Here is a 60,948-nt window from a genome sequence, read left to right on the forward strand (position 1 = left end):
TTCAGTGGACAGATGATGCACTGAAGAAGTGGCTCAACCGTTGCAGAACAAAACTTGTTTCAATCAATGTGAAATACTCACTTCCCTGCAGCTCCAAGGAAACATCCTCAGGAGACACTCCCAATATGAGCTGAACAAAGAGTCAGTTTGACTATACATACGAATATAAGAACCATACTTGTTGAGGCAGCATTTTTTAATCACAACTACTGAGTTTCCTTCTGAGCCTAATCTGTGATTGTTTTTTTATGACATGTTACACTTTCCGAGAGCCTTGTTTTGTGCGTTAATGCGTAGGTGTACTAATGGGGAATAGCAAAAGCTCATGAACTACAAGAAAATTCAAAAACTGGAATGAAATCGAAGACTGGATCTATATACCCTTTCTTCTGCTCATCTTCCTCCTATAATAGCGAGGGTGTTTCATTGCAGGTGATTTTCTCAGCATGAACCAGAGGTGAAATACATGTTTTAACACAACACTGAAGAATCCAAAAAACTCTACGTTGAGAGACTTTCTGTGTTTTCTCGCAGAAGAATAACAGACACAAATCCAGACTAGTAATCACTGCCCCCTTTATGGACAAATGTGCTGATCAAGCGGGAAGTGGAGACAGTAAGTAAGACTGACCATTAACAGTTTACTGCAAATGCCCTGTAAAAGATGTTAAAGACAATGTGGCATTCATCAAACCTCAAGGCTTCTATTTACACCCTATAGTACCCTGTTAAATATGAACGCACCAGAAGTGGTGAGGTTGCTTGGCTTGAGGTGTTGAGCTGATCAGCCCTTCTTGCTTCTTTGGCACTAACGCTGGATGATTTTGCCATTGTCTGAGATGCATTGAGTTGAGAAGCTTAAGTTTCCAGCTCATTGGTTTTTTTTTTTTTTAAACTTAGATAAAGTAGCTCCCCCTGCTGACTTGCTGCAGCATTGATGAAACCCTCACCTCCTCATGTTGGCACATGGGATGGGCCAAATAAAAATTTGTCATACAGTTTATGTTTGAAGCCACATTAGTTCCTGTGCATTTTGTATTCATGTCTGTCTCATAGCAGTTTGGCTTTGATTAGCTTTAAGATGCTGTGGAGAGGTGAAACACCTTAAACTGACAGCTCAACTGAAAAAAATTAGAATTAATGTCTCTACTGCTGGAAGAGTTTATATAATCTATATAAACATAATCTATATTTTCTCTCTAAAAGCAGTGATGACTTTTGTTAAAGCAAATATTTTTCTAACTGCATGATCAGGTCAAATTTTGATTACACAACCAAATGTGTACAAAGCAAATCATATCATTAAAAGCCCCAGTTTTACTCTTTTAAAGATGGATAAATCCTGACAAATAAAGGACGTTTTTTTTAAAAAAAAATAACGCAGTCTGTTGATAGAATAAGGCAATGGTCATAAACTGACTGCAGCACAAAGGAAACTTCTGATTTATTTATTTTTTTTAATCAATTACGAGCTGGAAAGACCATGTAGCTTATTAAACAGCATCTCCTGTTGGCAAATATGAAGCAGACCAGCAGGGACTCAGTCACTCACCGATCCCCAAGTGTTTTTCCCAGAAGGCAACGGCTGAGCTCATCTGCGACACAACAAACAGCGAGAGGAGGAGGAATAAAGGGGGAGAGAAGGGGGCGCATACACATGGATTATGCTCGCCCTTGTTCTAGATACAAGATTATAAAAGTGGAGTGAGTTTATTGCGAGATGAGAGTCTCAGTCAGGCAGCCAATTTATGCCAGCAATACAAGTTTAGTGGTAGCCAAGGTGTCACTTTGAGAGGGAGATGAGAGCGCGTGGATAATTGCACCTTTGGGTGCGCGTGCAAGAAAGAGAGCAAGAGAGGGAACCAGTGGCTTAGAGCAGTAGGGAACAATGGATTGGATTTGATCCTGTAAGCCAACTACAACCCTGAGCACACGAATAAACAACACACATGCGCGCGCTTCCCTCAAATAGGAAGCTACTGGGGAATGGGGAGAGGGAGGGGAGCGATGAGGAGGCTCCAACACCGACAAGGTGGAGAGCAGGGTTGAATATTTTATAACCGCATGAACTAGAGGTTTGGAAAAGCTGATTCAAGAGACAACAGCACAAGGCGTTAGTGAAGCATCTGTTCAAATAAACCAGGGTTTAGGGGGTTTAGACACGCTACATAAATAAAGAGAAATAAATAAATAAATCCATTCTATAGCGTCATCCGCAGTGAGGAGCCTCTTTCCTCTCTCCTTGCACCAGCGTCAGGCTGAGGTACCAGAGGCAAGACAGTCAGAGTCAGAGGAGCACACATCCGGCATCAGCTTTCAAAGTAAAACGTTAATAAAGCACCTGCTTTGAAAAGTTAAAAAGGTGGCACCAGTTAGCTAGTTTCATTTTCATTTATCTATATAAAAAAAATGGAGGGGGGTTATGTGTTTGAACTGGGGTCAGATTCTCAATCCTGATAAAATAGACTAACAAAGGCAAAAACAAACAAACAAACAAACAAAAAAACATACAATTTAGGGCTAAGAAGCAGCATCTGTCTGATATAGGCTATATGAGCAAATAAAAGGCACCAGGTAGGTCGTGGGTTGAATACTGCTGGTGTCCTTGTCCTGGACTCATTGACTTAAAGGATGGAACAGTAACATTAGTGAACCCCAAAGAAAGACAGTCTCCCCCAACCAAGTAATCCACCTTTAAAGAAACCAACACCCATGTCACTCATGGACATGATGCTTTCAGTGATCCATTGATGGGGCATCTCTAGCTTTCATTTACAGTCTGAACAATGTTGCACAAATAAGAGTCTCTAACACCCATCTCAAAAAAGTATATATATTCACGCAGATTTGTAGATTTTACTCCTATATGAGAATGAATCTATCTTAAGTCAATGTCTTAATGAATTAGGTCCTAAAGAAGAATCATTGACACTCTGTCCATTTATTTTCAGATCATAACAGGAGCTACTTCTTGTTTCAATATGGAACATTCACTTTTGTTGTTACTTGACAAGATGACTTTAGACAATCATCCACCTTTCGTTAAGCATTAACTTCTGTTCATTTGAATGTTGCCACTCTGTTTAGTCAGCCTACCCTTTAATGTTAAATATATTACAATTTTCCAAAACTTTTGAGATTCTTCTTCTTTTTTTTTTTTTTTGTAGAACTTAGATGTGAGCAGCGAGCTCCTGTTTACCTCTCCTTGCTATCCTTGCAACAGTCAGTGCCCCAGTTTGGCCAAGCCAGTCAGCATTCCTACAGCTGAAAGGGCAGCAACACGGATCATTTCTGAGCATACAAATCTGGTCTCCCTGTTATTTTATGTTTCACTTTTAATTGACCTGTGTCTTGTTTTATTTTGAAAGCCGAGTCTCCAACATCCCGTGCATCCCTGCCTCACTGAGTGCGTCTTTACGCACCTCGGTGAGACGCTGTACGACCGGATAACGGGATCCGAGAAGGGGGACAGGAGCAAATCGCTTCAGTCTGATAGACATAGACGGGGTGCTATTGTATAACACAGGCCTTCGGTGTTTTTACTTCAAGTACTTGCCTCGGGGAAAAACGTCTCCTGTCTTTTTTTTTTTCTATTTTCTTCCCCTCTCGCCGCGGAGGTAGATACGGACCTGGCTCGGTGTTGCATCGGCCGCTGGCGGAGGACCTGCACATGTCGTTGAGGAACGGTTCGGTTCCCCGCCCTTCTACGGTTGGAGGATAGCAAGGCGAGAGGGTTGTGCAGAAACTGCGACCAGAACAACATCGACCACCTCTGGGGAAAAGGGAAGCAGGTGCGGCCGTTTTAACGGTCGAAGGAGGATCCGTTAAAACGAGCGAGAAGGACAACAGTGATGCGGCAGCCGAGGTGGGCCCAGATTGATGATTTTATGATATCATCATCCACCGCCAGGACCTATCAGTGATTTAATTGATAAGGAGCATCATCCAGGAGAAACTGACTCGGGACCTGTGTGTTTGTTTTTCATCTGGATAAACAGCAGCAGGTTAAACTGCTCGGCTTCAGCCATTTATTTACAAAAAGGGCTGCGTGATCGATTTTAGATATAAATATCCAAATTTAGGCCCATGACTTAGTGTGTGTGTGACGCCATACAGCAGCAGAGAGGCGTGTGTGTGTGTATGTGTGAGATAGGAGACGCGCCTGTCTGAGCATCATCTGGTAGCCTAGCTGTTCAGGCTACTCCTCCACGGGGATGGTTCACAAGCGATACTTCATCTGTGCGTGAAAAGCTGAAGATTCAGGGATGCTGCTGATGTTGCTGCTGCCTGTTCCCGTCCGGCTCTGATAGATAGAGACAGTGAGGCGCACAGCACAGGACTGGACACCAAGAATAATCTTTCCTTACCTCTCCTCCACCTCTGCACCTTCTTTCCCCTTTCTCTCCCTCCCTTCTGCTCATCTTCTTCCTCCTCCACCCAACATCCAACACCTCGCAGAGTGCATCCTTTCTGATCAATTGAAAACCCATCTGTAATTCAGAAGGCCACCCACTCCTCCATTCTCTCCTCCATTCGCCCATACGTCCCTTTGAGCACTAATTCACGGCCCTCTCACGCGCAAAGGCACGCGCGCACCACCACCCCCTTTGCATCCCCACCACCACAGCCATCATGGAGACGACCAAGCTGCCTCCGACCAGCCCGTCCTCACCGACCACTAGCTTCTCGGTGCCGTCCGCGGAGAAAGTGGACGGCTTCCCGAGGAGGTCTATGCGCAGAGCCCGGCAGAGGAGGTCCCACAGCTCGTCCCAGTTCCGTTACCAGAGCTCCCAGGTGGAGCTCACCCCACTGCCTCTTCTCAAAGGTGAGTAGCTTCATTACCTAAGCCGCCATGCGTCCGTAGACAGGTGTATATTAAATGTATAGACCCACTTAATGGATTGAAGTGGTCAAATTTAGGTGGGACATCTCTCCACATTGAGGAAGAACACACATCTTATCTTTACGTAACACTGGCTGATCAACAGTGGGGCGGAGATGTGTTGATGTTTGTTTTTTTTCTCGACTGATTCATATTGTCCTCTCTGTCCTTGTCCATTGAGACGGATGGAGATGATAACAAGAGATTTGATTTGTTGTCTGGCATGAGAAAACCTACTCAGGATTTTCTGGAGGCCCAAAAACATTCTGATGAATGACTCTGTAAAACAAATTATAACTGATAAACTATTTGAGTTTCTTTATTTAAAGAAGTAGAAACAGGGAAATATAGCCAACTGTTGTACAACTAATAGGCCAAATTTTAACGAACTTTGCTTTACAACAATTTCAAACAGAGAAAAACTTCAAATTCACCATTACTCACATTGGTTTCAGGGATTTCAAACTCATTTCGAGGACCTCATGCAGCTTAATTTCATCTCAAGTGGGCCAGACCAGGATAAATATAGCATATTTACATATAAATAACACGTCTTTTGCTTTGTTTTGCTGTGTTTATTAATTAGCCTACACATGTGCTTTAACTGATCACACAGATTGTGCAAGGGCTGAACACTTAAAGACTCCCCACACCTTACAAACTGAAGTGGGGAATATTCTAAGCAGATAACAAACAAAGTTTCATTATCTCCTGTCATGTAAATGTGTAACATATGAAAAATAGTTCCCAAATCCTCTCTGCTACAGTATTTCTCATCAGGCTAATGTTGGCAAAAAAATTTTGCCTCTCAGGATATACAACTTCTGCAGCCTTTAGCATGTTTTCATGAACTCCCCCCCATTGTACAGTTTTCATGCTAATGTTAGCGATTAGGTAGCTAGCTTTCACCGCTGCATCACTGACCTCTCAGCTGATGAAACCAGACTGCAGATTCCTCAGACACACCAGCATTTCATATATTTTCTCTTTTCTCAGTTGTCCTTTCAAGCTGTTGTGTTCTTCTCCCTGCTGGGTCTCATAGTGGTGCTGAATGTTGTATGCCTCACACCATGCACACCATGCACCTAGGTTTACCATTCACCTCCGATTTTATTTGGCTGAATAAGACAGCCTGAGGGGCCGATTTTGGCCCGCAGGCTGTATGTTTGACACCCTAGATCTACATCTTGTTTGTTGAATGACCCAAATAGTTGATTGATTATTGATTGACAGGACTTATGAAACAATCTTTTGATTGTAGGTCTATTTTCAGCCTTTCACCTCAAATACACCAGATACGTTTGCAGTCCGTCTAAGTTCTGTCGTGTGTTGACTGCGTTTGCCAACTCACACCAGCTGTGTGTTCAGTCCGGCAAGCCACATTACTAACAGACAGCTGGAGTCGTGAGACCGAGAAGTTCCCATGCTTCCCACTCCATTGATAAGTCTCTCTTCATTCATTTTGGGCTGTAAAACCTCAAACCTGTTGACTCCTGGTCTGGCTTCACTCATTATGTCCGTCAAGCTAAATACAAACTGATTTGGCATGGTTTGTTATATTTCAAAAGTCACCGAGTGTTTTAAAGTGATACTCCGGGATGGAACAAGTTGGGTCCTATCACAAGGTTTAGGGCAGAAATTACCCCTACAGCAGTGTTTTTGTGCAGCAGAAGCCCAGAGCGCTCACACCAAACACCCCCTCCCTGCTCCTCTGCAGGTTTCCTCTGCACTCAGACGGGGCCATATTTTACTTGACCAAAAACACAAATAAACGGACTCCCACAGAAAAAATCTGATATCAGTCTGCATTCACACTTTATTTAGAGAATTTTCAGCGCGTTACTGGCTCTCATAATCCACATCTTTACGTTGTTATTGCATAATTTGTCCTGGCAGACTACCTGCGTTTGTTTATATCTGGCTCGCCGCGCCGCGCGCAGACTGATACACTAAGCTGCGAGCACCTCGTAGCCAGCTGTGGCTCTGCAGCGGAGGTAGCGCCGTTTTACGACACGATGAGAACTAGAGCCTTATTTAGCGGTGTTTTTGTGTGAAAGTAACGCGCTGAAAATTCTCTAAATAAAGCGTAAATGCAGACCGATATCAGATTTTTTTGGTGGGAGTTTGTTTATTTGTGTTTTTGGTCAAGTAAAAAATGGCCCCGCCTGAGTGCAGAGGAAACCAGCAGAGGAGCAGGGAGGAGGTGTTTGGTGCGTGCGCTCTGGGCTTCTGCTGCACAAAAACACTGCTGTAGGGGTAATTTCTGCCCTAAACCTTGTGATAGGACCCAACTTGTTCCATCCCGGAGTATATCTTCCTGTCCCACTCAATCTTTCCTACGTTGAATTTATGCGCTACAAAGCAGCGCCTGGCAAGAATTGAATGGCTGTGACATGATGGATCAGCCATGCAGACGGACTGCAACAGAACAGATCCAGGGTAAATTGACCCATTGACTTGAATGGAAACCTTTCTGATCTGTTGCTGTGACAGAGCTGAGATGGACTGCAGGAGCATTTGGTGTTCATCAGATGTTATTTTGAAAGTCAATTCATATCGAAGATTAGGATCAAAAGTTATAATACGTGAACATTACAGCGATGGATGAGTATGGCTTTAGAAATGTTTGTTTTTCTGCTGCTGTATGTTCAAAGTGTAAAGACAGATAAGGCAGGATGACTCTGTAGTATAATCATGAAAGTTATTGAGCTCCTTGTCTTTCAGAATTTAAACCTTGATGTGCAGCTGAGAGTAGTTTTGTCCAAATGTTCAAATTCATTTCCTCTCTTATTTAGCCTGATGTGTAAAGTCATTGTATCGCTGTACTAAAACATCAGCGCCTTGAGTAAGTAAAGTAAAAAGGACGCCTATATTAGGAAATGTTTAACCTTGACAGCACCCCACTAAGAGTGGGAAAAGTGTTTTAATCAACCCACAAACAAAACACATAAAACACAAAACATACTTGTGCAAATTTAAGCTGTAAACGCATCCACATTCATACTGGTGAGACTTCCCACATCGAGGCAATCTGTGCTGAGATTTTTTAAGGTCTCACCATTGCTCTAACCCGAGAGCTGCTGGTACTACACAGAGACCACTTTGATCTACGAGAGCCTGTTTAATGTCTGCTTAGAATAAAAGCAAGAGGCTTCAGAGACGTGGATCCTATTCGCTTTGGAGTTACGCTGTTTTCACTCTGTTTCTAAAGATTATCCAGTTAAACCAGCAGAGAGGTGTGACTGGACAGTTAAACGGCAACACTAAAGGAGAAAATAACAATTTACAAGAATTAAAGTGACTCATTGTCAAATGGAAGAAAACCAGTTGGCAGTGATTCAGTTAAGCAGAAACTGAATTTCACAAATGTGAGGATTTGTATTACTCTATGTCCAAGGTGTTTGTAAACTAAATGTCTTCAGATTATAGTGGTTAGTTTACAAGGTTAGAATATGTGACCCTGTTTTGACCTGATTTAGACAAAGTGATTGATCAATGCAAAACAAACAAGAAGCAGTAAACCTGACATGAGTATTAGCTTGTTATGAAACAGACTTGACACCTCTATGATCCCTGCTAAAGCACTTTCTTCCTTACTATTTCGATGAGAAAGATTTGAAGCTTTTAATTTGACAAACCCAGTAACATTTATGAAACTTAAAGCAGCTCTTTAATGACAGAAGACACTAAAGATAAACCTGACTAGAAGGCTGATTGGTGGCATTTTGAAGCATTTTCATTGGCCTGTGTTCACATGGCAAATAAATAAACAGTGTTTTCACTGCGGACACTGCAGGCAGTCTCAGGTGTAGCTAAGTGCTCTCTTTTATGTCCATGTTGCTTTTCTTCATTTCTCATCGCGCACTCTACTCTGACTTCCCCATCATCAATGACAGCATATCAGATCTAGAACAGCTACTAGCTAGCTCAGGATGTCCGCAGAGTCTTAAAAAGTATTAAAAGTTGATAAATTAGTTGTGGGAAAATTAAGGCCCTTAAAAAGTACTAAAAAGTCTTAACCCTAATGTTATGAGGTATTAAATTTTATTGGTATTCAAGCTTTGACTCCAAAGACGGACAGTTCCAAATATCTGCCACAGAAAAAGTCTATCTGGTTGGAAAATGTTTTCAGGGTCTGAACCTTCAAAAATAACCACACCTGGTGATTGGATGATCATTCTACTCGTCACATTCATCACAGACCAGCGTGAGGGTCTAGAAAAAGCTTTAGCATCTCAAAATATTTCACTCTAGATCATAAGAGTTTTTCAAGCCTCCCGAGAAAATTTCTCAGACTTTTGACGACCTGGGATCTTTGATTCCTACGATTTAGAGAAAGCTTCCCCTGATCTCAGTTGTTTTGGAACAAATTTCCTTTGTTCAAATCACCTTTTTACTGGAAACAGTAACACGGTGAGATAAGGTATTTACCAATACAGTTATGTAGCGCTGTTGTTTGAGACGTGACAACAAGCAAAGTTGTAATTTTGTGAGGCACCAGCTATATGTGTCGCTAGCAGCCCAACATATCCATAGGCTAATGTGACAACAAACTCTGTTTGTAGAGTAGTTTGGTAGCCGTCCGTGTGTAGTGCTGATAGAAAGCAAATCACACCATCTTAAGCACATGTCCTAAATTTGGCAATGATGTAATAAAATTCTTGTTTGTTTGTTTTTTTTCTGCAAGTTGGCCTTGAATAACTGCTGTTACTTTTTGTGGGAATGTTAACGTCAATTAACCTGCCTTTAGTTTCATTTATTCTTCAAGCTTTATTCCTTCTCAGTTTACCTAATTTATGTTAAAATGTAAACTACAACTGTCAAAGATTGGTTGCTAACAACAGCTTATTGTCACGATAAGATCTTCAGACTTTTTGAAAGGTTTTTTAAAAAGTCTTAAAAAGGTATTGAATTTAACCTCAGGATATCAGCATATACCCTGTAGCTTTTTAATCACTGTATCTTTCCATTTCATGTGTTAGGTAAAGAGCCATCCAAGACATAGAGTTGGCTAAAATAACCATATATGTATACTAGTTGGTGGTAGGTCCACCATGAGAAACAGCTAGCTTAAACTGGTAGTTTTGGACTTAAATATGCTAAGTAAAAGTCAGAGCAGCCTCAGTAGAATTAAAAGAAAGTATCTGCATATGTTAATAAGCATATTTTATGAAGTAATTATGGAGTCCATCAATCCATTTGTATAGTACCAAATCATACCAAAAGGTTATCTCAAGATGCTTAAAAAAATAGCATGTCTACGCGACTAATGTTATCGTATAAACAAAGACCCAACATCAGGACAAGTTACAGACTCTTTGGCATTTAGAAAGTTTATTGAGGCAAGGACAAATGACCCTTTAAGGAGCACAAACTTTGAGCAGAACCACACTTATGTTGAATATCTGACTTTCTCATGTGACTCGGCTTTTCTTCATACCCTCTTCTCTCGTTTCACAAATTTCCCGAAACTGGCCAACACTTTCTGAACCGATGACCTTAATGAATCACTTTTCAGGCGCTGAGGACATTTTAAGCTTCAGATTTTGGTAGTGACATTTTAAATTTGTTACAGACTCCCACACTTGTACTGAAACAGTCAGACTGGCTATCTGAAGTAATACTTGCTCCAGGGACTTGGGATCATTTTCTCCTGATTAGTTGCATCCAGTGGTTATTTCAGAAGTTGTTAGTCAACATTGATGGTTTTATGTGACCTAGTTAAGGATCCAGTTCACTTCTATGCTAGTAGTGCTATTGCATAGCTTGTTTTTAGCATGTACAGCTCATCTCTGTGATCCATAAAATATATTTTCTTGCCAGTCAGTATACATCAAAGATCCTCTGATCAATATTTTTGTACCTTTCTTATAGTTTTTGCAGTAAGGAAGACTTCCACCCCTTCGTGTGCTTTCACCATTTCTATCTTTGCTTTCTATTGAACGGATCTATTCCTCCGTACCAATCTGTACCTCTTCTTCACCTTGTTATCCTTTCTCTTCTTCATCCCTAAGCGCAGCACAAGAGCACATCGTAAGCCCTCATATGTGTATCTGACCCCTCTCTTATGAGGTTAGTCACTTTCTCATGTAGCCTGCAATCTTATGTGTTTTACACTCTACGACTTCCTCTCTTAAGTGATGGGTGTGTGCAGCATGGAGATGGAGGGTTGTGATTGAAGCTGTACATACCTCTGGCTCAGTCTTTGCTGTGCCTACCTGCTCCAGACTCATCAGACAGAGGCCCCAGTTATCTCATGGCTGCTGCACTGCTGCGGCACTGATGCTGGATCCCCTGGAGGAACTGGTAGTAAGATTCTGCAGCACTGGCACAGGAGAAAAGCCTGGTGTGGGGAAGTCTGAAACAAGCAGTATGTAGGCCAAGTGTAGACAGACTTGTGGGTGTTTAACCCTCCAGAGAATCACGCTCCCATTGTGAATTTGAACTCCTTCTCCTCCTGTTACCAGCATATCACTTCTACCTCAAATTGAACAAATATTCTTTGTTGCGAACAGTTTGAGTTTCAAAACAAAACATTACAGACTCAGGAGGACGTGAAATATAACAAGTGGAAGACTGTGAGCATTAAAAGCAGCACCCAACCTGGAACACTTTGACACCACTCAAGAAAAAAAATCTTCCCCTGATGATTGTTGCCTTTTGTAGATTGCATCATTTTCACACCAGATGCAATAGTTTGACAGCAGGGATTGCGTAAAATTTAGTGAACAAGATGAACATTTTTAAAAATCAGTAAAATGCTTCAATGCTTTGGATCAAATTCAACTGTTAAATGGGAAGACGTCCCATCTGGAGTGGTAGAGCTACTTTCCCAGTCACAATAATCAGAATGCTTTTGATTCACATCTTGCAGATCTGCTGATCTGTCATCAGCGGTGTTAAAAACACCAGCTTTAAAAATACTTTTCCTCTGTCTGGCAATCCTGTTTAAAACATTTTACTGGGATTTATACTCCTCCTGGATTCTCTAGGAAACATTTAGCACCTCTTGTCGTGTTTCCAATGGCAAGGTTCATCATCAGCACAGGAAGCAGACGCTGAGTGCTCTCTGTAGCGTGGCGGACAGTAGGGGTCAGGAAATCAGGAGTTTACAGTGGGCGCTTAGTGCTGTGATTTTTTTTAGAGTGCTGCTATTTGGACCTTTCATCTAAGGTTGCAGGCCCATTTTAACACGCTGCAGGTAGAGTTATCCGATCATAAACAACCAATGTGCTTTATATCAGAGTACATTTTTACATTCTTATTAACCCTTGGTTTGTTTTCTCTGCTCTTTGAAAGTCACACTTCAGCTACCTCAGAGTCTTGCATTGTTTAAGTGAACACGTTGCTACCCAGAAAATTTAATAAAGTATCGACTTCCTGGGCTAATGCTCTCTATCTGACTCTGACCTCTGACCTCTTACCTCCCTGGAGTCCATCTGAAAAGACAAAAGCAATAGATCGTAAGTCTGTTAAAGCTGGGATGTTACATTTGACTCACAAAGAGCAGACAAGACAAGAGTGTCTAAAAATGATATACTGAGAAAAGACGCACACACTAAAATGACCATGAAAAAAGTGGTAAAGTTAACTGATTTTAAGATAAAAGTGGAAGCATACACAGTCTTTGGCATACTCATTTTTGACCATTAGCTTATAGGAAGGATAGATATCTCAAAACTTCTTGTTCTTTTTTTAATAATAATCTGTTCAAAACTTTGGTTCTGGAAATCTCTATCTGGTAAAATTAAAGTTGAGCAAAGGGTTTAAACCAGTCATGGAAGGAATCTTAGCAACATCACCTGCTGGTTTCTGAAGATGTGTTTGGGAGGTTGCTGAATTGTAAATGTGAACACTACTTATCTTTCATTCAAACGGGTAACAGACGAAGAGGTGGAAATACGGTAGACCCTAAGTAATGTAAATCTGGGTATATATATATATATATATATATATATATATATATATATATATATATATATATATATATATATATATATATATATATATATATATATATATATATATTGCTTTCATGAAAATGTTCTTGACTATTTCCAATGTTTGTTTGACTACAGTCATCATTGTCAGTTGTCTTGGCCACGTCTCTTGTTTTAAAAAAGAAAGAGTTTTACTTGGTGACTTCCTTTTTAACTTGTTTATATCAGTGACGTAAAGTAATAATGAAGTACTAGGTAGACTGAACAGTACATTTTAATAAATTGCCATCAGTTATTCAAACAAAGAGGGGGCAGCACACTGTGGTGCAGTGGTTTCTGCTTTGCCTAACAGCAAGAAGGCTCCTGGTTCGATCCCCTCTGTGTGGTTAGGGTTAGTTTGCATGTTAACCCTGTACATGTGTGCATTCAATCTGGGTAGTCCACACAGTCCAAAAAAAGCTCATCAGGATGATTGGTTTCTCCAAATTGCCTGTTAGTGGTATGTGTGTGTGTGTGAATAGTTGTCTGTCTGTTAGCCCTGTGGTAGACTGCGAGCTTGCTCAGGGTGTACCCCATCCTATGCCCAAAAGACAGGTGAGATAGGCTGCCCCCTGCAACCCAGATATGGAAAGGATGGATGAATTTTCTAAGGCAACAATAGACTGAACTACTGAACTAATCCAGGTGTAAGGTGGTAATTGGAGATTTTAAGCCATCAGTGAGTGTTAATTCATTCCTCTGAAGATATTTAACATTTATTATTCCTTTGTTTTCTGCACTTAAAATTTTTAGTTTAGTATACACAAGTTTTCATGTTTCAGTAAGTACTTTGAAAGCAAATGGTTTAAACATTACATTTTTATGTAGACTTAACTCATCCTGGCTCACTGTGGAGAATGGCAGTTCATTACATGACACTGGTGTTCAAACCAAGAGGCAACCTCTGGGTTAAAGATGAAATCTGAAAAAACTGTGTGTTCCTTAAGTGTCCATTCAAAACTGGCTCTTAAAAGCTTGGAAGTCCCTAATTTGGATTGAGTCCACTGATGGTTATAACTTGAATCAAAAACACATTTGAAATAGTCAGGTATAATTTATTCTTCTACGTAGCCTATTACATTGAAATTGACATATTAATTTACATTGTACTAGACTTACAGTAGATTAAGAACAGGGACTTACAGTGTACATGGTGCCAGTGTTTCTCTTTTGGTAAATACTTGTTTTGTTATGGAAACGTTCTTCCTCCATGAGCCTTGACTCTTCTTCCTGAAGGGATTGGTTGTTTCAAGTTACAAACTATGGAGTTATTGTGGCTCTCCGCCATTACCATTAAAAGCTCTTTCAAGTAGCTTCCTCTTTTACCGTTTCAATGTGACTGTAGAAAGATGGAGCTTTGATGTAAGCACTGCTGAATAATTTCAGACAGGTCCCCAAATGAGATGATGATTAAGTCACAGCGAGGCACCAGGGCTCGATAAACTCAGAGTTTCTCTGGGACCTCAGAAAATTAAAACGTTTGATATCAGCTTTCACACATTAAAGAGCTTCCAGACAGGAATTGAAAATATTTTCAAACATTTTGGAAATGTTTCCTTCCACAATACATTTCTGCTGTTTAGTTGTCAAATAAAAGAGTAGAGTAGACCTACTCTGGGACTGTATCCAGTAAAGATGGCGCTGGGAGTTAATGGTTCTGGAAAGTAGCCCAGCTTGGCTGTTGTCTCCTTTCTGTTCCCATTTGTATAGAAATGTATCTGCACTCAGCCAGAAGCTGATATCAAGGTTATCTATCTATCTATCTATCTATCTATCTATCTATCTATCTATCTATCTATCTATCTATCTATCTATCTATCTATCTATCTATCTATCTATCTATCTATCTATCTATCTATCATGTGACCAAGTAAAACTACTTCATAATCAATGATGATCCCTTTGCAGTCCCACTAGTTTTTGGGAGGGTCCATTTCCTTGGTACATTTCTCAGATCACAATTGAAATTCTCAAAACTACTTACTGCTACTACCACATACTTGTTCAATCTCCAACTCATGGTGTCACTTGTACACATCAAAAAGGCAGTTTCTCATTACTTTGAACAAATGTTCTGGGACATCCATGCAAATGATTATGTACAATTCTCTGCTGTTTTTTATATTATCAGCTGCTTATGGCACGTTGCAAAAAGGTTGGACAAGCTATCAACTTTTTTCTAAATCTGTCTGGATTAGTAAATTGCTCCCTGCTCAACCTTGACTTTCTCTAACAAATGGAAATGTGTAGAGGGTTAGATCAACCAGTTTTCTGAAATAGCTCAAAAGTACATCTTATGAACCATCAACTGGCAAGTATGTATTTGTACTTTCCTCTGTACACACAGTAGCAACAAATTTCCTGTGAAAGGACAATAAAGATCTATCACACAACTTTACAACAGCCAAGGTTGGTTGAAGGGTACAGCCAAGAGTTGGGAGAACAGCTGTGTCCTCAATCATTCAGACTTTTTGTGGACAGAGAAGATCTTTGTTGTGATGTGGATGAGAATTTGTGGCCCAACATACAGGAACATAAGGAGGTGAAGGAAGACTCAGTGCGCTATAATTACCACAACACTGCATGAACAGTTTCCCCTAAAGAGACTGATCTATGTTCACACTCATTTCATTTTTGTTTTTTCTTTACACTATGCAGCACCCTCTTTTCCTTCTTTATCGCAATGAGAGATGAACTAAGAATTTTGAGATTGAGACTGGCTTTTGCAGGTAATCCATAGTGTTTTGCTATTGCTATATTTGCTGAAAAATGCGCTTACTGTTTTGCAAATGGCGAGGATGATACAAGAAATGTACCAAAGCAACTGAGGAAAACTGTAAGATTGACCTCGAAGCTATTTTACCAATTCAGGACAAGTTTAGAAAAAAAAAGAATCAACTAATGGATTTGTTTAGAAATATGGTTGACATATTCTGACAACATGTACAACCTATTTGCATGTAAAGACTTATGCAATGAACTAAGGACCAAATATTGTCGGGGGTGAGACTATCCAACAGACACGTGATAATCCATTTTGATCAAAATGACATAAGCAGCTGATAATGCAGGAAACAGCAGAGAATTGTACACAATCATTTAGATGGATGGACCAAAGCATTTGCAACTTGTTCAAAGAAATGAGAAACTGTTTTTTTTTATGTGCACAAGTGACACAATAATGTGAAAATTGAACAGGTAGTTTTGAGAATTTCAATTCAGATCTGACAAATGAACTAAAGAGACTGAAAAAAATGAAAATGAGTGTATATGTGAAGAAAGCATCTGTTTGTCTTTCTATCTTATCTATCTAACTTAGGAAAACATGCACGAGTAGGTCTTGGTTTTTATCATCCTTGTCCTGTAGTATATATATATATATATATATATATATATATATATATATATATATATATATATATATATATATATATATATATATATATATATATATATATATATATATATATATATATATATGTACAGTCACAGATGTATGTATCAGTGTTAATTATTGAGTTGGTCCTTGACTTTCCCCCAGTCGTCCTCCTCCAGTGTCTTCAATTACACTGCAGCTCTGTATCGAAGCAGAGAGCAGGCTGTCAGCCCAGCCCTCCTCCCCAGCTGTGATGCTCTCCCTCGGGGTCACAGACACCAGCCTGGCTTCCTGGTCACGGGTGTTGTGCTGTTGCTGGCAGGCTAACCAGACAAAGGTCACATTCCCCGCTTTGTATGTAGTCAGCAGATAGAGAAACCTGTTAAGATTTATTTCTTATAAACGTTTACACACAGCTAGGATATGGTCCAGGACCATTTTCTTTTGACAAGGAATGATATTACTACATGTCCTCTGATGATAATAGAGGGTACTGCAACCAGAGCTAGGTGGTGCAGGTCTGTTTGCTCTTGACCTTGAGCTATGCTCAATTTCATGCTCTTAAATTTATGGGCTTTCCCTTCTCCTTTGACTGGTTGTTAAGATGTTACCTGGATCTTATCTTTACATGAAAGAAAGATGATCACAGGACAGTCAGAGTTGGCACTCAACATGCAGTAAAAGCAGGATGTAATTAGCATTTCAAGGATGCATCTTGTTTGATATAAAATTACCACAAGTCTTCTAAGTTAAAAAGTTAGCAGAGTCTGTAAACAGAGCGGCACCACTGGCAGCAGTCTCTTCTTCCTAACAGACTTAAGCTTTTATTAATGCCATGTAATGTAATGACCAATCAGAATCAAGCTTAGTGAAAATCAGAACAAAAACTTTATTCTCAGTGGCTACATTTACATAACCCTTTCATATTCAGAGTATTAGCAATAACCTGGTTGTGCACCCTTTTTAAAAAAAAATATGATATGCACATTTTCTAGTTTTAAAAACCCCAACATCACCCCAGGGTTACTCCTTTCTAACCCGAATATTTGGTCATGTATACACCTGTTAGGATATCCCCATCGGTATGGACATTAATTTGTGTCCTGAAATCTTGTTCTTTTGAGTACAGGAAATCCACTGTGCTGCCTCTGTTGTTGTTGTTGCTGTTGCTATGGATACAGTAACAAGAAGCGGAAATGAAGCGCATTGCGTTATGACATTCTCGGTAGGTCTAGATGTTGTCTGTGTGTTACTGTTTTGATCGGGATACCACATAAATAGGAATATCCTATTCCGAATGCTTCAGAAACCAGAATATTGATCTTAACTGCATGGAAAGATAGCTAGTGACTGAGACAGCACGGCCACATGCAGAGAAAGTGTCATCGCATGAAAAGAAACATGATAATCATAGAATTGTAGTATCATCACTGCCAAAAGCTCAGTGAAGAAATATCGTTCTTAAGCAAAGAAATGCATCTACCATTGTTAGTGTGATGCAAACAGCATGTTGCCATGGATGGTGATGTCGGCCAGGACTGGTTTTGATATTTGTAATTTATACTGGGGAGTTAGTGGTGTCATTTAGCAGAGTGAGAAGGAGTTCTTGTGGAGGCCCTGCAGTGCAAGCACTTATTAAGGCCTGAGTGTGTGTTTGTGGTTGTGTAAGCGTGCAGAGTGATCATGGGACACGTTCTGGTCTATCTTGAGATCTTGGGGAACATTGTTGAAGCCAGCAGCTATCTCAGCAGGAGCTCAGCAAGAGAAAACAAAAAAAATCAAAAACAGACTTTTGTTCAGCTCAGCCCAGTGGCACATTCCGCTGTCCTCTGCTACCAAACTGATTTCCTCAGCTCACACTCCTCCAGTGATCAAACCATAAAGGAGGAGACCACACACCATATACGGGCTAAGATAGGACCATTTTACTAAAAAAGGAGAATAAATGAAACTACATTTTTAATAATCCAAAAGGAGGGGAAACACAGATCTGTTTTGGGAAGTCACAAGATGATCATGTTACTAACTATTCATCAAATTCTGTTTTATAAGAGACTAAAAGAGAAAACTGAACCACATGAATTGGAAAACAGCTACAGATGAATAAAAATATACAAATCCAACAACAGCTGTTTCCTGCATTCAGCAGTGGAATCTTACACTCATCAAAAATTGATACCTAGCTGTTTATAATTATCTTCCTAAGCAGTGTGAAAGCAGTCAAGCTGCAGACCATGAGAAGGTCTAATTGCTGTTTTCAGCTGAATCCACCACACTCATCTGCCGTTTGCTTATCAAGGCACTGGTTTAATGCAAACATCCTACAGTGTGAAAACTGGCAGCAGCGTGTCTTATTTAAATAATAACCGCGCTAAAGAAATATCGTTTTAACTGAATAGCCGTGCATGATGGTGTCTGTCCTTGGCATTTCCATTAGTCGCAGCCAGCAATAGTATTTTCTCAAAGAGCTGCTGAGAGGCTTTGAACAACCGTCAGGCCCTAAAGGATGGCGTGTGTGCTTAGAGAGTGTTAAATCTCCCTTACCTGCATGAAACCCATCGTGCTGCTTGGCTTTAGCATTAAAGCATCTCTAATAGCCACAGAACACCCTGCAGATATGCAAGGAGCTCTACTTTGTAATTGAATCTGGCTTTTTGGGAAACAGATGGTGGGTTGAACCAGGAAGAATTAAATGTTGACATTTTAGGTAAACTGGTGATGTAATGTATCACTTTGTGTGCTGCTGCTACCTGTTCAGATAATGATACTTGTTGCACACCAGAATGCAGTCGATCTTTTGTGACCAGAGTGATGATTGTAAACACAAGTCTGATTACACTATCAGCCCACTGAATGCTGTTCAACCTGTCAAAGGTGCTTTTTACAAGCCTCCTGTTTTTTTACTGAAATGATGCATTTTAAAATGCTGCCACTGCTGTCTGTGAGGCACGAAAATACACTGATGTTTGTGTTTCATAATGTTCCCAAAAATGGGACATTATCACTCAGCTAACAATGGTGGGATTAGACGAGAAACATGCTGCTCAACATTCCTTTTATGAAATTTTAAAGACAACCTTGAAAAACAATACACTGAGAGTATCATTTTAAGGACAGGCTGTTCCAGCTTCTAAAAGTGCATGTGGGGTTTGAGCTTTTTAAATGTAAAGTGTGAGTGTGTTCATGATTTTAGGTAAATTTTCACTTAGCTGAATGAAAGCACATGGTTATGTTTTTTAATTAACCCTTCAGGTTTCCATAAAACATTTACTTTATACTGCTAGGAAAAGTCATACTTTGTATTATTTAAAGATGCTACTAGGAATATCTGGTTTTTATTTTTTATAATTTATTTTTTACGTTTTTTTTGTTTTGTTTAATTTTTTTTTTCTGTCCTGCCAGTCATCTACCAAGCAGAGCTAACGTAACCTCACTCTTTATTTTCTTGATAGACTCTCAAGCTTGAACAGACCACTGCAGAATAGCTTCATAAATTAATAAATAATAATAAAATAATGAATTAATCACAGATATTTTTTTTCAGAAGAGAAAAACGCAGATCTCTTTTCTCACTTCTTATCTTCGTCATAGAGACTTAAACATGCTGTAGATTTATTCAGTCTTGCTTGACCTGATCGGGAAACTCAGAAGTAGGTAGAATTGGTTAAGGTTTTCCCAAAATAACTGTCAAAATGACCTCTGTGGCAAAGGTAAAACAGATAAACATAAGCTAAGATCTCAACCACACACACAACCTGCACCTCCTCCGCATCCATCCCTACATCACAGATAACAGAGGGAAATGATGTGGGATTAAATGACGGCTGCAGCCCTGGCATTAGTTCATATTCTCTGCCAAGCATCGTACGAGCGTACAGCTGCTGGATGATGGAAGGGACAGTCTTGGTTTCCACACATTTCACAGCAGAATATCAGGAGCAGTGGTGTCCAATTGGTTCTGTGAAGCATGGCTTGGTTCTGAAATACCTGATTTACATGCGAGAGGATCAGAATATCTCTGCTTGTTGTTTTTTTAATGATAGCTTCAGTTGTGGGAGTTTGATTCTGTGTAATTTGATTTTTAGCAACAGAGTATAAAGAAAGAGTCTTAGTTTGACATTCAAACAACCACAAATTCTTGCAGTGCTGAACCTTACTTTGCAATATTTAAGACTTGTCATTGATCCTTGATCAGAAAGCAAAAATGTTATGGTTACATGCAGAAACCTCAAGCAGAACCAGCTAAAGACAGAAGACAGAGGGAGCCACAACAAAAAAATAAAACAAATATTTATACTCTTATAATATAGAACAGCTGACTTGTGTCAGTTTGGACAGAGGTGTGGTTGAACTTTTTGGCTCCTTTGGATGTGCTGGATAAAGAGGATAAGGGTGAGTTTGGTATAGATGGTTTATGCTGAACGCCACTACTGTCACCTTAAGCATTTTGTCTGTTTGTGTACAAAACTGTCAAAATTATGGGGGCTAGAGGGCAAGGCTACCAATAAATTGTGATGGAAAAATGGAAGAAAAAAGAAACTGCTGAGCGAGTGGTCTGTTATGATTTTGGAGTTTGTAATTTGAAACTTGAAATGGAGGTGAAATTGCAGCAGCAGTGCACGCATACATTGAGCTCCTCCATTGTTGCTTTGTGGGCTTCCATATAGTGCAGGTGTCTTTGGGTAGACGGTCATGTATGCAGTGACGCACTGATGTTTTACGGTGACACCATGATGTGGTCCCAACTAGAGATAGACCGATATGGATTTTTTTGGGCCGATACGATACTGATTATTAGTAGGCAAGGAGGCCGATATCCGATAATTGAAGCCGATATTCATTTGCAGTCAAAGTGAAAATATTGGTGGAAAAAAATTTGAAAGACACAAACTCCAACACTTAACTGCATTCAAATTCCTTCAAGCATATGTTTATTAAACAGCTCCCAGGCTCAGCAGCATGTTTTATCAATTTAGATTAAAACGTAAAAAAATAAATAGCTAAAGTTTTGTACATGAAATAAAGTTTCTCCAAATTTCTTTGTAACTACAATAAAACTGGACAGAATTGAGTTGGTGCTGCCTTTTACAGGCATGTAATGCAGTTGAATTAATTTTCTGTTTGGTTTTACATGACTGATTTTAAATGACCATCCAGGGCTTCCATAGTGAAGACAGGGAGAAACTCTGTGCAGAGAAGCATCAGAGCCAAAACATCACAGTTTTGAATGGGTTTCATATAGGCCGTCGGATAAAAAAAAGGCTGCTGCCGATATGCCCCAAAATGCCAAATATTGGCCTCGGTAATCGGCCCGGTCGATGGTCGGTCTATCCCTAGTCCCAACATGGCTCCTTGCTAATGGGAAACCAAACTGATATTTAGGAAGAACATGAGTAGAACCAACTAAGCGCTAGCACTAGCACCAAAAAGCACCTGGTTCTTTTGATGAAAAAGGGCTAACTGTTATTTCAGTCAATTCTGCCACAAGTGCAAATATTTAAGGTGTTTTCTTACTTAAATATCACTTCAGTATCTACAAAATGATATTTAGGCTGCACCACGTCTCTAAACATCACATGAATTCATTCATAACTGGCATGTGAAGAGAGACGAGTATGTGTTCCTTGTCAGGTCTGGTGTATGTACAGGTACCTTCTTACAGATAGTTCCAGAGAGATTGAATGACCTTGTGTGTGTGTGTGTGTGTGAGTGAGTGTGTGTGTGTGTGTAAAGAGAGGCCAGCTTGATGGACCATGTATAGAGTTACAGAAGGCATGGAGTAGTTTCTGCTCTTTGACTGTCTCAGATCAATTAAAAGGGAGGGTCAGGCAGAAAGTGAGGGGGTGATGAAAGAAATGGAGTGAATGAGGAAAGAGGAAATGACTGAACATTAAGCTGACAGGTGGTGGAGAAACAGTGGGGGAAGGAGAGGAAGAGAGATAAAAGATTAGAAAAAAAAAAGGTTGAGGTTATTGCAGAGAAGAGGATGTAATGAAACAGCAAGCAGAGCAACAACCACAGACACTGGCCTATCACTGGAAATAGAGTCAATTTGTAGAAGAATACTCTAATGCTTCAGTAAAAAATCACCAAAAGTGTTGTCTTGTTGCACGTTAACCAGTGTTGTGATTGTAAGATGGCGCATAGCACAGAGAGCAAACAAAATCAAATATTTGACATGCAGAGGTGATGTGTTGTGAATCCTGCTGGAGGGAAATCGTCAAGGATGATTTTATTTTGGATTGGCTGTTTCACAGAGCAGAAAATATGTGCAAATTCTTGCAAGGATTTACAGCCTGCTTTTAGAATCACACTCGCACTTTATCAGGGTCAAGAACACTTCGCTTTAATTTAATTGTAATCACATTTCATGTATGTGACACGATTCGGCAGCAGCAGTGTGAATTTACAGCAAACAAACGACTTCAATATTCCACAAGCTTGGGTTACAAAGCTTCTCATCAAATGTCACAGACGTCTCCAGCTGGGATAACCATTAAACTACTTACCTTAAGAGTTTGTTTACTTACAGTCTCTGGTTTGTGTTCACTTTTGGCACAGCAAGTATTCTGTACAATATTAAAATTAATTTATGTAAAATTCCTATCAAACAGAGGAGTCAAATCAGTGACCATGTGTCTCTGTAAAATCAATTCATCAGCAGTGATTCAGCTGATTATAGGGCGGTAATCACCTAACAACAGGCAACAAAGCGTAAAGACACGAACCACAGCCAGTGACACCCAGGCTCTCTTTTCATTGTGCTGTGTGGTGGAAAAATATATTATTAGAAACGTTGGATTATTTAAAGATTGGCTTAGTGCACCACTTAATCTTTTGCCATGACTTACCCTCCTGTAACTGCCTTTGTTAAAGAGAAAATGAGATTCTGCTGTCCATGGATCCACTGAATGGAGCTTATGAAGAATGACTGCCATGCTTTGAAATCACCTGCCAGCGCAGTACAATGCTTTCTGATTATTAAGTATTCAGACCAGTAGTGGACACTGAATATACAAGTTTCAATTTGTTCTTCATTAATTTTCAGATAGCAGCCATCGTAGATTGGAATAAACTCTCAGTTCAGAAAGCACTCGTCACAAAAAGGGTGAAACATCGAAAGAATAGAATAGGATAGAACAGAATAGAATAGAACTTCATTCTCATTGTAACAAGTACAACGAAATTGAAGTCACAGCAGCAATCAAGAAAAACAAAAGTAAGAAAGTGTAGAGAAAGTGCAAAAAGCTCCGTAAGAAAATAGATGATGACAGCTTGTCCATCATTCTCCAGTTCAGCCAGCCTCCACCTCCACAGGGTTCAGGACTGAGCTTCTTCAGTCATGCTCCATCTCTGTCTCCTGGATCCTGTCTGCTCACAGCAGGTGAAGCTCTTCCAATGTGGCGTTAGTGTCTGGTGTTAACTCCATTAGCCATGTCCGTGAATAACATGATGCTACTCTGCCCTCTGGTATTCCCTCTGTTGCTGGGTTAGCACAGCTAGCTCGTCCATCTTATTGGAGATAGATCTTACGTTCCAGATAACGATGGATGGAAGGACAGGTCCATGTCTTCACTTCTTAGCTCACACCTGAGAACCAGCACGTCGTCCTCACCTCCTTCTCCTCACCTTGTGAGAAGACATCAGGCCTTACACCAGTTAGCATCGACATGCTACAGGCTGCTAACAGCTGAGTTCACATGTAAAAAATGCAGCTATGGTTACATGTAGGCTCTCCAGACAAACATAGGAGAAAAAGTAGTAAAAGTATCACTGAAGCCACAAAAAGTTTGGTGTCCATGACCAACAAACGAGCCACACAAAGAAATGATCCACTCCAAATAGAAAGATTACTAAAAAGAGACGAAAAAATTACAAGAAACAGACAAAGAAGAGAGAGCTGCTGCATAAGGCAGCCATAGCCAACAGGGCGGCACCTAGCAACATAGCAATATGCAGATGATATCAGAACAGCTATGAATGATTCAAGCAAAACAATGAGCTTAAACATTAAAAAGTCAGGTTTTTAAACCTATTAGAGATTTACTGTACTTTATTACAAGAAAAGAAGGGTTTTTAAAAATGTAGACACAGCAGTAACACCCCACCCCCTTCCAAAAACAAGTGACTGTCACTTAGGAGATGTTTTTCAGGCTGAAAATACCTCAATGAAAACATAATATTTTTTGATGACTGTGTGATGAATAATGACAGTAGTAGAAATTAATATGCTGGGATCTCCTGACAACAAACAGACAAACAAACGTAAGAGAATTGAACACAACACCATACGCAGGGATGACGTTTTTCTTTTTCACTTTAGTGTGATTAACTTGGTTACAAACAAGGTATTGTTCATAAAACCCTTTTATATAACTCATATTTATACCGTGCCACTCTTATTACCAAGCAGTACCCTCAGCACCATCACTGAGCTGAGACTTCAGAGTATTTCCTCCCCTACAGCAGCAGCAGGATGATTTGTCCTGTTCCTTCCCTGAAGGTAAATGGCTGTTTACTTTTCAGTGTTCTTAAGAAATCTAAAGATGGAGTAATGGGAGTGAAGTGTAGTCCATCAGACAAGATAACATCCCTCCTCTTTTTTCTTTCTCCACATGTTGTTTGTAAGCACAGTAACTGATAATGCCCTGCCCCTGTTACCCAGACAGTTTGTTAGGTCTGGATGTATTTATCAGTGGGATTAGATTATTTAGAGACGGACTTAAAGCACGTCACCTAAACCCTTTAAGGTGATAATTATACTGTCCTGACTTCCACACCGCACGGTGTCTCACTTTTGATTGCTGCTGGAGCTTCCGTTCACTATTTATAACTAAATCTTTCTCCTGCTTTCCTCCTGTTCCTCCTTTATCTGTCCACATCTCCCTCCGTCCCTCCCTCCCTCCCTCCTCATTCTCTGTCCTCTCTGCGTCACTGTATCTGTGCATTGAGTATGAGTGTGTGTGCGTAATGACAGAGGTGCAGAGGCGGCTTGCATGGTAGCTAAAACAGAAGCTGTGCTTTCTGTGACACACTCACACACACACTTACACACAAAAAATAGAATACCTGTTATTTAAAGACGACCTTTACTTGATCATTTATGAAGAAAAACATGGCTACGAGAGAATGATGGGTGGTGAGGATAAGGAAAAGGATGGAAAGAGTGAGGGGAAGAGAAGAAGGGAGGCTCTGAGTGATGGGGAGATAAAGAGAGGCAGGAGGAGAACGAAAAGGATGATGTCATCTTTTAACCCTGTACCGCTCCCTTCTCCCTCCTGTTTCCTCCCCAGATTCTTCCTCGGCTCCTCTCTGTGTCTCTGTTCAGCAGAACTATATTTAGATTGTGCAGCTGTGAATGTTTGTGTGTTGGTGCTGTAGCAGGGTGCTTGGCGTTGCTCAGACTTGTTCGGCGCTGCTCTTTTTACCATTCCCTTCTCCTCTTCCTCCTTTTGCTGCCATCATCCTCTCTGTGTCACATCCTGTCTCTTCCCGCTAACTGTTTTAAGTCATTTTCCTTTTGTCAGTCTGTCCATCCTCCTCACATCCAGTATGACTGATCTTTCTGGTGTACCAAACATGGATGGAGCCATCACTGTTTTTACTGAAAGCACTCCAGACTCTTGTTTTAGAGACATAAGGTATTCTTAAAAAAGGAATAACATTCTATCAATAATTTCCTTAATCATACACTCACTTATTTGACAGTTTTGAATATCCCTCATGGTGCCAAACTGGAAAGACAAGAAACTCATCACTAAGAGGTCTGACTAGTGCTTCATTTCTGTTTGTTTCTCTCACAGTTTGGGGATAAAACTTGAAAATTTAAAAACTGCAGGGGCACAAAACATCCCTGTGTTTTTTTTTTAACTTAAATTCACTGTCACTTTCTTCATACAAGCTTCCAAGTGTCAAACCAAACTAAAAAGGGTCATGAATGAGGCATTCACATCAGCTCCAATCCATCAGTCAATCAATCATTCATTTTATCTGTCACATGTTACTTAAACAGGACATTAAGGGAGGGGTTACATGCAAAGTGCAAGGTGCAAATCATTTTTTCCAGTATACCTCAGTACCATCTACTCATATGCTGAAACTGTGTGTAGTGTTTACACTTTTATGACCTCTATTTGAAAGTCTTTTGGAATGCTTATTAATTTTAGTCACATTTTAGTCATTTCTCTGCGTGATAGTTTTCAGTAAAGAGAATTTTCACCTCCACCAAGGAGGTCATGTTTTGTCTGTGAACAACATGACTCAAAACGTAACAAACGGATCTTGATAAAATTTTCAGGAAATGTTCAAAATGGGACAAGGAAAATGTAATTACATTTTGGAGGTGATCTGGATCACCGTCTGGATCCAGGATTATTTTAAAGGATACTTTATTGTTGTGAGATAGGGCCGTTTTCATCATATGTGTATATAACTGCACCATAAGTGGTCAGATTTCTTTGCAAAACAATACAAGACAAGGTCAGATGTAAAGGTACGATCCAGATCCTGGCAATATTCTGGATACTAAGATCCACAATATGAAATATCTACTGGATCATCATAATTTTCAACACTGTCAGGAAACAAATTATTGTACAAACCTGCAACTAACACTAAATTGTAGCAGACAGTCTGCTGACAGGAAGTATAACATTAAAGTCGGACTAAAGTGTTGTATCACAATGTGCTTGGTGGAGGTTTGCGCTCTCTGAGTGCTATTTTAATTGATCTTTTAAGAAATTTGTTCTGGTCAGTAAGTGTTGAATATTGGATTCAAGGTTGACAGTCAGGTTATATTAAGTGTCACAGTTCATGAAAGAACAGTTAACCTTAACACTTTGGCATAGGAACCAGATTTCATACCAGATTGGTAGCTCTACCCAAGATTTTGCCATTTATGGAGACACATGGAAGATGTAGCTCTTGCTTGCTTCATATTTGACAGATCCAATTCTTAGATTGTCTATCTGACTTCATTAAATGGGTGACAGTTAATTTTTCCCTGTTTAAGGGCTGATAAAGTCATACAGTGGAGTAATTCAGCTTTCAATGCCACATGCAGGACATCACCTGTTTGTACATCTTCATTTTTGACAGTTTACAGTTAGCACGAGTTCAACTGTTGGCCTTCATATATCTGTTGTTGGAAATATCATCTTCATTTTGTGTTATAACTGTTGTACCACTTACTGTAAATACTGCACCGTCGGCCCTCCATGGGGAGGGAATCTCTCATTGAGTCCCCTCTCCTGGGGCTTCACAGTATTTCCTTTTTTGCTGTAGATTTTTATTTCCCTTCAGACAGTGCAGTGCTGGTTTTTGGGAAATTGTTGAAAGTCTGTAAAACTCAGCGGGACTTTTTTTGTTCAGGGTTTTTGGCCTTGTGAACACACCTGATTAGTTTACAGGTTTGCTTCATTTGGGGCAAAAGGGATTTTATTACTTTGGATCTGGCTGCTTCTATTGACTTCACAATAGCCAAAAAGTTGTATCCTCATTTTGTATGTATCACCTGTATGCTGATGACACAATTCTCTGTTGTACATCTCATTCACTGACGCAGACCTTTGACTTTCTACAGTCTGCTTTTGATAGGTTTCAGTCACATTTAACTGACTTGAAAATGGTGTTAAATGCAGGTAAATCTAAATTGATGGTCTTTTCTGGTGGCAAAGCATTACCTGCCAACCTTCCCAAAATCACCACAGCTCAAAGGGCAGAAATTGAAATTGTGGCGTCATACAAGTAGTTAATGTGCACATTGACAGTCTTGTGTCTAAGTGTAAACATAAAATGGGATTCTTCTTTAGAAATAAGTCCTGTTTTTCACGCCAGGTCAGAGACTATTTAATCTCCACAACCTTCTTACCGTTGTTGGGCTGTGGTGATTTGCTATTTATGAATGCACCTGAAAAACACTTCAAAAAAATTTAATTCTGTGTATCACTGTGCTCTACGTTTTATTACTGGCTGTGGATATGGTGTCTATCACTGTCTGCTGTATGCTGTCTTATTTGACCACATATTTGATCAGGTCTAGTAACCGTCATGGACTGCGCTCACAGGATTTTATTAAAATGTTTGTTCCTAGAGTCAGAACAGGACTGGATAAGATAGTCTTTAAATATGCTGCCCCCTCTACATGGAACAGTCTCTGGATGGATGTTAGGCTAACAGAACTGGTCACTGTTGGTGAATTTAAGACTATGTTAAGGGGCTAGACTAGCCTTGGACAATGTGACTGTTTTAATTCTTGACTGCTTCTTATTTTGTTTTGAATTGGTGTTTCCAGAACGGCTTGGTTTTGATTGCTGTGAATGCAGCAATGCATTTCTTCACTTCATTCAGCCATTTTCAGACAAACCTTCAGTCATTAATGTTCAGCATTCTGCATTAGCAGTTAAGCACAACCTTTTCAAGCCTTTTTCAACCATTTTCAGACATATCTTCAGTCATTAATCTTCAGTATTCTGCATTTGCAGTTCAGCGCAAGCTTTTCAAGACTTAATTCAGACAAACCTTCAGCCATTCATGTTCAGTATTCTGCATTAGCATTTCAGTGCACGCCTTTCATGACTTCATTCAACCATTTTCAGACATATCTTCAGTCATCCATGTTCAGCATTCTGCATTAGCAGTTCAGCGCAAGCTGCTTCAGCACTCTGCATTCACAGCGCAATTTCTTCAGAAATTGCTTTTCTAGTTTTATTTGAGATGCAGTTTTGATGTCAAAAGTCAGAAAACTACATTTTCACCTTGCTGTGTAAATGATTTCTCACACCTCTGATCCATATTAACAAAGTGTGAAGAAGACTGATCATGCTAGCGTGACAAGTTACACTGGTGTCTGTTGAAGGTATGAAAGATTGAGCCATGGGCCTTATCAGTTCATTTTTCATTTTGATTGTACAGCCTTTAGTGTCCGGATTAGTGCAATTTGATTTGCAACAGCCGTCATCCAAATAATCAGAGGTATCTGATTGATTTGGCTCTCTTTGGGAAGGTATACGTCTTTCCAGACGCCAAAAGTTGCAGCATACAGAGGGTGATGTGGGCCGGTTAAGATGACTTTTGTCTTCTAAATGGCTCTTGCTCAGCTTTGTGTAGCAGCTGCAGGCTAATGCTGGTGATTTTTGAAAATCACTGCAAGTTAGGATTGCCTCAAGAAAGGATTAATAACACATTTTAAAAGTGAGCTTTGAATACCAAAATCCCTAGCTTCCTTAAAAACAAATGTCTTTGGTTGGGTTTTATGCAGATATAGTCAGTTTTACATGGGTTAAACCTTAGACTGTATACAGAGTGGACAGTGTGGCTTCCCTATTTACCATTGTACAGTTTTGAAGCCCAGATACCCCCATCACAGGCGCAGACATTGGCAGAAGTTGTTCAGTAGAGACTGCAGTAGAGACTGTGAGGGATTCTGGGAGAATCTGAGTGGAGCCGGGTGACAAAAATTACTTTTTTTTTTCCTTTGAGAGTCTAATCACTTCTTGACTCTACCTCCCAACATGTTTTACAATCCCTTAAAAAAAAATCACAAGAACAGCAGTTGTCAATCATTGTTAAACGTGACGTAAAACCTCAATTTTAACTTCTTATAACTAATGAAAATGAAACTTTTCAGAAAAAAGAGAACCTGTGTACAAGGCAGCCAAATGATATCTTCAAATCACCACAACAATCGGACGTGAGAAACATTTCTACGCGGTGTATTAATTTTTTAAAATTTGACTACAGCCCATCTGGAATGACTGGAGAGACAGATTTTTTTTACCTATACTGCAGCCAACCACCAGGGGGAGCATTTTTTGTGGCGACCTCAAGAGGGCGTCCATTTTTTTTACAGTCTATTATATTTATATGTACACACACAACAAGCATTAAACAAGGTTAGAATCCATTTTAAATTCCTAACCATTGTGAACCACTGAAAAACTCATATGCACGCTTGTTAGCGTTTCTGATAAATACTCAGCTTCATTCACCCATTTTGTCACAAATCATCTTTTGGTGCAGGGCGACTAATGCACTGTTAGGTTTGGGAGATTGTTCCTTAAAAGAATCAGCTGCCGGTGAAGTGAAGTTGATTGCTGAGGCCTTGACAGGATATTAAATAAAGTGCTTCACAGAGATTTTGTTTTGAGTGTGTCACCATAAAATACCTCTTTCACATGGCCTTTGGAGCCATTGCCTCTGTGAAAATATTCATGAGTTGCTATAAATAAGGAAAACAATAAAGCTCTGGGTACTTTTCATAATGGGTGGGAATGAAAGACTAAACTGGTGTATGAGTCACTTGTGCATCATGCTCGTTTTACAAAGATCTTTTGATTACCAAGAAGTGTAGAGTTCAGGGTACATTGGATTAGCAGTAACTGTTTTTAAATGTTTTTCCCTCACTGAGGTAATGTAGCTTAAGTAATGTGTCATGTTGGCATTATGAAAATAATCTAGAGGTGTAAATGACGCCATGACGTTACACTACATGCACTTAATGCTGAATTGTAAATGAAACAACCACAGTTAGACGTGTTACTCATTCCAAACACTGATTTGGATTAGCAGAGACATGAATATGACCCAGCACAACTGACTCACTCACTGTGGTAATGAACTTAGTTAATATTCTAATCACTGCTCTGACGTGATATTAAAAGCTAGTTTGAATGAATGGGTCTGGAGCGACCTGACCTAATAATAGCACAGCCATGAGGGGAACTAAAACCCACATCACTCTTTATTTCACCAGTTTTTGTTCTGACTCTGTGTCTTTTCTGGCTCAGGTGTAAGCTTCCCTGTCCAAGACATGTAAAAAGACACAAGTGAACACTGTGAAACATGTACAGTCATCTCCCTGCACTCTTCCCTTTCCTCTCTGTCGTTTCTCTGCCGTCACTTTCTCCCACACATGCTCTCACGTGACCCACCAGGACTCTTCAGCCTCTTCCTCTACCCCCTCTTTTTTCTCACCTCCACCTACTCTTTCACTCACGGTTTCTGAACATACATACATGCTTTCTCTTTCCCTCCATCTTTTCACCTCACTCTGTTCTTTTTTTCCCCTCCAGTCCCAGCACGGCACATCTTCATACAATTACTTTCCATTAAAAATGGATTAGATTTCACCTTCACAGTGTGTCTCTACAGAGGGAGAACAGTAGGGGAAGGAGAGAGAAGACGGAGGAGAATGCTTGCTTTGAGGAATCGGTGAAGCAGGACTAAGAAAGAAAAAACAGGGTGATAAGGGAGCAGAACTGTATATAAATGATATTAAAATAGAAAGGATGGTACTCCAGAGCAGTCAGCAAAGTAGTTTACCTATAGAATGAGGAAAAAACTTAATTTCTTGCCCTTCTTTAAACTTTTTACACTTTTTGTCAATGTGCCTGTCACGCATTCAGCCAGTCACTGAGAAATGGTGACAGTTCATAGTGGACAAAGAAACAACAGAGAATTTTTTTATGCTGGTCAAACTCTGCATATATGGAGAGGAAGAAGTCAAAATGATTAATTAAATCTAAATAACACCAGCTGTTTTTGGTAGCTTGACTTTTTGACATTCATTTTATCGATATTATCAAATTCAGCTTGGTTTTGTTTAATGTTTGGTGATAAGTAAATGTGCACATGAAAGCAGTCAGAGGAATCAAACCTGGTCATATTTAACAGGATGAAGATCACGTTAATCTAACTAGGGTACATGTGCTTTGTCTTAGTCTTTTGTAGTGAAGCCCTGCCTCAGAGGGAGCAGATGGCTCTGTGTGTCCCAAAGAGGTGAGGAGGTCTGGGGCTGGGAGAGCTCCAGTCTAAACCCCCTTTACCTTCTTGTTTACCCACCTTGGGGTTAAGAAGGGTTAAATCTAATCCGTCTGCCATGTGTGTGTGTGCGCGTGTGAGTGTGTGTTGAAGAATGGATCATCCTCTCTCCATCTTTACAGATTGGCTAGACTGATGATTCTCAACTGAAGGGTCGCGACCCAAAAGTGGGTCATGGACCCATTTTCCATGGGTCCATGATCAAGCCATTGAAACTAATGAGGCATTTGGGTTCATTTCAGAGATACCTTGTCAACTGTGGATTTAAAACTTTTATTTCCTGTTTGTGCAAAAAAATGGTTGAGTTTTAAAAATGTCACAGAGGTTACATTAAGTTAGGTTTCCATGTTAGATACATTATTGTTTCCCCAGTTCTCATTTTATGTTTTTTTTTTTTAAATCAAACCACAAACTACAGCATTTTTTCATTAAATAAAATTTGAAATGTTAAAAACGTCCCTTGGTTTTGGTCACAGCTTGTCTGTAAGGATTTATGGTGGGTCCAGAAGCCAGACCAATTGAGAACCACTGGTCCAGACTACTTTCATCATCTCATAAGCTGTATTGTTTTGGGAGACTGTGGCCCAGTAAAAGAGTCTGTTTCGTCAACTAGCAGGTTTGTGGCTCAATTTCAGGTCCTGTTGTCCAAATGCTGGAGTTTCCATAGGCAGGGAACTTGACCCTAAAACTGCCTGCACAACATGCCTTGTGTGTGGTTTTGCCAACAGTGTATGAATGAGATATATTGGTACTGATGTTTTTTTTTTTTTTTTTTTTTTATGATCAGCTTCTGCAATTAATGTATGGATTGGTGAATGAGGGTAGGCACTTGGGTGGTCAGAAGACAAGAGAAAAGCTACATTAACATTGTTTATTTACTATTACTTTTTGTTGTTGTTGTTTTTTACGTTGTTTTTATTAAACATTTTAGTTTGTTTTAAGCAAAAATGCAAAGAAACACTTTGAATGACAATATAAACAGATTTTGAGGAAATTAAAAGATTTTTTTCCTAAGTCTGTCATAAGTAAAGGCATTGTTGCTAGCCTCTAAAAGTCCTCCATATTTTGCCGACTTTTTGTTAGTTTTTCTTAAAGTTAAATCACAACATCAAAGATATTTACCTCAGTACTATCATCAAAACTTGACAGGACTTCTAGACTCCAAATCCAGAACTATGGTCTCCATGGAAATGCTGATAGTTGGTGGAGTAACTTATCAAGTGTTTTTGTCTTGTTTTCAGTAGTATTATTAGTAGTAAAATGTGCCAATGGAACAAGAGAAAAGTTACTGGTGTGAAGACGTTATTCTAGTTTTAAGCCAATTTTTTCTTGTTCCACTGGGATTTTTCTTTTATTGTTACTTTTTAGAAGAAATTCAGACCTAATTTTTGTCTTAAATAACTTGAGACATGACATTTTTCTTGACTGATCAGTTGAATGTGGCTCATATCAAGTATGACGACTTTTTTTTACTTAAAGACAAAAAACTTAATAAGATTTCAGTTTTTGCTGTGTATGATAATCAGATGTGCTTGGAGTTGTGTGCACATGTGGGTCATGGTACACAGTTGAATTTGCATTCAGTCAGATTGCAAGTGCAGTTCAACATTTCACTCTAACTGGACAGGGCTATTGGTGCAGGTGTTGGTGAGAAACTATGAGATACACTGATCTTTTAAAAAAATGCTAACATTCATAAATTCATGGGGGTGAATCCTTCAGACGTGGATGGTCTTCTCTCTTTACATCTTTCCCCTCCATGATGTTCTTTGGTTTAGTGAAAGTCTTTAACAACCAAGATGAACCACATAAAATCTGACACACATTCAAGCTCCTCTTGATGAATTGTAATCACATTGGTGATCTCATTTCTTTTTTACATAGCCATCGTTTTAACTGACATTTTCATTAATTTAAGCTGATCTTTATCCAGTCCAGGTAATTTCTATTTTACCTTATCACAATCAAAGCTTTATCAGATTACTTCCAAAGTGTGGACATCTAGACTGTTTCCCTTTTTTTGCATTTAATTTCAAGTTAAACTTTGCTTCGTCATTGCAAACGTGTTGCAGTGCTTACATCAGTAGCCCACTGGTGAAAAGTCTGACATGTTCCCTATTTAGCTAGGCAGTTCAACATCAACCTTTTTTTTTAACCCTGTTAGCTTTTATAACTTTGTTACCGTCTGAGGATGTTTTTCCCTCAAGTTTAAAATCTAATTGCACATAGAAATTACAATTGCTTCAATGCTGAAGAAACCATACCTTAAAAAGGCATCTTTAAATAGATTTTACAACAAGGTTTGTCTGGGTATTTTTTTTAGATGATTTATTTTTAACTCTAATAGCACCAGAACAGTGGAGCTATATATCATGTTATAATACAATTTGGCACGACTTCTGCTCTGTCACAAACCCTTAAAAAGAGATTTTTTTTTTTTTTAAGTATTTAATTCATCTTTCCATTTATTTTATTGTAGTGCAGCTTACAATTGTTTCCGATTAACCTCACTCCAATCTTACAAATATACTTTTCTAAAATCAAGATTCTTTACTGCTACACCAAGCTACAGGTCATCAATCATCAGGTTACTCCGTAAAAACAAGCATTCCCATCTGGCTGCTGTCAAAACCATTTCTTCTTGATTTATATTTTCTTTTTTTTTTTTTTTTGATACCTGTTAGGTTTTACACACCTTAGGTTTGCAGAATCAGTTTATAACTTGCAGCATGTGTTCAGTAACTCATGAGTACCAGCTACTTTCTCTACATCTGTGAAAAGAGACATTTTTGGAAACATGAGGTTTTGATCTGCCGGCCAGCGGCAGGTTGTTTTATTGTGAGGTAGAGGTCGGGAGAATGATTCTGACAGGTAATAGGACTGAGATACTTAACAGCCCTGTGGAAGAAGTTATGTGTGTGTGTGTTTGTGTGAATTGGTACCTCTGTCTGTGTGGGTGTGTACAAAAGTGTTTGTGAAGTAAGTCTGCTCTTTTTCCCTCATTACCTTTGAGAGAGGATCTTGCCAGTAGAATACCTCTCTGTACTCCAGCGCTCTTACTTTGTCGAACACTAAGCACCTCTCAGGAAATCCATCTGACTTAGTGCAGAGGAGTCACCTTTTTTGTCCTTTAACCTCTGAGTCTAACATTTCTCTGTCTTTTTCTCTCTCTGCCTCTCAATCATCCAGATGCTCCGGTGGCAGAGCTACACGACCTGTTCTGTAAGAAGCTGCAGCAGTGCTGTGTGCTCTTTGATTTCCTGGACTGCGTGGCTGACCTGAAGGGGAAGGAGATCAAACGTGCAGCGCTCAATGAGCTGGTGGAGAGTGTGGCTACAAGCAGGGGAGTCCTCATTGAGCCTCTCTACCCAGAGGCCATAAAAATGGTAAGAGGGGAGGAGGAGAGGGGAGGTTGAGGTGGCTCAACCCAAAACTTTTAGGACATCTTTGACAACTGTGCAACCTACTACTTTGGTGAGATTCAGATTAATAACCAAAGAGTTAGAGGAGTTTGTTTGACCCTATTTACACACATTTTGGAGTAACTGTTGTGTGCCATTATAAAAATTGAAACATGTGCAGTGACATGCTTAGAGTAGCAGGTTGCTCAGTTCTGGGTATTAATATTCTATGGCAAAATTTGAAGGATATAGCATTTTTCTTTTTTTCTTTCTTTTTTTGTTTGTATTTCAATATATTTTTCTTTCTTGAGATTTCGTCTTTTAATCACCTTGAAATTGGTGTGGTCAGTATTTTAGGAGTGGTGACTCAGGAATTTAAAGTATTCAAGTAAAATTCTGAATTTTCAAACTTCAACAATCAGCAACAACTCATTGAATAGAGAATAGAACTTTATTGTCATTGTAACAAGTACAACGGAATTGAAGTCACAGCAGCAATCAAGTAAACAAAAGTAAGAAAGTGTATAGAAAGTGCAAAAAGGTCCATAAGAAAATAGATGACGACAGCTTGTCCATCATTGTCCAGTTCAGCCAGCCTCCACCTCCACAGGGTCCTGCTCACAGCAGGTGAAGCTCTTCCAATGTGGCGTTGCTGTCTGATGTTAGCTCCGTTAGCCATGTCTGTGAATAGCATGCTAGCTTGTCCATCTTACTAGAGATAGATCTTACATTCCCAATAACGATGGATGGAAGGACAGGTCCATGTCGTCACTTCTTAGCTCACACCTGAGAACCAGCACGTCGTCCTCACCTCCTTCTCCTCACCTTGTGGGAAGACATCAGGCCTTACACCAGTTAGCATTGACATGCTACAGGCTGCTAACAGCTGAGTTCACATGTAAACAATGCAGCCATGGTTACATGTAGGATCTCCAGACAAACACAGGAGAAAAAGTAGTAAAAATATCAATGAAGCCACAAAAAGTTTGGTGTCCATGACCAACAAATGAGCCATACAAAGTAATGATCCAATCCAAATACAAAGATTACGGAAAAAAGAGCCGAAAAAATTGCAAGAAATGGACAAAGAAGAGAGAGCTGCTGCAAAAGGCAGCCATCGCCAACAAGGCAGCACATAGCAACCAAGAGAGAGTGAGGACGGTCTAAAAATATAATCAAAATGACAATTTTTTTGCCTATCAAGCCACCTTGATGGTTGAAGTGATGAACTTGTGGTTGCATTTGTTACAGGGTTAAAACCATTAATATGACTATCCAAGCATTAGATAAAATATTTTGCAGAAGAATGGCACCCAGACGATAAACACAAGTAATGCTAGAAATGCCAAGTGCACACAGAAAGCAAGCAAAACATCAACCACACTTTATGATGTGGAACGCCTGGAACCCTGCACACAGAAGAGATGTAAACTAACAGACAAGAATGAAAGCAAGAAGGAGGGAAAAAATAGGTAAACAGAGGGTTTCATGCAGTTCAGAAGCTCCTGAGCTTCAGACTAGGAAAAAATGTCAGGAGAGAGGAAAGAAAAAAAAAAGAGGAGAGTGATGTAAGTGGAGTAAAAGGACAGGAGAGCTGGAGTGCTAGTAAAGGTTGCAAAGGAGCAGTAGGCTGCACAGATGGTGAGAAAGGGAAGGGTAGACGAAAAAAAAGACAGAAAGGAGTGTGGTGAGAAATGTGTGGACAGCATTAATAAACACCTGAGGTCCCAAAGGATGTAAAATGGAAGCTACAAAGGGGCACTGAAGTCAGAAATGAAAGAAGGCAGATAATATCCCTTGTTGTGAGGCGGCTGAACCCAGACGATGTGAAAACGCTGATTAGGCAGGGGATGAAATGGAATAAATGGTGAAATGATTTCATTAAAAATAAATGTACATAAGTGTAAAAGTGAAAGCTAAAATTTCTGTAAAGATCCACAGAAGCAAAAAGCTACATTCTTTTGTCTAATCTCAATGCTGTTTCTTTCACTGACATACGCATATTCTCCTTTCGCCTTGAGCCGTTTAACATCACACTACGCTCAGAGTGATACTGGAAGGTCTACGGTCATGCAAGCTGCCTTGCAAGGCTGTAATTAGGCAAACCAGCAATCGGAGCTTGCTAACATGCACACAATGATAGGCTTCGAAGGAGACATCAACCGTCAATTTTATGTTTCCATTCTTTGCCCCTGAGCCACTACTCATAGTGACAGCTATAACCAAACATATTAACCAAGCAAGCAAACAAGTCAGTTTAAGATAATGTCTCAGATAAACCAACAACTGAATGAAGACCTTAATGAAAAATCAAACAGTTGAAAAGGATAAGATCTAAAAAATAAGGAGGCAATAAATTAAAGAGAGATGGTGTACTTTAGTGATACAGTTTGGATCTTCTAAAATCCAAATGAGGTCTACAGGCTGCACCAATAGGGAAGAATAGGATCTGAAAATAATGCTGAAGGGAGGTGCAGGAATTTAGTGCATTAACTACGTTTGCTTTTGGCACTGCAGCCTGTACAGTAAGTGGTCTGTGGAAATGCATTTGTTGAATAAATCATGACACAGTTGTGTTGCATGGCTCATTAATTCTTCTCCAACACCAGTCAGCAAATAGCTTAAATATGGCTGAGTACAGCCAAAGACAAGAGTAGATGAAGCCTTTTTTTAATCAAATGAACAAACAGCTGCTTCTTTTTGATCAAACAACTGTCCTCTGGAAACAAACCACATCACCTACTGTCGTGCCTGTCATTTTTTGTTTGATTGAATGTATTGAAACCCACTCAGTAACCATTACATGTAGGAACTGTAATTGATTGATGTTTTATAACATACTGGATTTTTCCTGAGGGTTGATGTGGTGTAGTGATAAATTTGTGTATCCTGTTGAAACAGCAGCATGACAGTATCCAGATATGAGTCAGAGGATGTTTTCATTTATGAGTTTGCTCCACTGTGACTATAATTGTACCTAACCCTGACAGCTTTTATTTCTTAAAGGTCCCATATTCTGCTTCTTTTCTGCAGTGTAATACGGATCATTGATGTCTTCATGAAATGGTAGTAACATGTTTTGGTCCAAAAAGCCAATAAATCAAGCACAGCAGTATTGTTTCCTGGCTCTCATAGCCCCTCTGTTCAGAACGCTCTGATTTAGTGGGCGTGGCCTTTATATGTAAATGAGCCACCGCTGATACCGCCCTGCTCTTCCACATCACTGAGAGCGGCGCCATGAGCTCTGAGTGCACAATGTTTAGAAAACAGCCAAGCTCGTTTACCGTAACATTACAGGTTGAAACAACAGGCTAACCGCAGCTAAAGTTAGCATCCTGAAGCTAACACAGAGACAGGGGGGACACTGAGGAAAAGCTCTTACATCTGCTCCACAGCACACAGCATTTAAAATACTCACATTTCCAGGGTCTGAGGTTTGTTGGTGGATGGTTGGTACTGCGTCTGGATTCAGGACCAGTCTGTTCGCTAGCCCTCTGTTGTACTGTCCAAAGTTGGAAAAGCAGTCGGCCGTGAAGTGACTAGCACACACATGCACAGTTTTACTGAGTGTAGCTGGCACATGTCCTTGATAAATGAACTCTCGCCACTTAGTCTTGTCTTCTTCCAAGATAGTAAGCTTGTGCATGGAACTATGTGGCTGTTTACAGCCAAAATCAGAGCAGTGATGGCCCTTCAACTTTGGCATTCTCCTCCCTGCTGCTGGAGAGATTTCTCTCCAGCAGCAGGGAGAGGAGTGGGGGGGGAGGGGGTTTGGGGGTATCTGCTCAGGTGGACCAATCAGGTCAGGCTTGCTCCTGATTGGTCAAAAAAGGGAATCGCTGACGTCAGCAAATCCCCAAAATCCAAAAAGCTTGTTTTAGGTCAGGATTATACATTCACAAGCACTACTAAGTACAGGTTTTGTCATTAAATATCACATTTTGTGGGCTGGGAGAGAAGCCAAAGACCCACAAATTTCACTAAAAGACTAAATAAAGTGATTTTTGCATAATATGGGACCTTTAATCTAAAAAGACAACAACTTAGGTAATGTTATTATATTAAATGTCATTTGAGGTTTTACTTCATATTTTCCTACTTTTCTCTCATCCCCCTGTCACCTTTGTGTTTTTTCATCTGTCATTACCACTCTTCTATTCACATATTTCCCACTTCCTGTTTTCTCTTAACACTCCTTTTCTCTACCCTTTCATGTCGTCTGTGGTTTCCAGATCTCTGTAAATATCTTTCGGACTCTTCCACCAAGTGAGAATCCAGAGTTTGACCCAGAGGAAGATGAGCCCACACTGGAAGCCTCCTGGCCACATCTGCAGGTACGTCATTCCTAAAGAAAGACCAAAGTGTTGACTTTGGCCTTTTCCTCAAAGAACTGTCTGGACCTCATGCTGCCCACCTGCTGTATTATTAAAGCAAAACAGCACAGTGTCAGTAACAACGATGAAAAATGAGTGCTCCTGTATGATACATCATACGTTTGGGGGGTAAGATGAAGCTGTAACACACACAACTCCCACCTGGTGTTAATGCAGCATTCAGCAGTATCCCCCCATAGACACAATGTACCAGAAAACAGGCCCTCTGGATAAGTAGGATCTGCTGTTTATGGCAAAAGTGAACCTATTTTATCATCCTTAATGTCAAGATGCTGCTCTAGCTAAGAGGATCAAGTCATTTAATAACTAAAGGTGTTTTTCTCAGTAACACTTGTACACTGCGTGTTATCATTTTTATACCTGGAGCACAAAAGGTGTAAGTGCCAGCTCCAGTTCCCTGGAGATTTTGTTTTTCCTGCTTTTGTATTTTGTTACAACCCATTCATGAATAAGGCATAAATCGAATAACCAGTCCTTGAAACATGTTGGGTTCTTTCATTAGATTTGCTAAAGAAGTCATTCCTTGTGGTCATTTGAAAACACCATTATGCAGTTCTGTCAACAGCTGCATGAAAACACCTTATCAAAGACAGATTAGTTATGCAAACTCTTACTTTATCCACATGGTCTTTTTAATGACTAGTACACTGCAAGTTTGTAACAGTAGGCCATTTCAAGTTGTTTCTTGTCTATGTTAATTCATAGATTTATTTAAGTTGTTTTGAAGTGCTTGACCATGGGTGGAGTTTTGTTTATTAGGGCAGTCAGTGCAGGTGTAGGGGATAGTCTTTTGTTTCATGCAGGGTGAGTGGAGCTTGAGCCAAACGTGTTTTTATAACCGTTTGATGGAAAATGTTTTTTTTTAATTTTGTGACGAGTTGGACTAATGAAATTCCTAAGAAGCGAATGTTAAAAAACGGAACTTACACCTGTAAAATAAATGATGGACCAGATTTGTGAGTAATGGATTTATTTTTTGAAAAGTGGAAAAGCTGACAGTAGCTAAGGCTCCTCTCATTCAGGTGGTATTTTAAACACATGGAAGAATCTGCCACTACAGTAGCAGTGCCTTCGTAGTTACACATTGCATGCATTCACCAATTAATACTGGTCTCCCACTATGGTGCCATGGATGCATTAGAAGCACAGCAGAAATTGCAGATATACAAACATTCAGACATGCAGGCACACAGAACTGTCCCTTCTCTCCTGCTGCAGAGCTAACAATTATCAGCTTCTTATGGTACATTTGTTAGAGAATCAGTGGAAAACAACATCACTCCATTAAACTTCTGCATGGCAAACATTGCTGACCAAGCAAGTGGTCTAAAACTAAAAAAAAACTTCTTCTTCTTGTAGACTCTTTTTTTTATTTAGCAACGACTGATTATCTTTGAGATGCCACTCCATCCTCAAACATTATTCAAAGTGGCAGCAATGACACTCTGAGTGATGAGAATACAGTTGAATGCTGCTATAAAAAAGTTGGTGCGGGGATGACAGCAACTTGTGGTGTCTAATCGTTTGCTGTTTGTCTTTTTAGCTGGTTTATGAGTTCTTCCTGCGTTTCCTGGAGAGCCCAGACTTCCAGCCCTCCATGGCCAAACGCTACGTTGATCAGAAGTTTGTGCTGCAGGTATTCTTTCACCCGTTTCTCAGGGCCACTTACTGAACTCTTTTTGTATTTATAAAGTGCATTCCTGCATAAATTGTTTTAGTTATTAATAAAGAAAATTGTTTTTGTAATGTTTGTCACGACTACTTTTGGCTTAGTAAAAATGTATTTCTTTGACCCAAGAGAAATAGGATTGACAGATCTCTGAGATTGTATTGATGATTGTTGACGAGTGTTGTGAATGATTAAAAACAGTGAACTGTTGATGTGTTTAAAGCTAGGATTAAGATGTAGAACTTGAAAAGCTCAAGAAACATTGTTGTCACAAATGGTCCACCCAATATTGCAGAAACAGCATGAGTGACTGTTGTTGTATGTGTGTGTGTTTGTGTGTAGCTCCTGGAGCTGTTTGACAGTGAGGACCCCAGGGAGAGGGAGTACCTAAAGACCATCCTGCACCGCGTCTATGGAAAACTACTGGGCCTCCGAGCCTACATCCGCAAACAGATTAACAACATCTTCCTCAGGTACAGGCTCCCTTCCATCAGTCCAATGCACAGGGTTTAAAGGTGCTATTTATAGCTTTTAAAAGTCAATAAACCAAGCATTAGCTGACAAAGACCATCAGCATGGATTTATGAACAATGCGTTGTTCCTTTTGAGCTTGGTGCATCCCTGAAACAAGTTAATATGATTTCTAAAACTTTAAACAAGTGGTCAGGATGATTTTGTAACTAGAAAAGCACTCGGAGAGCACAGACCTCAAGCATACTGTGATTGTCACCAACACTTTAGTCCTACTTTAATGTTATACTCCCTTTCAGCAGACTGTCTGCTACAATTTGGTTTAGCTGCAGTTTTGTACAATAATTTGTTACCTGACAGTGTTGAAAATTATGATGACCCAGTACATATTTCATATTCAGGATCTTAGTATCCAGAATATTGGCAGGATCTGGATCGTACTTTTACATCTGTCAGAAATGATGGTGACCTTGTCTTGTATTGTTTTGCAAAGCAATCCGACCATTTATCATGGAGTTATATACACATATGGTAAAAACAGCCCTATCTCACAATGATAAAGAATCCTTTAAACAAGTCCTGGATCTAGACGGTGATCCAGATCACCTCCACAATGTAATCACTTCTTCCTTGTCCTGTTTTGAACATTTTCTGAAAATTTCATCAAGATCCCTCTATTAATTTTTGAGCTATGTTGCTCACAGACAAACAAACAAACTCTTCCAATCTTAAACTGATGCTTAATTAACTAATTACCAACAGTTTTGTAATACCTACGAATTATTGTTTAGGTTTTTATCTATGTTAACTGATATTACTGACTTTGCAGCATGTTAGTCACCATCTTATTTATACCTGCTTTATGTGGTTCTTTTTCTGACGATACAGACATGAACAGTTTTTTTTCACACAGCTGCTTGAAATGACAGTCTGTACATTCTGAAAATAAGGGCATAGGCACCAACACTCCTGACAGCGGGAGATGTAAAGCAGTGTCCTTGTGTGAGCAGGTTTACAGACACTCAAATCAGTTGATTAGATTAAAAAAAAAGCAAAACCTGATTGATCTGATTTATTTATTAGTGGCTCAGATAAAGTTGTATCCTTGCATGCATGCCAGTAAACACACACACTCACATACACACACACACACACACACACACACAAGGCATGCTCAAACATGACTGTGCTCATTTGCAGTCATGACGCTCACTGAATCAGCCTTCTCCTCCTGTCCTCAGAGTTAATTCATTGTGCAGTGACACTCTTTGAATAATCAGTTAAACTGCTGCGATGTAGCTCATCATGTTCCATTTGTCCCTTCACCAAGTGTGGTTGAGTTTTGTTTGCTACATAATTCAAGCAGAGGAGGGCAGCAGTACAGCTGATAGTCTAACTTCTTCTTGAGTAAGTGACCAAAGTATCAAAAGACACACAAAGCATCTATCGTCATGGCTTTTACTGAACTTTATTTCATCCCTCATATGATTCCATAGAAGAGGTAAAGGGTAGTGGTATGGTAGATGCAGCATATCATTATATTGATTTATCTCCAATATGTGCAAGAGGATTTAATACATGGGGGATTTTACAGGAAGGAAACAGAATACCCCATTACTGCCTCTGAAATTGGAGTCCTTCTTCAGGTGCTTTGGTTTAGTAGAGCTAAAAAAAAACAGGTTGTTCATCTCCTGTTACAGTCATTACAAATCATTCTGCATGTGTGTCTGTTTTTTTTTCTAATATCCAGGTTCATCTATGAAACTGAACACTTCAACGGAGTCGCAGAGCTTCTTGAAATCCTTGGCAGGTAAGTGTTCACAATCCTGTGAAGTCCAGTGCTGTTGCCTGTTCATATAAGCACAGTCCATTTACTGTTTTGCTCGTTCTTACATATAAGTGAAGGGTATATGTGGACACTAGAGGAAAGAGTAGTTGTCAGGATGTAAAGTCATGGCCTGGATTCAAAGTTAAATGTGAACAGAATATCACATTTACACCCACTGTATTACTCATATTTGTGAGACAGCTGGTGTAACTCAGTGATCCAAGCAATTACTAAAAATGGTGAGAAAGCATAAGCAGTTCTGCAGCTGCTCAACATACAAAAAAAATGCATTCAATCTTCTTTTATGATTGTCAGTATATTTTCCTCACAAGGCTGACATGAATGCGGAAGTCCAGCGATATTACTTCATAAATATGAGGCAGAGTGGGGAAAGAAAAAAATGAAAAGAAAAGAGAGGATGGGTAAAGACATTGACTCATAGGTTGTGTTGTCTCTTCTTTTTTGTGACTGCGATGTAGTGACAACTGAGTGTGTAGAAAATTGCTGAGTATGTTTTCCTGACAGTCTCCGCAGTTCAGTGTCATGCCTCACTTCACTGTAAGCCTGGATAAGTTGAGTTTACTTGAAAAATACTTGTAAACCGGTTACCTTAAAAGAGCTAAGTAATGAGATAAGTTAATTACTTAACATCTTAAGTAGTTACAGTTATTATGAAAAATCACTCTTTGGAATGTCTTTAATCAAATAAACTTGGTGCTTATTTCTTACAAATAAAATATTAAGTAATGTTAAGCAAAAAAATGTTGCATATTACTATAAAACATAATAAGTTGACCTTACTCAAAAAATTGAAGCAGATCTGAACAACTAAATTGAATAACATTTTAAAGTACAGCTGGGTCTCATATCCACAGCGTTCCCTCCTCAATCATGGTTACAAACACCCTAACAACATAAATCAGCTCTAATTTCATAACTTTAGTAACCGTGAGTGAGGAGGGAAGGCAGTAGAGATGAGACCATGCTGTACATTGAAATATTCTTCAGGGGGCACAGGTTGTCTGAGCCTCACGGCACTGACTGGTGGTCTGTGCTCCATGGCACAGGGTCTTGTACCTACTGACTTTTACAGTATGCCTAATGGATAATATATTTATAAATAAATGTTTGGCTGGACTATCACACCATTTTGGCCAATTTTAAAATTAAGAAAGATATACTTATTAATTTTGACACAGCCAGTCCATACCATATAGAGCATGGACAGCTGATTGATGCCACAAAAGGCACAGACAGCTGGTCCGTGCTGTGGCGCACAGACAAATAGTGCCACTGCTGCATGTCCAGAAGTACATATGGACTGCGTCCCCTCCTCACTCACGGTTACAAAACGCAGTCTCAGAAACTAATGAAATATTAATAGATAATTAATAGAATAATTTGAGCTATTGGGTTTACGGTGTTGTTTCAAGGTATCAAAGGGGACGTTCACTTCAGCTCCGTTCTTAACCTATCTGAGGGCAGGACATGGGCTGAGCTAAACCTGGGAGATAGAAAAAGCTAGCCATGCTAAGCCCTAAAATCAAACCCTTTCCTTCAAATCAGTTCGTCAATGTAGTGTTTGTTTTATTTTAAATTAACGATACTCAACACATATAGTTAAGAAAGGGTGCTGGAGGTGATGAATTTATTACACGGCATTGACCGAAGGTTCACTTTCAGGTAACTGTGCAGGGCTGGAATGACCACACAGAGCGAGTTGAAAGTTTTTCTTTTTTCTTTTTCTTTTTCTTTTTTTTTTTTACCATTCTCGTAGTCTGGTTGTCCTAGGTACTAATGTTTCAACTGAACTAAAATAAGAGCGACCTTGGTAGGAAGTGAGAGGCCCTGTTGAGATGTAACTTGTGGATATAACTGATGTCCTTTTCTATTTAAAACAGAACAGGACATCAGGAATGTTGAAATTTTTCAGTCCTACAAGAAAAAAACTAACAAATAGTGTTGCAAAATTTTGGAAATTTTCAAAGTGGGAAACTTTCCATGGGAATTTTTGAAAATTAGTAGGAATTTTTCAGTAATTTATGTTAACTGCTAACCTTGTCAAGTACATGAATAAATATTAAGCATCTTGGTTTTTTATAAGCAGACATGCAAGTAAACATGTCTAATGCAATATTTACAAGCTACATTATGAATGATTTTTCAGGCAGTTATCCTCGAGTCTGCCAAGGTTATAGGCATATATATTTGTAACAAGACATTTTACATTCTAATACGCTAATATGCCTGATAAAACATTATAGATGACAATAATTAGTTTTAATAACTGTTGAAATAGAATTGTGTCTTTCACAGAACAAAAACCATGAATGGTGAAAAATAAGACAATCATGTATTAACAATAGCCTGGACATGTTACATATGTCACCCCAGCATCTCCCCCAAAAAACACTTATTAGTTTAACTTGAATTTTCCCTTTACTTAAATTTAAATGTTATCATCAAATATATTTACCTAAGTACTATCATCAAAACTTGTCTTCACATCTATTTTGTTAATAGACTGTGTAATAAGACAGGCAGTTATTGTTTGCTAAACTTGCATTCATCTGCATAAAAGAAAGAGACAAATGTTAACAGTGTTAGCTTGCTAAATAAACCAGTGTGAGCATTGCTGATCTGGAGTTTTTCCTTCTCTAAGTAACATTTTCAAAGATCTACATGATCTCAGAGAAATCTATGATACTGCAGTAAATGATAGCTTTTTGCCAGTGCTGGTAAATATGTTTCTACCTCTAGATCACTATTAGTCTGGAATTTATTTTTCCCTCAGGTTCTGTCATTCATCTTCAAAACCTATAAGCCAGATAAGTGTCTTGATTATCCTGATTTATGTTTATCATAAAGAAGTAAGAGGAGTAAAAAAAAGGCTGAAATTAGTGAGAAATAATGTGTTACTTGCCCCTGCCCCTCACCCACACATAGAGCATCATTAGGTTGATATAATACCTGAAGGCTGCTCTGCATCACATCGTTTCACCTGACCAAAAAGTAAACCAAGAATTTACTATTACCGTCAAGGTCAGATAGCTCTGGGTCACTGAGGGGCTTAAAATGACCGTAGATATAGATCAAAGGGATCCAAGGTGGGAAAAGGAGGGAAAAGAGCGATGGCAATAAACAAGTGGATGGAGAGAGGATGAGTGAAGTGAATAGTGAGTCAGAAGTGGAGGAAGGAGGAGGGAGAGCAGGAAAGGAGAGAGAGGTTTGTATTCATGTTGGTGGTAACAGGGGTATTTTTAGCTCCTCCCACACAAGGAGACAGGAAGAGAAAGATGGGCCAGGGAGGCTGAATTGTACGGGGAGAAAAAGAGACCGCAGGAGGATAGGGGTCTTCAAAAAAGGGGTGAGAGGTAGGCAGAAAGAAAGATGAAAGGGACAGCAGGAAGATGTTCAATAAAGCAGTGCGGTTATCGGTTGTTAAGGCAGCCTTGACTAACAGGCAGACAGACAGACAGACAGGCAGACAGTTGTAGGCACTATAGATAAAGTCAATATGAGCTGACAAGTGGGTCAGAGTTGCTAAAAAAATGTATCAAAGTTGAGTTCCCACACATCAGCTGCTCGTACTCTTCCCTCTGTAAGCTGTGTCAGTGTAGTAGTCAGAGCAGACCACACATTTGTTCAGTTACTTTGTAATGGACACAGTTCAATAAACAATCTGCCTCAGAGATAAAAGCACACATGACTGAAGATTCAAATGGTTGATCTTTCCAATGATTGCTTTTACCAAAACAGGATGGACTACATAAAGGAATAAAGTTCAGTTTTAACATGACCCTTCTCTTCTCTCCTGCAGCATCATAAATGGCTTCGCCCTGCCTCTGAAGGCTGAGCACAAGCAGTTCCTGGTCCGGGTTCTCATCCCGTTACACACGGCAAAGTCCCTTTCCATCTTCCACGCACAGGTCAGTCACATGTTGGTATAAAAGTGTGATAGTAGTGCACTGAGACTCAAACAGAGGGATGTAACAAGACACAAGGTGCATTGTAAACAAAAAAAAGCTTGGTAAACCATGATGACAGAAGCGAAAGCAAAGCAAAGTGCATATAAATCACCAAGGGAACGGGCAAGAATCCCAAAAACAAACAATTAGGAGTTTTAAAAACTTAAGATGACAACCAACCTCGACATACAAAGAAATCTCGCAGGCGAGCATCAAAAACAGATATGACCATATGTGTGTATGGTGACTTCAGGAGATAGGAGCAGAAACTGAAAATACTGCATGTGTTAAACTTTTAAGATAAAGAAGGGAAATAAAGTGTTAAAGATTGTGCGTTCAGTAATGCTTTCATTCAAGTACTTGAATATTTAGTCTTATTGAATTATTAATTTGTTTTATAAAATATTGCAAGCAGCAAAGTATTACTCCACATCTTCACATGCTGTATTAGTCAGTATGTAAGAAAGGTAGACCGTGTGAGAATTTTTTGCCAGCTCTGATGGTGTTTCCTGATTTTTTGAGCCAGTTTTTTTGAGCATGTTTTGATCATTTTCAAGCCAAACATGGGCAGCAGCAGCAGTTTCAACTATTATAACACAAACAAGATTCTAACCCCTGAACCTTCATTTGTGTATAAAAATAGACTGAAATGTTTTTGTAAACCCAAAATATCAGTGATACATATTAAGCATAGTGGTTTTCATGGGTTTTCTGTGCACTGAGGAACACTTTGCATGCTACTGCATCTCTCCCATTACAGAAACAGTCTGACTAAACCCAGATCTTGAAAATGTGTCTTTTTCTTTTTTTTAAAGCAATAATTAGTTGTATCTGAAAATACTGTATGCACACCCTTCTGTGCATTAATACCTCTTTAATGGTAGCTGTAGTGAGGGTATACTGCAGTGTTACAAATGTACCACTAGAAAGCACAGTTGAGCCACAAATGCAGAGCTGACTCTCCTTTGAATCACACATTGTGTAAGGTTTCTTTCATCTCTGTGTTTGTGTAGAAGTAAAGGTGCTTGGGTGGAGATAATATCTGAATGCACAAGTGGTAACCACTCTAACTGTGTGCTTGTGTACCTGTATTTTATTATTTGATTATGCAGAAATCTTTCTTCATATTTTTTCCCCAGGTATATCTGTTTGTGTGTACATCTATGTGTGTGTGCGTGTGTGTGTGTTGGTCTTAGCATCACCGTGCCCTACATTTCTCCTCCCTGTCTCCCTCCCTGTGGTTCTCGCGCATACATTATTCACACACTAAAACACACTCTCAGTTTGACAGGGTCACAGGGGATACAGAGCTGGTGGACAGCAGTTTTCACTAAGTGGGCGTGGCTGAGCGGGAGTGACCCACTTCTGGATCCACATATTAAAATATGATACCACAGCTTCTCTGTTTATTCATCTTAAAGGTTTCTTATACCATGCCATGAATCACGCTTCCTGTGACTTGTACGGGAATTCTCGTTCATGTTTACGTCATTAGATTGCAGAAACAGCTGTCAGAGCTATATTGTGTGGCCACCATAATGGTTATACATTACAGTTATGCACTTCTTTTATTGCAAGGCTAATTCAAGTTTCATTGATTTTCCATTGAAGCCCCTTCCATCAAAATTCCTTTAGGATCCCATTTTGTTTCTATACTGACAGTCTTGGTACGCATTATCTGGTTGGTGCCATATCTGTGTGGATGAGAAATGAACACATGTACAGTAGGTATAAACCAGGTCAGGGTCCCATCTGAGATTTGAGCTGCTTGTTCATTTCTTTGTGAATGCTAAGACAAGTGGTCCCCTTAACTCATGAAAAGTAGACAGGTAACACTAGCTAAGACCCCTCTTGTTGTAAGAAATACAAAAACATCAACCCTCAGTTTGAGGTGCAAGTAAATAATTCATCTAGTAAAGATATGAGATAGTGCCATGTGGCCTTGATTGCTCGGTCTTGATATGCCCTCTATCACATCAGGAGAATCAGACCCCACCTTACACAACAGGCCACACAGCTTCTGGTATAGGCCCTTGTTAGTTCACACATCGACTGCTGCAGCTCTCTTCTAGCAGGCCTCCCTGTGTGTACACTTAAACCTCTGCAGATGATCCAGAATGCAGCAAAACATCTGGTCTTTAACAGCCCAAAACGGCACGCCACCCGCATCTCAAATCAAATTTAAAGCTCATCTTCTAGCTTACAAAACATTGACAAGGGCATTTCCTGCTTACCTGGGGTCCCTCATCCCGGTCTACACTCTGTTTCCAACTACACTCTGCCTATCAAAGACGCCTAGTGCTCCCAGCCCAGCGCGGCTCTAAATCCTTAGCCAGACTCTTCTCCACTCTTGTTTCCAAATGATGGAATGAATTACCCAACTCTACGATCCACAAAGTCCCATTCTACTTTTTAGAGTTGTCTGATGACTGAGTCCCTCGCTTTGCACCGTCATGCCAATGGCCCCACCTCGTCCTTCCCCACTACCCCTCTCACGTCAGCTAGCTGCTCAGCTACCGAAGCGTGATGGAGCCAGAGAAGACTGAAACCAGGAAGCTGTTACTGTTACCCTCCGCAGGGAAGGGAAGAAAACGAAAAAGTTTCACGGAAAGGGCTGAAGCAAGGAAGAATTATGAGTCAGAAGGTCTCAGACTCACCTCTTGGTCAATATTAAGCATTGACAGTGCTTAATATTGAATGTTGAATGATTTTGTTGACGTTGAATTATTAGTTGTGGTAAGTTGAGGCAAAATTATTTTAAGCAGAAAAAAACAATAAGCTGGCACTAGGTGGCAGCACCTGCCATTTAAACCTAAAGCATTTAGTAAGGTTTTCCCTCCAGTCTAAGTTGTTGCTTGTGTTGTATGTAGCTTGGACAAATCATCTGCTGAATGAAATTTTAGGGTTTTAGCATCCACAAAACAAAGATCCCCAGATACCCAGTCTTATTGGTGGTTATTCTAGACAGGACTATCAGCTTCAACTTTCCTTAGCCTTTTTTGCAGTGCTTGCCTGCTCTCAACGCGTAGCTATTTGTACTCTAGGGTCCATTAATGCTGATGTTGGGAAGGGCAGAGAAATTAAACAGAAATAAGGTGGCTAAACAAAGCTAAAATGAGCAGCTAACACAAAGGTTAAGCTGTAAAATGTGGTCCTAGTCTATGTGACATCACAGACTGGTTTCTGATGTGCAGTTTTGAGGCCTATCAACAACAGTCACCATATTGGAAACACTGACTCATCTTAACTGCTGGTTCACCTAACACTAGGCAAAAAAGTGAAGTTGGGATAGGCTTTTAGGCTCCTCGCTGAAAGTGACACAGTGCAAATGTGAAGGAAAAATGTCAACATTAAATCCCTACAAAATGACTGTCACCTTGATGAATCAGTATTGGTAAATCTCAGGCTTAAAAAGACTACAATGTCCATAATCCTCAGCCTAACAACGGCCTCCCATTACAAAGCCTGGCCTAACGACAGAATCTGGCTATATTTACCCCGAGCAGTTTCTCTGATCCTTCACTAATGCTTTAAATAGTCAGACCCATCAGCACCTTCGTCTTAATCTCTTCTTTTCTCTTGTTATTCCTTTTTGTCTCTTTGCTGTCCCTTTTTTAGCCTTGGCGCACTCTTTTGTGCTGTGATTCTGTAACCGTGTAATGGTGCGAGTAAGGGACAGGACAGTTGGGTATGAAACGAAAGCAGGGAAAAAAGGTGGGCCACGAGAATCAAAGGGGTTTGATGAGAAGAAGAGAGAATAGCTAGTGGAGATGTGAAAGCCAGACAGAATGGAGACGGACACTGGAGCTTCAGGTCAGGTCTGACACAAAAGGAACACACATCAATAGCCTGACAGTGCAAAACATTTACTGTCTATGACAATCAGACTGGACAACCTGACGTAGTTTTATCTTGGTGACATTTAATGAAACAATTTTGGAGTCAGAAAATGGACGTGTACAGTAACAACGTAAACAAAGAAAAGGTATAAAACAAAAGAGAAAAGCAACAGAGGCAGGGACAAGAGGTCTAAACTCTATCTCACACCGCCTTGAGGGACTTCTCTCGTGTGACATCACTCCTTCCGAAGTAAACACACGCACACACAGTCTCCGTCGCTACGGTGCCCACTCACCACGGCAACTGCCCCAGTTGGAGGGGGCAACCACAAAACACACACACGCTCGTACACACACTCATGCTGAATAATAGGGGATGATTGCAGATCTAATAAGGCGAGACAAGAATTGATGTAAAAGTAGACACTTACACACACACAAGCATTCACACATACACACTTCTAACACATCTCCTCTTGGAAAACTTGTCTTTCCGATCTTTAACAGTGTGTAATCCTGAGGGATAAGTGCTAAGATCCCTCTTGTCTCCTGAACAGCTTCGGGGAATGTGTGATTTCTGAGATTGTGTGTCTAACTATGTCTCCTCTGTCCTTACAGCTGGCTTACTGTGTGGTGCAGTTTATGGAAAAAGATGCTACAGTGACTGAATATGTAAGAAAATTTCTTATTTCACATTAGTTTTATCACTCACTCACTTACAAATCAGGAAGACATCAAAGTTTTTCTATGTAAAGTTTTTGCCATAACCTCCTTGTATCAGCACAAAATTGACATTGCTCAAATGAAATTAATGTTGCAATAAAATTTATGTTGGTTTGAAGCCTCTTTTACTAAAAGAGTGATGGTTTAAAAATAATTTTGTAATCAAAATTGTTGGAAGGACACCATATTGAAACTTTTTTTTTAAATCATTTTATGCATCACAAAAAAACAAACAAATTCACCTGACTAGTCCAGAAAAAATGTCTTGTTTCAAGTTAAAGAAGTGAGGTTTTAAACGCTTGAAACCAGTTAAGAAAAATCTGCCAGTGGAACAAGTGGAAAAGTCACTAGAAAATTTTCTTGAAACTAGAATAATGTCTTAATACAAGTAACTTTTCTCTTTTTTTTACTTGTTTCAAGCAATTCAGACCTCATTTTTGTCTCTAAAAACTTGAAACAAGACATTTTTCTGGACTAGTCAGGTGAATTTGGCTTATTTTAAGTCTAAAAAAGACATTTTATAGTGAAAATAAGACAAAAACACTTGATAAGATTTCTGTTTTTTCCTGTGTAAAATAAAAAGTCTTCCTCAGTCCATCTCAAATGGGATACAGACCGGAGTAGTGACTGGTTTTTCTAGATCATGTGTATTTATGGTTTCATCTTAGCATCAGATTTTTTTAGATTACTCATGAAAAAAAGTTGTCAAACATTTTAAACAGCTTCTCCAGTCTTTAAGAGTTAAGGTTGGGTTGTCTTCCTTTCCTTTTATTCTGCTAAGACGTTTGCGTAAACTAGAACAATCAACATCAAAGTAACTGTGTTTTAAGGTTATGAAGCTATCTTGCTAAGCTAATAGTAAATTCATACTAACGTATATCTCATTATCTGTGCAGATCATCAGAGGGCTGCTCAAGTACTGGCCAAAAACCTGCACGCAGAAAGAGGTGAGGCTGCTCTAACACTTAGGTTTCTAAACTGCTCTCATTCATCACGGATCAGAACGTATCTGTTATAATAATGATGCCTCTTTGAATAACTTAAACTGTTTGTATTGTTTTTAATTTGTCTGTTGTGTAGATATTTATTAATATTAGGGGATCCTGTAGGTGTATGAACCAATTATGAAGACATATCTGTAGGTATGTTTTTATCTCTGTGCTCTAAGGTGATGTTCCTGGGGGAGATTGAGGAGATCCTGGATGTGATTGAACCATCTCAGTTCATCCGGGTCCAGGAGCCTCTCTTTAAGCAGATTGCAGCCTGCATCTCCAGCCCTCACTTTCAGGTAATACCACCTTACTTAATTCAAATCATACTACTTAAAAATAGACCCACACTTATTGAAAACAGCTGCAAAAAAAGGAACACACAGAAAAAAACAGCTCTAACCCTCAGTATGGGATGCACAGTGGTGCCATAGAAAAACACACATCAGATTCATTAGACCCTTTGGGAAGACGGGTTAATGAGGGAGATTATGAAGAAGTTCAAGTAAAAACATGTTATTTTTTGTTTGTTCCAGGTAGCGGAGCGGGCTCTTTACTTCTGGAACAATGAATACATCCTCAGTCTGATAGAGGAGAACTGTCAAGTCATCTTACCGCTGGTTTTTGCCACCCTCTACAGAGTCTCCAAGGAGCACTGGAACCAGTAAGTGGTTCACCCAAAACACACCAATCAAAACAGCTCTGTTAAAGGGAAAGAAAGCATTTAATTAACTGACCTTAGTAAATGTTCCAAGCAAAGGGGACAAAGCTTAAGAAATGGGATGCTCCACTCAAGACAAAAGCAGCTTCTAAGTTAGAGCTGAAATAAAATGCCTGGAAACTCAAGTCTTACCCCAACAAGCCAAATTTTATGGACTCTACATTGTAATCCAGGGTCTTTAACTTAAAAAAAGATATCATTGAACTCTTCCAGGCTGGTGCTCTGTTAGTGCTGTTGCCATGCTGCAAGAAGGTTCCTGGCTTGAGCCCCAAACTGAGCAGAGGTTCCTTTCAGTGTAGAGTTTCCTTGTTCTCTCTTTCTTCCTAACTGAGTCTAAAATATGTTTGTTTGGTTATCTGGTCTTGCTGATGTGTCTGTATGAGCTCCACTCCCTGAGGATAATGGGTGATTTAAATGCAAACAGATTAATTAATTAGGGTTGGAGAGGGGTGGTTAATTTCAGGAACGTTTCCTTTGGAATTTTAGTTTGGTATTATTGGAAAGGTTTAGGCTTCTTTTCTTATAATCTTGTCTGCTTATAACTAACCAAAATGTTTAATATTCATACATGTATATGACGAGATAAATGCAGTTATTATAAATTCCCCAAAATTCCCATTAATTTCCATCAGTTTCAAAAAATTTAAACACTGCCGTATGTAGAGCTGAAACGATTCCTCGAATAATTCGAGGTACTCGATTCCAAAAAATGATCGAGGAATTTTCTCCGCCTCGAGGAATCGTTTCATTTTTAAAAAGATCAAAGAGTGGTATTTCAAATAGAGCCGATGCCATATTTAGAGTTTTCAGACCCCTCAAGCCTCCTCTTTGTCAAAATAGCGACTAGCAACAAATCTAGCTTCTTTTCTGGAGTTTGGGGACTGATATGAAAGCATGTATTGATCTGCATCAGCAGCTTGTATCTCATATCTCAACAGATCGCACGGAACTTGGAATTTATCTCCCAAACTCACTTGATTTTGAACTTGATTCACTTGCTTGAAACAAATTTTCATTTGAAAAATAAGTGCTCTTTAAATTGCAAAAATGTGTTTTATCCGATTACTCGATTAATCGATGGAATTTTCAGTGGAATACTTGAATACTAAAATATTGGATATTTTAGTATTTAGTATTCAAGTACTAGCTGTATGATTTATTTTAATCATGTTTTCTCTTGTTTTTAGTTGGCTATGAAATGGACTTGAAATTTGTAAAAAAAAAAAAAAAAGAGTCTTAATATGTCCAAAAGCATATAAAACTAATAGTAAGACAACTGGTAATTTCCTTTTAGCACTCATGATAGCTTTAAAGTGAAGACAAAAAAGCATGAATTTTAAAAGAGAAGTGGTTTCTTTCACCGTGTTTGTTTTGTTTTGTACTAAAGAGTATGACGTACCCACCAGTGATTTACTCACGTATACTGTATAGGCAGCACAGAGTTTTCCAGCAGTTTGTCTTTGACGTCCATCTCCTGGCCCTCGAACAAACGTCAAGGTTCATTATCTTCTCATTCCCCCTCCAGGACCATCGTGTCTCTGATCTACAATGTGCTGAAGACCTTCATGGAGATGAACAGCAAGCTGTTTGATGACCTCACTGCCTCCTACAAAGTGGAGAAACAGAAGTGTGTATGACTCACTCTCCTTTGAGTGTTTATTTGTGTCACTGGATACGACAATGACAACAAGAGGAAGTCATAGAAAGCTCTTAAGTCATGTTTCGACTGAATTTGTTCCATTATCCATGGCATTATATTTCACGTTGTAAGAATATATCACTTAGGTCATCAGTTGAACGTCACAACAGGAGTTTTAAACTGAAGGCAGTGGATAATTTTGAGTTAAAATTATTTCAACTGTTGAATCCATATTTGTTTTGTTTTTTCAGATTTTGAAATGAAAAGACTACTGAAACTTATCTTTAAGTTGAACATGGTTAAAGCATTTGCGCTGGGCTTATTCAGAATAAAAATTAAAAATTACCATTGGTACATATTCTTGCTCTGTTTCCTCTCCAGGGAGATGAAGCGGGAGAGGGAGCGTGCAGAACTCTGGCGGGGCCTGGAGGAGTACCAGGAGCGCCGGATGCAGATGCTCACTGAGGCTGCCAGGAACCAGCGCAACCTCCAGGAGCGAGGCGAGAGGGGGGATCCACCCACCCCTTCATCCCCACAGACGGCTCACTCTGACCAACCTGAGCCCAAACCCAGCGGGGCCTCTTCTTCTTCCTCTGGAGCAGGGGAGAGCGCCACCTAGGTGTTGCCCAAATGAGACGGGGAAACACAGGGGTTAGGGGATGGGGAGAAGACATGAGGTTGATGGTGAGAGTGTTGGGAGCAGTCAGATCTAAAAAAAAGGTACTGAATAAAAACCACTGTTCTTTTTATCTTGTATCATAGAAGAGGTGGCTTTTGTTAAAAGTGCTTATACTCAGTGATCCAAGGTAAAACCTTTTTTTCTGACAGAGTTGTGTGAAACTGGTTCACCTTTTGCTGTGCACACATTATGTTTCAGATCTGAAGAAAATTACTCTCCAAAAATGCAGATTGTCATCAAAATGAATGGCTGTTTTATCAAACTGCAGGTCAGTAACCCCGATCTGCTTTAAATCGGCCTCTAGATAAGAGATGAAACTTCTCTTTTGGTGCAACACAAACCAAGTCCAACATGTGTTTAACTTGTCTTGATATTTAACCATTGGAGTCAGAGTCTGTACTGTGGCCTCGTATTTATCTTTTGGTAGGAGATGCTTATTTCATGTGTGGTTAGCACAACCCATTACTAAACTAAAGAAGCAATTTCACACAAATGTCCCAAAACTATTGCCGCACAGACCAGACACACTAACCCTCACATGCACGCAGACAGCAGGTACATATTTACTGTAAATATGAGACGACAGAGCTAACAATAGGAAGTGTATCCAGGTCATGCAAAGCTCACACACCAACAATCAACTGACGCACCAAGTTTCCTTTGGAAACACAAATGCAGACACACAAAAACACACAACACACACAGACACAGATCTGGTTCTGGCGCTAACTCTTCTTCCATCCTGTCGGGACGAGCCTTTGAGGTTCAGTAACCACTGATGAAGATGATAATGATATAAAGTACAATACTGTTCCTTCTTCTTACTTGTTACTCTACTACTACTCTACTCTACTCTACTCTAAGTACTACTGATGATGATGACGATGATGATGATAATGTTTTTATATATATATACATATGTCTCTGGATATTTCTGTAGTGTATAATGGGAGAAACACTAGTGTAGCAGAAACCATAAAGGGGAAACCCAGCTTGAATTCTGACTTTGCATCACATGTTAATTGTTTGAGGCCATAATGTGAATGCCGGAATTCAGCGGTATTTCCCTTTAACAGACCTTAAAGAGGGAAGGAATGGACTGGATTAGCTGTTTTTCTTTTCTTATGAAATTTGAACATTTTGTGGTGCAGAGTGTGTTAAAAAGGGAAATTTCATTGTTATCCAAAAACATTCCATAATCAAAGGTTGTTTTAATAATAAACCACCAATTTATGTTAAAATGCATCACAGCTGGAACACATTGTGTGTGTCCTTAATTCTTTTCTTGATACATGTTTTCAAGATAGTTTTTAAAGCTTTGCAACACTAACATTAATGTTTCTTTGCTGGCACGTCTCTTCATACCAGCCTTTGTTAATATAATATGTTCTATGCATATCACCACCACTTATTGTTACGTTAGATAAAATCAACAATAGCAAACAGTACATCAGTCTAATTTTCTATGTTGTCATCCATGTTTTACACAGTACCTGCACAAATATACCAGGTGAACAACTCTGCAGGGTACCTTTAGTTTTGAAGCATCGCTCAAAGCTGTTCCTCAGGAGTGAGGCAGGAGCACCAGACTTTAACCAAAATCTATCCGAGCAGACGTTTAAAACTCATCAGAGGTGAAATGAGCAAATAAAGGGCATCACAAGTGTTTCAGACGAAAAGAAAAACCCAGTAATCCAGTTGGACTCCTGACCCGGGATGTCTGTTCCCTTAGGCTTAGCAGACCAGATGCTGCTCGATGGCGACGATGAGGACGACTTTTTTTTTCAGTGTGAACCAATAAAATCAGTTTATTCTTGTCTGATCATTACGGTAGAGTGGTGGGATAAAGAGAGGGTAAAAAAAAAAACTGAAAAAAAAAATTATTTCAGCAATATTTTCATTCTTTCAGGATACTCTTTGTGGTTTTTGGGGGTTAAACAGGAAGTGGATGTCACACTCAATTGTTTACCCCCCACTCTTGTTTTTACTCCTGTTGCGTCCTTGATATTCACATTGTCTTAAAGGTACTTTCTGTGTACATTCATTTGATGAGAAATGACTCTTTGATTTGTAATTATGTTGTTTTTCTTGTTCTTTTTGTATGATCTTGTTCATTTTGTGGAAAACTGATACTGATGCTATTTATTTTCTATTTGATCAGGAAATGTAACCTTATTTGAAGATGATGGTCAGGTTGTGTGTGAGTGTGTGTAAGTACGAGTGTGTGTGTGTTGGTGTGTATCCAGTGAGTGAATCGATGAGCAGGAGATGTGCGTAGACAGAGCGATAGAGAACTTTGTTCCTTTTTCTCTCTCTCTCCTTCTCTCCTTCCTGAGGGACAGGGTTTGAATCTGAATGTATCGTAAAATGAAACGATTGTTTTTTTTAAAAATTTATTTCTTTCTTTTTTCGATGCTTGAGGCGCAGAGCTACCTGTCGGCTATTTGTAACCAAACACTCAAAAACGCTTCAACCAGCAGTTTTCAAACACTCTCTTTCAATCACGCCTGAGTCAACAAAGTTTTAAACCCCAGCTCTCAGATTGGCATCTAAACGTTTGAGCTCATAATTAGTATTTGAGATTTGCAAGAAGAGTTATTAATCTTGCAGTGGTGCATTCTGCTTCCTCCCCTAATTTCCTGGATTTTCTGGTAGACCTAAATTCTCATGTCATGATCCTATGCTTTCAGGCTGCAGCTACACCTAATCTGCCTTTGCTGACCTGTCCTCTCTGACTCTGATTGTCGGCACAGCAGCTTTCTGCTTCACATGGTTTGCAGCTGTAACATCCAGACTATAGATCCCTGCATCTTAAAGTTCAGTTTTTAGCCAGAGAACAGAACTTTTATCCATTTTTTGTTACATTTTTATTTTGAAAAAAAAAAAAAAAAAAGAAGAAGTAGAAAATAAGCTTGGCTCTGGGTTTTCTGGAGCTTCAAGACAAATCTCCTTGATAATTGGGTGCAGTCAATTTGCTGATGAAGGCCGTTAAAAGCTCTGGAAAATGCTGAAAACTGGGATCCTGAGTTGAAGTTGTGACACATAAATGGTTTGCAGCCTTTTTCTTTTAAGCCCTACTTAATGTTTACTTGTTGTCATTGCTTTTGTGTTGAAGTGAGTCTCCAGAAGTTAAACCAAAGAGTGTTTTCCCTTCACATATTGCTTTGATTTTAGGGTGGCAAAAAAAAAAAATGCATAAAAGCCAAAAGATTTGAAAAAAAATCCAAAAAGTTGAAGTTCTTTAAATGGCCTTTGACCCTTGTTATTGTTCTGGTAATAAACAGATAAACACAATCTTGTCTCCACATACCCTGTGGCAGCCAAAGAAAATATGTTGAGGTATTAGGTGTAAATGCAGCCTGATACCAGTCAGATCACACCTCAGAACCTGCCTGTGCAGACCATCTGACTGGAAAAAGACAAAAATAAAAAACCCTGAAAGCACCTATTTGGACAGACTCAAACACTTTTATTGATTCAGGCAACACACTCAAAAACAAACACAACGGGAAGAAACAAAACCTGACCTCGCTGTCATAAAACTCAGCTTATTTATGATTTTTGTTTTGGCTAGCTTCGTCACAGACCCTCTTGATTGTTACTGTCAGTTTTTCAGCTGACTCAAGAAAACCAGAACCCCAACGCCCACGGTTCTCGTCTTCTAAAACGTCACGATCACACACGGTGATATTCTTCTTTTTTGAAGTCTGCTGTACATTCTTGAACTGCTCCAGAAAAGGAAGCAAGAGAGGAGAGAGTGTTCATAGAAAGCCCTGGCATCACCTCACAGACAGCCATAAAACACTGTTTTCATTCACCATCACATTTCCTCTCTATGGCCGTTTCCATGCAGCCAAATTTAAACAGATGCTTTAAATCTGAGAGGCGGTGTGGATGGACTGGATGAGAACAGTCAGTAGAGATGAAAAAAGAGGGGGAGAAAGACAAAGGAATGAAAAGACATAGAGTTAGACATGATAGAATGGCAATAAGTCAGAGCAACAGTAACAGAGTGAGAATATAATGTTACCGAAACCTACAACTGCATTACGTAGCAATTTCACTGAATTTCTAGATTTGCACTGTCTGCCCAATGGTCTGTGTTTGTTGTGTTGAAGAAATACCTTAGAGAAGATGACTTAAGACGATGCAGAAGAAGAAAAGATGTATATTTTGGGGACCAACACAGCAGTGGGGGGGTTTGAATGTAGAGAGGCTTACTACTGTACGTGACATTACAGGGGGTGTAGAATGGAGAAAAAAACTATGTGCTAAAAATGAAACTTCACTTTGAGAAAACACTCCTGAAGTCTGTGCTGTTTTTGTGTCAGCTCTTGATTTTTTCCAACTGCCTTTTATGTTGATACTCAATTCAATTAATTAGTCAAAACCTAAGACTGAATTGTTTAAAGCAATACAAATTTAGATTTTAATGGGCGATGCTATCTATCTAGTTGTCTTAAACCAACACTACCATTAGCCCACTGCAAAGTTCTGGGCTGGCATAAAGTAGAAGAGAAAACTTTGAATGTAAACTTTAAAAATGTACAAAACTGTGGGTAACAAAATCA

General features: G+C 39.5%; 1 protein-coding gene across 1 annotated transcript; it reads left to right on the forward strand.

Moving 5' to 3' along the window:
* The first annotated feature begins 3,417 nt into the window (after positions 1-3,417).
* ppp2r5b (protein phosphatase 2, regulatory subunit B', beta) lies at positions 3,418-60,678 on the forward strand. Its single transcript, XM_074699309.1, has 13 exons — positions 3,418-4,825; positions 35,246-35,442; positions 39,690-39,791; positions 41,395-41,487; positions 41,863-41,993; positions 43,742-43,801; positions 47,640-47,748; positions 52,245-52,298; positions 53,246-53,296; positions 53,518-53,637; positions 53,875-54,002; positions 55,585-55,686; positions 56,080-60,678. The coding sequence occupies exons 1-13, from the start codon at positions 4,633-4,635 to the stop codon at positions 56,315-56,317; spliced, it is 1,578 nt and encodes a 525-aa protein (XP_074555410.1). The 5' UTR covers positions 3,418-4,632; the 3' UTR covers positions 56,318-60,678.
* Positions 60,679-60,948: the final 270 nt, after the last annotated feature.

Source organism: Halichoeres trimaculatus, unplaced genomic scaffold (genome assembly GCF_033239565.1).
Source record: "Halichoeres trimaculatus isolate MK-OKI-2021-1 unplaced genomic scaffold, fHalTri1.1 fHalTri1_scaffold_22, whole genome shotgun sequence".
Lineage (NCBI taxonomy): Eukaryota > Metazoa > Chordata > Actinopteri > Labriformes > Labridae > Halichoeres > Halichoeres trimaculatus.

Excerpts from the sequence above, each read along its gene's own strand:
- ppp2r5b (XM_074699309.1), top strand. The coding sequence starts at position 4,633 with ATGGAGACGACCAAGCTGCCTCCGACCAGCCCGTCCTCACCGACCACT. Across the intron at positions 53,638-53,874 it reads TCTCCAGCCCTCACTTTCAG|GTAGCGGAGCGGGCTCTTTA; the intron begins GTAATACCACCT and ends TGTTTGTTCCAG. Across the intron at positions 54,003-55,584 it reads TCCAAGGAGCACTGGAACCA|GACCATCGTGTCTCTGATCT; the intron begins GTAAGTGGTTCA and ends TTCCCCCTCCAG.